Source organism: Prosopis cineraria, unplaced genomic scaffold (assembly GCF_029017545.1).
Source record: "Prosopis cineraria cultivar Desert tree isolate PC_DT_omini unplaced genomic scaffold, ASM2901754v1 PC12, whole genome shotgun sequence".
NCBI lineage: Eukaryota > Viridiplantae > Streptophyta > Magnoliopsida > Fabales > Fabaceae > Prosopis > Prosopis cineraria.
Genome location: NW_026555343.1, coordinates 26,633,966 through 26,697,166, shown reverse-complemented (window position 1 = coordinate 26,697,166; position 63,201 = coordinate 26,633,966). Strand labels below are relative to the sequence as shown.

Below are 63,201 nucleotides of genomic sequence, written 5' to 3'. Positions count from 1 at the left end.
TAGTAACCAAAGCCAATTTATGATAGTGTATACAAGCAGTTAAGTGTGTGCTTATTAAGTAGGATCCAAAAATAATATAATTCCAACAATATAAGAAATTTACAATACACACAAATAACCATCCTTATATCCCTCCATTAACCTCGAGCCGTAGCCCTCACTCGGTGCTAAATTACCAGGCCAAGGTAGATTAGCCCGAGCCCTTACAAGCCACCTATTGAACTTCAATGGGGGCATACCAACGTGGCACATAAATACAATAACAATAGCAAGTCTTCCAACACCTCCCACAATAATCAAACAAATTCATAATAATATTGCACAATTATACAATATTATAAAATTCATATTTTGTTCTCATAATCACCCAATTAACATGAAGTAACACTAATCACAAATTAAAAGCATGGTTACCTCGTGGTTTTTTCAATAATTATTCCTTACAATTTCTCTCCACCACAATCTTCACCAATAATACAATCTACAATAACATATTATTTATAAATATTAGTTTCAATTTTTGAAACTAATAAAATAATTCTAATAATAAAATTAAAAATATAACATAATTTCTAATTTCAATCTTATACAAATCTAGAGTTAATACTATTAAGTAAAATTTTTAACTCCTATTTTAGTCATCATAAACATTAATAATCTAAAAATCAACTTCAAACTAATTTCTATTATCAAAATTTCCTTTTTATTTTTATAAATTCGCACCTAAAAATACCCAAAAATTAAAAATTGAGTCTCTAGCTTAGAATCATAATCCTATAGCCATAATAATTCATTTCTCAATCCTAAATAATCATCTAACCTCAATAATCAACATATATTTTTAGATCTAGTTTAAAATTTGATCCATAAGCCACAAATTCAAAGATCATCACAATTTATACTCTAGAACATTTATTATACTACTAACAACCTCAAAAACCATATTTATTCAATATAAATTCATCCCTCTTCCAAATCCTAAATTTTCTACCACCATAAAATTAGAAACCAAAGACGAAGGATGACTAAGAAATTTTTTTAGAACACTTATTAGTCTTGAAAAGCTTAAAATCACATCCTAAATATCCTATTAAAAACTCTTACCTTAAAAACTCAGATCTCCCGCACCGGCGACTCACACTCACTCTGCCTCAGCTCACACACAAGGAAAGAATGAAGAAACGAAGAAAACAGGTGAGTTTTTATAAAATTCAGTGGGTCCCACATTTTTTTTTATTATTTCTTCTTTCTTCTCTCTTCATTCTTTTTTTTATTATTATTATTATATATACGTAATGATTGCAGCACACGGGACGTCGAAAGTGCTTCTCTTCTTCTTCTTCTTCTTCTTCTTCTTCTTCTTTCTTTCTCATACCTTTTCTTCTTTTCTCTTTTTTTTAATAATAATAATAATAATTTAATTAATTAATTTTTTAATTAATATTTTTTTAAAATTTTAATTTAGAATTATATCCTAAGTTAGATTTAATAATCATCTCCTACTAATTTACTTATCTCTAAATATTTTTTAAAATTTCTATTAATCTAAATTAACTATTAAAATTTAAATTGGGATGTTACAATTCTCCCCTCCTTTTAAAAATTTTATCCTCAAAATTTGAAGTTAGTAACTATTAACTATTTACTAATCAAAAAGACGAGGATAATCACATCGCATACTATCCTCAATCTCCCGGGTAGCATCACCTAGAGTTGCGCCCTTCCAGATTACTTTAACCAATCTAATGGTCTTGTTTCTTAATTGCTTGTCCTTGTAATCCACAATCTCTTCTGGTTCAGCTCTAAATGTCAAATTCTCCTGAGTTCAATCTCCTTGGGTTCAATTATATGGGACGGATCTGGTTGATACTTCTTCAGTTGCGACACATGGAATACATTGTGTATACCAGCAATTTGGGGTGGTAATGCTACTTGGTACGCTACTGGTCTAACTCATTTTAAGATCTCAAAAGGTCCCATAAACCTTGGTGTCAACTTCTTAGCCTTAATAGCTCTTCCAATACCAGTTACCGAGAGATTTTCAAAAATACATGGTCACCTACTTCAAACTCAAGCGGTCTTCTCCTTTTATCTGCATAACTCTTTTGTCTACTTTGAGCTGTGAGTAATTTTTTGCTTGATTAAAGCAATTTTTTGGGTAGTTTCATCAACAATGTCCGGCCCCAAAACAATTCTCTCACTTAATTCTGTCCAATACAGTGGCGATCTACATTTTCTTTCATATAATGCCTCATAAGGTGCCATCTGAATGCTAGAATGAAAACTATTATTGTAGGCAAATTCAGCTAATGGCAAGTGACTATCCCAATTACCTCTAAGCTCAATGGCACAAGCCCTCAACATATCTTCGAGAGTCTGTATGGTTCGTTCTGTCTGCCCATCGGTCTGGGGGGTGGTAAACGGTGCTAAAACTCAAACGAGTACTTATGGCTTCCTATAATAACTTCCAAAATTTTGATGTGAACCTCAGATCACAATCAGATACGATATTTATTGGCACTCCATGCAATCTTACCACTTCTCTTATGTAGATTTCAGTTAATTTTTCAAGAGAATACGTGATATTGGTAGCAAGAAAATGAGCTGATTTGGTGAGTCGATCTACGATTACTCATATAGTGTCATGACCAGAAGATGTTCTAGGCAATCTTGTAATGAAGTCTATAGAAATGTTGTCCCATTTCCACTCTGGAATATCAAGAGACTGTAGCATTCCAGCTAGTTTCTGATGCTCAATTTTGACTTTCTGACAAGTCAAACAACGAGTTACATGTTCAATTACATCTCTCTTCATCCTTAGCCACCACCAACCACGTCTTAAGTCATGATACATCTTAGTTGCTCCTGGGTGAATGGTATATCTACTCTGATGAGCCTCCTCAAGTAGGATATTTTTCAATCGAGCATTATTAGGCACACACACTCTACCTTTATATTTTAGGACATCATCATCTATCACATCAAAAAGTTCAGCCTTTCCAGCCCCAATCTCTACCCTAATCTTATTCAAATGATCATCTTTTTGTTGCGCAATTCTAATTTCTTCTCAAAAATTATTCTCAAATTCAGTAATGTGTAGAGCAACCAAACGATTCTCGACCACTTCTACATTTACTGCATGGAAACTACTCCATAATTCATGTTCTTTGACCATCATATGAGCGGTATGTACAAGCTTCCTGCTCAGAGTGTCGGTGACTACGTTAGCTTTTCTTAGATGATACTTCAACTCAAAATCATAATCCTTCCAAAACTCAATCCATCTGCGCTGTCTCATATTGAGTTCCTTTTGATCAAACAAATATTTTAAACTTTTATGATCACTTAAGACCTCAAAAGAAGTACCATAAAGATAGTGCCTCTAAATCTTCAAAGCAAATACCATAGCAGCAAGCTCCAAGTCATGAGTAGGGTAATTTTCCTCATGAGGCCTCAACTGTCAAGAGGCATAAGCCACTACTCGATCCTCCTGCATTAATACACAACCTAAACCTTTCTTAGAAGCATCAATATATAAGGTACAAGGAGCAGTTGGAATAGGTAAGGTAAGCACCGATGTGGTGGTCAACCTCTTTTTTAGCTCCTGGAAGGCAACTTCACACTCGTTCGTCCAAATAAATGGAGCATCTTTCCTGGTCAACTTAGTCAAGGGCATTGCAATTTGTGAAAAACCCTTAATGAAACGACGATAGTAGCCTGCAAGACCCAAGAAACTCCTAATCTCTGTCACACTTCGAGGTTGTTCCCATTTCATCACTGCATCTATCTTATTGGGGTCCACTGCTACCCCTTCTTTTGAAACAACATGGCCTAAGAACTTAACTTCTTTAAGCCAAAAGTCACATTTGATCAGCTTGGCATAGAGCTTGTGCTCTCTTAATATCTCCAAAATAATTTTGAGATGTCTAGCATGGTCTACCTCATCTCGAAAATAAATAAGTATGTCATCAATAAAGACTACTATAAATTTATTAAGATAAGGCCTGAAGATTTGATTCATATAATCCATGAAGACAGCTGGGGCATTTGTTAACTCGAACGGCATCACCAGGAACTCATAGTGCCCATATCTAATCCTGAAAGCGGTTTTAGGGATATCCTTTGCTCTAACCTTCAATTGATGATACCCTGATCTTAGATCAATCTTAGAAAACATCGCTGAATTGACTAATTGGTCTAACAATCATCAATTCGAGGTAAGGGGTACTTGTTCTTGATGTTTACCTTATTCAATTGTCTATAATCAATACACAATCTAAGGCTTCCATCTTTCTTTTTCACAAACAGTACCAGTGACTCCCATAGTGATACACTCGATCTGATAAACCCCTTCTCTAACAACTCTTCAATTTGCCTCTTCAACTCAGCTAACTCCGATGGAGACATCCTATAGGTGCCTTAAAAATAGGCCCTGTACTAGGTACGAGCTCAATCGAGAACTCAACCTCTCGTTCTGGAGGCAAACCGATCACTTCAGTAGGAAAGACGTTAGGGAATTCTCTCACTACTGGAATCTGATCCACACCTTCTTCAATCTCTGCCTTGATTGAAAAGAAAATCATAAAAGCTTGACAGCCCTTTCTTATACACTGTTCTACTTGAGCGGCAGACAACAACATAGGACTTTGGGACTTTACAGGGGTTACAGTAAGAGCTGAGAGTGACACACTTTTTTCTAACAATCAAGTACAGCTCCATTTGCAGACAACCAATCCATCCCCATAATAATATCAATCCCAGACAAAGACAAAACAAATGAGGTCTATGGTGGTCTTTCGACCCTCATATTCAACCTCTACATTTAGACATGCTTTAGCAGTCCTTACAGTCAAATCAGTAGGAGTAGAAATCTTCACATCAAAAGGTAAGGTACACACAGGCAATTTACATCTTTTCATACATTCATTAGACACAAAAGAGTGTGTAGCACCCGAATCAAACAAAGCACAAATATCATTATCAAGGATTCGGATTATACCTCGGATAGCATTAGGGTTGTTAGCAGCCTCTAGCCCAGAAAGGGCATACACTCATGCTGGCACTGTAGATCTCTGATCATTACCCCTATTCTGATTTTGATAGCAGAATCAAGCAATATGACCAGGCTTTTGGCAGTTGTAACAAACCCAACAATCATCAGAATGAAACTTTCCACACTTACTGCATGCTTGATTACTAGCAGTACCAGAAGTAGGAGTAGAGGTAGCTAGGCTCCTATAGGACCCCTGACTCCCACTCTGATTCCCTCTGTAGCTCTGGCCCTTATGGTAGTAGCCCTTCTTTTTCTGATTTCTAAAGCCTCCAAAAACTTGGTTGCTCCTCTTCTCTACTCCACCAATGGGTCTAGTATGGATAGGAAGCTTCTCATGAGATTCTTTCCTCCTCTCTCTATCAGCTTCTAATCTAACCTCTCTCTTCCTCCGAGAGACTATTCGAAGCTTATTGCACATCTCATTGAATGTCTTGATCTCAAAAGGGGATAACTGTTCCCTTAGATCAGGCCTCACCTTCTCTAGTAATCGTTCAGCCATCCACTCCATATCTTCATGTTTCTGGAGGTAAGTAGAGTATTTAGATAATTCTGAGAATTGTTCAATAAATTCATCCTCATCTAGATCACCCTGGCGGATTGCATGAAACTCAGCCTCCTTTTCTGCTCTCAGTGCAGTAGGAAAATAATTCTCGAATAATATGGCTTTAAAATCTTTCTAAGTAAGAGAAGAATCATCCTTTGGTCCTGATGTTTCCCACCACTTCTTAGCACGCTTCTGTAACAGGAATATTGCTAGCTGCACCTTCTGATTAGAAGTGCACACAACTATACGAAAAATACTCTCCAATTGATCTATCCATTCTTCAACCATCGCTGGCTTAAGATTTCCATTGAAAGTAGGAGGATTAAACTTACGAAAAGTACTCCAGATCTTTGTGATCGTGGATATCTGTTGCTCAGAGTGGAGACTCACATTCTTCGAACTAGTCTCATAGTGAGAATAGAAAGGTGAGCCTTCATCAACAGATTGGCTCACATTGTATACCTTGGTATGGCTTCCTTCTTGTTGGCCATTTCCCTCTCGGTTGACATTCTCCTTATATTATCTTAAAGCGGCCAACTCTTCTTCTTGCCTCTTCATGCGGTCACTAAGATTATGTAGTAGATCCATCATTTGCCTCATGGTTGGCTCACCCTGCCTTAATTGTGGCTGTATGGGCTCGCCCTGTCCCAGTTGTTGCTGTGTGGGCTCCGGTTGTGACAGTAAAGGTATGTCATTTCCTATTGGCTCTATAGAATCACTGGCAATTTCGCCACCTCTTCTAGTTTTGGACACCATCCCTCCTCTCCTAAAGGATGGAAGTCACATAATTAAGTCAACACTAATCTCAAGACAAGAAAATAATGGAGAAGTATTATGATTTAATAATGTATATTGCCAATAAACTAGGTTAATGTATAATAATTTCATAATTTATAAGAATCTGAAACATGTAGCTCTGATACTAAGATTTGTAACACACCAATTTTTTTAATAATAATAATAATAATTTAATTAATTACTTTTTTTAATTAATATTTTTTTAAAATTTTAATTTAGAATTATAACCTAAGTTAGATTTAATAATCATTTCTTACTAATTTACTTATCTCTAAATATTTTTTAAAATTTCTATTAATCCAAATTAATTATTAAAATTTAAATTAAGATATTACAGTATGTCTACAAGTCTCCACCTCTGCCACCAACACCATATGCATATACCTACAGCTCTTCTCGCCCACCATATGCTTATAATTGATCTACGGTTCCGCCATCTCCACCATTACCTAAATATGTTTGTTTGTTTCTTCTGACCACCTTCAAGCTTCCGAAACATTACCACCTCGTCGTTATGTCCTCATGTCGCCAAGTCCTCAATTACCTTTGTCCTCTGCATCATCTCTCCCAAAAGTAATTTGTTAATGTTACATGTTAAGCAAAAACTTAATTTAATTGTGTACTTTGTTATCTATGAAGTTGGTGTCTGCAGCGTATTATTTCCGTTTTGTAATTTAGTCCTTTCACGACAGCCTTATAACGTAACACCTGGACGTGCGGCTAGATATATAATAAATTTTATGCATTTATGCATTGTGTTTGTTGGATGAAACTTGGATCAAAGCTGTGTGCAATGTTTTAATGGTGTGTTTGAATGAAAGAGGATTTGGATTTGAATTTAAATTTATATTTAAATCAAGTCTTTTATTTGGATATATAAAAATTTATGAATTTTGATTTGATTAAATTAAATCCAAATTCAATTTTTATTACAATTCCTTTATTATTTCAAATTTTTCTATACTTTAGTCATTTTAAATTCTAACAACTTCAAATATTTCATTTTTTTTATATTTTTATTATTAATGTTTCTATGACTCTTACCTTTTCTCATATTTTATTCTCATCTTTCTTCGTTTAAAAAAATAGAGGTAAATTCTCTGCTTTTAATTTTTCTGCTTTTATTTTGAATTTTAATGTATCTCTCTTATTCATTTAATTTTTTTTTAAAACTATCCAAACAAAAGATTTTAAATATATAAATTTTAAATGTAAAATTTGAAATGAAAAATTTTAAATATACAATTCAAATCTAAATTCATCAATCTAAACCCTGCTGATATGTTTTATTATTTACATGCATTTCACATTATAAAAGACCTAGTTTATGTTATGCATTTTAACACCTGGACGGTCAGATATATAATATATGCTATGTATTTGTGCATTGTACACTTGGATCAACGGGTATAGATTGTGTGTTTAATTTGATGATATCATCAATATATATTCAAGGTTGTTAAACTCATAAGTTTAAATAAACTTATAACAAGAATATAAACTTAAATTTCAAGCTTAGATCGTAAATTCTTACATAAGAGTTTACCTCTATTAATAAATAGTCATTAATAATATATGATTAAATAATTAAATTATAAAATATGATCATAGTTTGATTTAAATATATTTAAATATAGCCATCAATTTTTTATTAAATATATTTTGAGCGCAGTGGATATTCATTTTAATCTCTTCCAAGGGTATCCACCAATAGAAAAAAGCAAAGCTTAAAACCCATTATATCATAAAAAAACGCTTTAAAAATCAATACGATTGCTGTAAAATGCAAGCTCAAGTGTCAAGTACTACAATAAATAAGTTGCGAATGAGCTCTCAATTTAAGGAAGACTCTATAATTTACACTTTCGAAGCTGTACAAAAGCTGTGAAGGATCGATGTGCTAATTTGTAAATGTCAATCTGATGTGGTAAATATGTGGCTCTGTAAACAGATCAGCACTCGTAGCGTCTCCAATTAATTCACCAAAATGCAAAAGCATGAGCAATAAATTAAAGCACAAAGCTAAGGCAACGAACATTGCGAGAATTTGCAATTGTAAATTGTTCATATCAATGCTAATGTTGGCGTTGTTTTTGTAGCATGGTGCGTGACTTCTAAATTAAATAGTGAGTTTCCAGAGTTCTTTTCCACAATTTTTCTAAACGCAAGTGCTTAAAAATAAAATAAAAATGAAGAAATGGAGAGTGAGTAAAATACAAGAAATGCAGAATAGGAGCCGACATTGTCTTATTATTATTCTGAAATAAATTGCAGAAATTGTAATACAAAAAAAAAAAAACCGAAGAAAAACCGGAGCAGCAGTTCTGTTGTTCAACCAGGTAATGTTACTCTACTAGATGCAAGGCTAGCTATTGTTTAATGGAATGCGTGCTAATGTCAAGGAACATGACAAAATTTTTTAAAATTTTTTAGAAGTGTTTGTACCAATGTTTTGAAACCTGAACTAAATGTCAAACCGAAAAGAGTAACGAGTCACAGTTTTCTCAGTTCAACCGGTTAGATTAACAATCAAATCAATGACATAAAAATTAAATAAAAATAATATTTATATACACAAATATATAAATAAAAAATTAATTTAATTCTTTAATGGTGCTTGGGATCTCAACTTCAAAAGTTAGACGCTTGGACTGTTGGAATTAGAGGTAGAAATATGTCAGCACAAGCTTGTAATCTCGAAGCAAAATGATGGAGCTAGAGGCATGCCATCATCTCATGACTCATGAGTTTCAGATCTCAATGCCAAAGGCTGGATTATTAGAGCCAGAGATAGAAGCTAGAGGAGAGGTCAAAAATTGAGTCTAGGCCATGAAAGAAAGATTAAAGATGAGAAAAGATAAAAGAGAATTAGATATTAGAAAAGAGAAAACACAAATTTGAGTGACTTAGCCTAAATTTTTTTTTTATTTTTTCGGCTTTGAACTGGGTTGACCCACTCTAATTTTCGAGTCAAATCTGGTTCTCTAAAAATCAACCAGGTCTATCCGGTTCAACTGCTAGGTTAGTCCAACTAGTTGAAATAGGCCATTTTAATCAATAAGTGAGAGTCTAACCATCCAGTTCAATTCAATTTTTAAAACATTAGTTTGTGTATTTGCCTTTGCATTGATTTATCATGTGTTAAAAAAGAGGTTTGAATGGGGCAGGCATTCCTTTTCATAAGGGGAGCGATAGTTTTTCCTCCCTCTGACTCCATATTCCACTTTTTTTAGGAATCATTTCTTATAATTATCCTCAAAGTTTCCTCCACTTTTGTCAAGGTATATTGTTATTGGAGTCAATTATGTTCGTGACACTGCCGGACACTAAATATAGGCATATTTTCTAGCAAGAATCTGAATTTTTATTTATCATATTATGAGAGACTAACTCTTTTTACTGGATCAAATTTTATTGGTTTCTGTTATCATTTTTTATTGCAAGTAACCTCCTTCCTTTTAGAAATAGTGGGGGTTTGCCTTGGGCCAAAATGAATCAGAATTTAGCCCAAAGAGCAAATTTGAGGGCAATGAGAAAACCCAATATTTATGTGAGCTACGCATAGACCCATCATTCATGAAGAACCCTTTATAGGCAAAGACATTGATGTTTACAATATTTTGTGTCAGTTTTAGAAGACAGCTAGCCTTTGATAGCTTGCTTGGAGGCATTTAGGGGGGGGGGGGGGGGGGATCATTCTTTCGTTCCCATTCTTTGTTTGAAGTACAACTAGAACTGGGGGCCATAATTGATAAATGTTTAAACGAAGCTCCTTGTACTACTATAAATTCAATGTAAGGTGGAATAGAAGCTGATAATGTACTTTCAAATTTATTCAAGCCCATCCAAACGAAGACAGCTAGAAATTGGGCCAAAAAAATTAGGGAGCTAGTAAGACATACTGAATTTGGGTATGGAACGGATAACCCGATTACTTACAGAAAGGATAGATTACTACTAAATGCAACTTGAGAGAGAGAAAGAGGGGGGGGTAGTTGAATAGAGAAGAGGTATTTAATTCTGGGGTGGTTTTTTTTTTCCCCCCTCCAACCGGCTAGCTCTATTTACATATAATGTGGTTAGTTGATATCAATTAGGAAATTGTATATAGTGGCTGCCAAGTATGTATCTTTGGTCAAAGAAACAGAGTTAATGGTCAAAAATGGCAGGACACTGGGTTATTCAGTTTTGAAAGTTCAAGGGGCCGATTGGACTTAAGGAGAGTACAGGACATTGAATGGTTCCGAGGGTATAGTTTGGGAGTAAAAATAAACTTTTAATCCTTTATTATTTATTGAGTCTTCCGCCCTTTTACACTGTCTTTCTGTCATGTCTTGTGTCTGTGCAGGGCTGTGTGAAGATATTTTAAAGCTTAAGGTAAAATTATTAATAAAACTTAACATGTGTAATTGTCCCTCTAAAAAAATCAAAAGCTTCAGTTAAAAAAAATAATAAAAAAGCACTCATCATTTTTTACAAAATTATATATTAAAATTTTATAATATAGTGATTCTAATAAAATACTAAAGTAATTTAATAGTTAAACAAAATTAGTGTCGACAAAGTGCTTCTATCCCATCTTATATATTGGGATAGAATATTAATAATGATAGGGGATAGCAATACATTTAAATATATATATATATATATATAATTATGACTAATAATATTAATGATTAAAATGAAAAACTAATAATAATTATACAAATTATAAAAAATATTTTTAATAAGGCTTAAAGATATCAAGTTAATAATTTAAAACTATACAAGATCTTGATGCTAATATTTTTCAACATTTTAGGCTTTAAAATAAGAAAAAAAAATGAAAAGTGAGACTATGAGAGAAATTTAATGCAAGCTAGTGTAGTATAAATTAATATCTTATGAATCTCACTATTTTTTTTTTTTTGTAGATAATGAACTCAACTCAATAATTAATGTTGTATTTAGGCTTTAAAATAAAAAAAAAAATGAAAAGTGAGACTATGAGAGAAATTTAATGCAAGCTAGTGTAGTATAAATTAATATCTTATGAATCTCACTATTTTTTTTTTGTAAATAATGAACTCAACTCAATAATTAATGTTGTAATGAGAATAATTAAAACTTTTCAATAAGAAAAATAATCAATACTTTTTATTTTCTTTAATCTACAATTAAATATATGAGAATACAAATATCAATTACACAAACATATAACAGGGGTATTAATAATTTTTTTGTCTTACTTGCCTTATGGCTTCCGCGGCCCTGTCTTTGCGCTTGACCTGATCACAACATCCATTGAACATATGAGGTTCTACTTTCAAGTGCAAGATTTCCCATATCAAAATTAGTCGCTAATAATAAATCCCATATAATTCACATAAAAGTAAAGTGAACACATTTCAGGCCCAAAAAACAAGTTCTCGAATTACACAGAACAGCTCAGACATCCAATATATCACAATTTATATTAGTAACGCAAAAAGCAAGCATCCATTTTATAGGAAAAAGGTTTCCTTTGAACACTTAATTATATTCTACAGTTACACACGAAGCTATTTTAGCAAACTTTACATCACAAGATATGATATTACAGACAATATTTTACAGTCACACTTCAAACACGATGAGGCAAGACTTTCATTCTCAGTGTTTTCACTTCTCCGACAGTTCTTGCATTACATGTCCTATAGATGGCCTTTCATGGGGTGATTCATGAGTGCAAACTAGAGCAATCCTCCCCAGTTTAGCTGCTTCTGATTCTGAGAATCTCCCTTCCAGGTTGTCATCAACCATATCATTAAAACCACATGATGATGATGATGATGATGTTTCTGCCTGGTGATGATTATATAACTGAGTAATATCACTCTTTCCAGTAAGAAGCTGGAAAACTATCACTCCGAAAGCATAAATGTCGCTCTTTTCTGTTAAACAACCGGTGGTGGCGTATTCCGGAGCAAGGTAGCCCTTGGCAGCAGAAGCTTTCAGTGTGGAGAAGATAACATCATCTGCAAGAAGTTTGTGCAATCCTGAATCTGCAAGTAATGAATTATAATGTGCATCAAGCAGCACATTATCAGCTGATATGTTCTGGTGAACTAGGGGTTGTTTTCTTCCCTTATTCTTTCCATGAAGATAACCAATACCTGGCCAAAAATAAAAAAATACATGTCATATTCCAAAGGGGTTAAGATGTAAAAATACTCCAGAGCTTCTGTTATCTTTTAAGTCAATAATGATACACAAACACCTATTAACTTTATAAAAGAGACCAATGTTCCATAATTCGTTAAAATAACCTGACCTTAACTGTTAAGTTCCGAGGATAAAAAAACCTATGGCACATAGATGTAATGCCAGGATAGCTATCCGTGACCATGAGAGAACACTTGCTAAGCCTAAGTGGACTGAACCTGATGAAAGCTTCTTGAAGAACTAGGTATAAGGAAGCCATTAGATTAATTATGGTTTTAACTAAAGGTATTATTAATAATGAAATATCAATTCTTGTCAATTAAAAGATTTAATTTTCACCTTCTTCCCGGATATCAGACTGATCTTCCACATAGTACTACTAGTCTTCCATTAAAAAAAATCAGAGTACTGCCAATTATATAAAAAGACAACAATATGTTTCTTCTTGGCTGTAAAAAGGTCAAGAAAGCGGATCAATATTATTGACATGTGAGCATGAAAGACAACAGGTAAACTATTACAAGATTAGAAACTCACTCATACAAAGATCCAAGAACTATGAACTGATTGTAATTTAACTGTTATCTTCCTTCATAATAATCTGAAAATATATTTTTATTAAACTTAAGAATTTGTTCCATGAAAGAGAACCAAGCCAATTCAAATCAAGCTCTTACTAAAGCACTAATATTTTTCTCCTTCCTCGAAATTCAAGTGGAATAATAAGTAAACCCAATAGCACATAATAGCACATGCAATGGAGACTTAGTAATATGGGATACCAAGTCTGTAGTATAAGATGCTTAATTTGGTAATATGGGATACCAAATCTGTAATATAAAATGTTTAACAGGGTATTTAAGTAGGTTGGTTTTCTCACTTCAATAGCTAGCTTTTGGGTAAAATTTTCCATCCCACTTAGATACCCATAATTTAAGAAGCATGACAATAAAGATGAACTGACCTCTAGCAATACCGTGGATGATGGATGCTCTGGTAGACCATTCAAGAACCCTAGAATCCCCTTTCTTGAGATCCAAATACTGAGACAAATTCCCATTTGGGGCAAAATCATAAACAAGGAAGCACTCTCCTCTGCCTTTAGAACAGCAAAATCCTCTGAAACGGACAAGATTTTCATGTTTGATTGAGGTCATTATCTTCAACCCTTTCAAGAACTCAGTTTCATCAGACTTGCAGCTTGTCTTGTTGATACACTTCACAACCACATGTGATCTGTCTCTCAAAATCCCCTTGTAAATTCCACACAAATAATTATTATTACTACTCTTCCCCAACAAGTTCACCTCAGAGAAGCACTGAGTTGCACGTTCTACTTCCTCTAGATTAAACGTAAAGCTCTCTAGAATTTCCTGGGAATAAGTACTTTTTCCTTTGGCTAATGGATCCCATCCATTAGAATACTCTAAACTGATCAAAGAAGCTGCATTATTATTTTTCCTGCAAACTTGCAGGCTACTACTAGGAGAAGAAGCATCAATAATACTGCAGCCAATCTTTTGTTTTTGATGACGATGATACCACACGAACATGGAAAGTCCAGAAACTGTGGAAGCAACAATAATTCCAATCACACCAAAAACCAGAGCCATTTTTGAGTATTGCAGTGATTTTTGACAGTGGGTTTCATCATCACTGCACTTTCTTTCATCTTTTGGATCAACTGAAGCAGGAAGACCTTTCGGGGTGGAAAAGTTATCAGGTTCGAATGGTTCAGGCTTGCTTGGGTCAAACAAAGATTTACAAGCCAGCAAATTTGTAAACTCAGTCCCACATAAGCCAGGATTGTTGATGTACTGGAAACCGCCCTTCAGTCTTCCAAGAGCTGCATTGATACATAAAGTATGAAGTATTAAATTAAAATATCTAAAAAGAAGCATAAAAGCTAAGTTGAAAAGAATCGAAAGTTTAGTGCTCAAATTAAAAATAAGACCTGAAAAAAACAATTGAAGTAAACATCATATATATTCTATAATGTGTGACATAACCCATTCTTTAGCAAGCTCAACTTGAATTAGACTTTATGATCATAAAAAGCATCATTTCTTGTCAATCATATCATCAAAATGAGTACATATATATATCAGCAAATTCATTGAATTTTGGCGAGCAATTATCAGGTTAAAGAGACATGGAGAGTGGATGGATCATTCCTTGACATTTATTTGTTGAAATAAATATGACTTACTACAAAAACAGAGAATTCTATGTGAGTCTTGCGCAATCTAGTTACATTAAATAAATATGCCGAAGCATCCTGAGCTCCCCATGAGGCTATCATTGCTAATAATGGTCTCACACAACAAGGGTGCAGATTAGTTTGAGCAAGAGACAGTAATACCCCTATGTTTCCCAAAATACCTGGTGATAGAATTAAAAAAAAATATATAACTTACTACAAAAACAGAGAGTTCCACTTTTTTTGGAAGACCAAAGACTGAGTTATAACCATCAGTAAAATTGCCCCAATAAAAATGGAAAGCAAAACATTTTGGAGCTGTTATTACCTGGAGGGACATTGCCTGAGAGAGAATTGTTTTGAATATCAAGGCTTTCTAGTTTGGGGGCATCAGCTAATCTCACTGGAATAGGACCAAATAGATTATTAAAGCTCAGATCCAACCTTGTTAGCGACTGTAGCTGACCCAAACTTGCAGGAATTGCACCACTCAATTCATTATTTTGTAGAGCAACAACACTGAGTCTCTCCAAGTTTCCCAATTCTGTGGGAATACTCCCAGTAAACTTGTTACAACAAAGCTGCAAAACTGCCAAGAATCATAAAGTAAATTTAATGAAAATTAAAAATTAATTAAATTATTGAGATAAATTACAAGAAAACAGGGTGATAAAAATTATACTTTTCTATATTTGGACTGAAAGATGCAGAAATTTTAATTGAGATATTTTCTTCAATTGACAAAAATAATTATATGCATCAACATTCAGAATTAGAATAAAATAAGCGGAGATATGACTTTCTGAAATTAATTATGAACACTGAGCCAGAGATACAAAATGTTGTTCTTCTTGTTTTTTTCTTTTTCTTTTTTTTCCCGTGCATAAGCCTCTGGTGTACCCAAATGGAAAACAGCGGCGGAGTCAGCATCTAAGGGAAGGGGGCGCAATTTAATTTTAAAAAATAATTATTTCAAATATAATAATTAAATATTTTAAAAAAAATTAATTTCATGCATTATAATTTAGCTCTCCTTGATTTGATTTTTATAATGATTGCACAACAAACTTGTTCTTGATGTTTAGTAAAACATCTTCAACAGAGGAGCAAGGCATCAGCTGAAGGGCAACATATTTTTTGAAAAATACTAAATAACAATTTTAACATTTCAAAATTGTAATTTATTTTTATGTGTCCAAAAGCAGATTTTTAATTTATTTCAATTTATTGCTATCAGGTGTTTTATTTATAAGATTTAGCATAAAATTTATCCCCCTTTTTAAATCTACCTTCAATTTTTTTCATTTTTCTTAAAATTAACAAAACCTGCAATTCATCTGTATTAAATCTTGTTTTCACATAAAAATATTTAATTATTTCAAAAAGATAAAAATAAATAATAAAATTAAACAAATAATACAAGACGAAAATTAATACATAAAAATAAATGATTTCAAGCAAAAAAAAAATAATGGTTTCACCATTAAAAAATAACGAATATATATTATATTAAAACATAAAAATAAATTATTTCTTCCAACAAAAACATAAAAGTTAAATAAAAATAAATGACAAATAAATACAGAAAACGTTTTCCGAAATCTCAAATCTCTTAATTCTCAATTCGCCCTCTTTCCGCTCATCCATGCCAAATCCCAATCTCAATAATAACTCTGCCTCCCCTAACTATCTCAAACCAGGATCCCCTCCTCTCTCCTACTTCCATTTCTCAAATCTTTCTACTAACTCTCCCGTTCTCCGAAAACTTCGAACACTACAGACCTAGCAGAACTCAAAAGAAGCTTGCCTAGTTCTCGGTGTGGCCTATCCGTTGTGTTCTGGTTCTACATCACAGGCTGCAAAATGAAGCCATCACTTTGTTTAACGCAAGTTCAAAAAAAAAAAAAAAAAAGGCTTATCCCAAAGACTAGCTTATTTGACAGGAGAACCTTACATATTCATAAAATAAGAGAAAAGTTTATCTAAAAGAAATTAGCTAACGGGTGGAACAATTTTCTATGCTTATAAACTGCGCTCCAGTTATGAAGCTCTCTGCTGCGGGACTAATCACAGTTGCTTTGGCAGTAATATGGCAATCCAGCTCTACACTCCCCAGTGTTGAGTGACTCGCAATTTCCATTTCAAATATACAAAAAGGTACTAAATCTTTCTCCACTCAATCACTGACAATAAAATACCAATCTAACATCATGGAATCTAATGGTCATATAAACTGGGTAATTTATACTCAGACACACAAGAACAACGAGAATATATAGATGAAGATAGCGTGAAAGATAAAAATCTACAGAAGAAAACAAAAAAATAAATAAATTCCGAACCAACCTTGAAGATTAGACATGTGTCCAATTTCATGAGGGATATCACCATAGAGATTATTGACATTGAGATACAAATCGGTGAGGTCACTCAAATTTGCAATCTCTTTGGGTATCGTCCCACTCAGAGCATTAAAGTGAAGATAGAGACCTGTCAAACTCTTGAGGTCGCCGATGGCCGCCGGTAAGCTGCCGTAGAGACCTTTTCCTTGAAGCGAAATATTAGCGACGTGGCCTTGTTCGTTGCACGCCACGCCCTCGAAACCGCCGCTACATGGGTCGGAATTCGGAGTCCATGAGGTCAGAAATATGTTCTGCGGGTCGAGTGAGTGTTTGATGGTCATGAGAGTGTCAAGCTCTGAAGATGAAGAAGCAGGAACAATGGCGAAGAAGAAGAGTGAAAGTGGAACAAGCAGAGACATGTTTTCGTTCAGTGGAAGATTTTAAGAAGCGAGAATGTGAATGTCAAGTGATAAAATAAGAAAGTGTAAAGGAGTGGGCAGATTGCAGTAAATGTTTCCGGGCTCGAGCATATCGCAGTGGTATAGTACTTTGAGAAAAAAAGAATAGTCTAGTTCACTGTCGATGATTGATGGAGTTTTCCATGACACCATAATAGCATAATTTAATGAATCTACATATCATCTGTACGGTCTACATTAAAATTTTTTATTTCTATTTTTATTTTTTACTTATTAAAATGAAAATTTATTAAAAAGTCTATATTTTTTAATAAATCTTTTTATGATTATTTATTATTAATTTGAATAGTTCAAATTTGACATGAATAGTTTAAATTTAATAGTACTTTTTTTATTTTTTAATAAATTGATTATCCATATTTAATCTAAAAAATTTAAATTTAAAATTTAAAAAAAATTAATATTTTAATATTTTAACTTTTAACTTACTTGTAACTTAATCTTTTAACTATAATCCGTTGTAACTAAATCTCTCAATTTTTTATTCACTTATAACTCACTTCTTGTTTTTAAATTTTTTTAAAAACATTATCCTTATCAAATAAGAGGGATAAAAGAAATGCTCATATCTTATTCTAAAATGCCCTCCTATTGTTTTTTGATGTGAGATCTAAATTAACATGAAAAAAATAAACAATAAAAGTTGAAGGATTAAGTTATAAATGAGTTAAAAATTAAGAAATTTAGTCATAAGTCAATTAAAAATTGAGGAATTAAGTCATAGCAAGTAATAATTGAAGAACTGAGTTACAAATAAGTTAAAAGTTGAATGATTAAAAGATTAATTTTTTAATTTTTAACTTATATCTTTTGAAAAATATTTTTAAAAAGTGTTAATTATGATATTAGTTTTATTTTTATTATTGTATTTATCAAATTAAAACTTATAAAATATAGAAAACTAATATCAAAAATCAACTGTTCATAATATATATGGATAGTTAATGTATAAAAATTATAAAAATTAATATCAAATTAGACTATTCAAATTAAATGTATAATATTCAGATTATATAAATAAATTTATTAAAAAATTATATTTTTATAATTTTTTATTTTATAAAATATAAAATAAAAACTTTAAAATTACGAGCTGATGAGTACTATAATTGAATCATAATTTAATGTGAAGAGTGAGAAGAGAGGAATGGATGAAGAGACTTAAAGCAAGGGCTCTCGTCCATATAAAAGAATAATATGATTGGATTCAGTGGGGACTCTTTGATCCCAAAACACACTTTTGAAAGTAAATCTTACGGCTCAGAATAATTCACTAATTAATGCCTTCATGCTGTTTACACTTTCATGTGAAGCACCCGTGTCTCCATCTTTCGTTAATTATTGTGTCTGATCTAAACAAGTACTCGATTTTCCGACGTTGATCTTCCTATCTCTCTCCTTTTTTCCCCTCTCAGCCAAAGGGCTCTTTTGTCAAACTATAATAATAGTAATTTGATTGGAACAAATCAATATAATGTTTGATTATTGGAACTCAAGACCAATAATTCCAGGGGAAAAAAAAAACTCGACTTTTATAATTTTATTTGAGAGTACAAGAAACTATTCCACCTCATTTTTATAATCATTTACTTTGACATGTATAATAGATATATTGAAATATATTTTCATAAAATTATGATTTTAATTTTTAAAATTGATTATTGTTGAAATCTAAAATCCTCTAAAACATCACAATTCGTTCCGATTAAGACTTAAATAAACCTACATTAATTCTATCTAAATCATTTTAATTGCTAGAAACTAATTGGGATTCAGAATCATCCACAACCCAAGTAACCAACCATCTGATTGATTAAATCCAAGAAAAATGAGATAGAGGGGAGGAAGAACAAGCTAGAATCGCATGCCAATGAAATTGGGAGCTTCAAAGACAAAAAAACAAAAAGAGCCAAAACACTAAGACCTGGCAAAGTTCCCTCCATTCTCACACTCCATTCATTATAAGACATTTTTAATTGAATCTTACCCCAATAAAGTAATTATTTATTTTAAAACTAACCATATTTTTTTATATTTATTTCTATTAAACATCTTATAATAAATATAAAGTTACTATCAATAGGGATACTTAAAAAAAGCAATGATTATATTTAAAAAAAATTAAAAATGCCTTATATTTTTTAATAGAGGTAGTATATGTTATTTTTGTTAATATAAAACAATTTTTAACCATTATATAATTTGACACTATATATTTCTTAAGAAAATATATGGCAATTTTTAATCACTATATAGTTGAAATATATATAATAGTTTTTTTAAAAAATGATCATATAAATTGTTTCAGTTTTGAGTTATATTCCTAAAAATAATCATTATACAGTTTTTTAATATATATATATATATATATATCACCACTATTTTCCAAATATATAAGGCCTCTATGTACACAAGAAATGGTTAAGCAATAATAATACTTTCAAAAATAATTATTTTAATTTGTATGTCATTTTTATAAGAAAGAGAAAAGGTAGAAATAAATTTGGTTATTTTGTAAGAGTGAGAAATCGAAATTGCATCTCATTTGATATTCTTATATATCGGAATTACTAATCTGTTAATGATATATTGCTTGTATCTAATACTATATATCAGATATGATACATGTGCTGTACTTCATAATACATACATTTATCATATATTCTACCTTTGCATTACTCTATTTTTTGTCAAAACATTGTTAGATGACTTTAAAACTAAAAAATTAATATTTTGGTTTATTATTATAAATATTTTTATATTATTTCAGAAATTATTGTTTAAACCCAAGACCCACCCTCGTTCTCCAAAATATTGAAATATATAACATATATCTTCTTGTGCTCCTATAATAAAATTTAGACGTATCATAGTTGTATCAGATGCCTGATACATGTATTTGTATCGATGCTTCTTAAACAGCGAAGTAAGAATCAACATATAAGAGTGGCTCCATTAACATATGATTAGAGGTCATTAGTTGGACTTCATGATCAGCACTATTTTGGATTTCAGCATTGTCAAATTTCGACTAAGAGTAATTCTTTCAATATATAGGTTTTTCAAATTCACAATGCTATAAGATTTAGGAAAAATGATAATGAAATCCATTTGAATTATATAAATGATAAATTTTATCTTTTAAAATGTCATAATTTTATTAAAGTCCTTAAAAATTTTATGTCATTAATGAATTTGTATAAATGAACAAATTACCTTTATTAAAAATAAAATGATCACAAGTTCTATTTAAATAATTATAACTTTACTTTTTATATTCACAACAATATAATAAGAAATCACAAATTCACATATCAAATTTTTTATATTGTTACAAAGGCAACTTGATCATTTATATAAATTTATTAATGACTAAAATTTTTAAGAACTTCAATAAAATTATGATATTTTAAAAGATGAGATTGTTATTTATATAATTTAGATGGATTTTATTGTCATTATCACTAAAATTTAAAACATTTTTTCTTTTTATTCTAAAAAAAAAAAGATGAGTTCATTTCATTCAACCCAATTACTCTTGATGAACAAGGGCTTGTATGTCAAAGAGAATCAAACATCAGTAGCATATATGATTAATTGTAAAGGTGTTATATTTTTTCTCAGTCAGAATGACAATGTATAATTAAGTCTCATTCAAAAAATTAGGATTAAAAAAACTGCTCCAATAACTCCAAATTAGATTATTACTATTTTATAGACGACAAGGATATTATTGGATAATTTTTTATTATATATCAGCCAACTTTACTATGTAAATAGGTTGATCGTTGTCGATGACCCTCTAAGCTTATTAATTTATATTTATTTTGTCTGGTTGGTGAAGCTCTGTGTTTAGATCCATAATTACAAATATAAGTCATCTTTTGTCTCTTTCTTCTTCGTCAATCAATGTGTTAAATCAGTAATTTAAAAATTAAATTGAACCAAACAGTCACACTGTCAACTGAAGTTATTAATAGTTTGATTTAGATTAAAAAACTGTTTTTATAATTGATCTAAATTAGATTAAAGTTGAGCTACTATTAAGTTAAAAATTAAAATTGAATCGAGAACCAAAATAATTTTTAGAAAACCAGACAGCTTTAAGCATAATTTTAAAAAAGCTTAAAAAATTAAAAAATAGAAAATAAAAAAATTAGATCCTCTTAAAAAAATTTTATTTTTGAACAATTCACATGTATAAAATATAATTTAAAATCATTTTTTATAAAAATTTTGATAGTTGCAGGAGCAAATACAAATACTTTTAAGTTTACTCATATCTAATTTAATTAAGATCTATCTATATTTGATAAGTTATAAAATTATAATTTATAATATTATTAATTTTACAATCATATTATGTCATTTTATTAACATAGTATATATTTTTTCTTATATTTTAATATTATTTTTATTTAATTATTATACAACCGGTTCAATTGTTGGTCTAACTAATTAGTTAGATCATAAAAACCAAGAGCCACTACTTTTGCAATTAGTTTAATGTTTAATCCAGCTTTTAAAACATTGTGTTAAATAGAAGAATGTAAAACTAGCTTTAATCTCATAATTTTTCTCATAAATTCCATTATTTAAATTACACATATTTAAAAAAATAAATTAGTCACTAGTAAATATAAAAAGTTAGCTACCAGTTAAACAGACATCAGCATACAAAAAATACTTTTTATACCAGAATTTTACATTAGTTAAAAACAAACCGATGTTGTTAATTAGCTGAACTTTTAGTAGTAGACATTTTCCAACGTTTGTAATTTTAACCAGTACAAAAAGGTATCATTAAATTCTAACTCTACACCAGTTGAAGTCATAATCGATGCCAAAAAAAAAAAATCATGTTCTATACCAGTTGATGAATAATTGGTGTATACAATCTGGAATTTTTACACCAATCGTTCCTGCACGTACGATTCCATAAACAGTTAAAAATCATTGTTAAGGGGTATAAAAAGTCTATTGGTGAGAAGTTTTCACAAATTCACCATTTATATTGACTTATTACTTGATTTTTGTAAGCATCTTGCACAGCAAAATTATTGTGCATTTACTGTTTATTTCTTGCTTTGCAAATGTCTAGCTGTATGTCTTTTAATTTTGTCTTTTCAGCTACGTAAAAATATTAAAAAGAATGGAATTGTTTACATCACTATTACACATGAGCAGCGCACGGATCTTCTATGTCTTAACAGCTAGTTTATTCCCCTTCTTCAATCCCCCTACTTCCATATGTCTTTATTTTTAATTTTAATGTTTTTAATTATCCATAGGTATCCTTCTATTATAATCAATTATGTTTAAGATACTATTATATACTAAATGTATGCACTTATGAGAATTTGAATATTAATTTATTATATTTTTAAAGGATTAATAATTTTCATTAGATGCAATCCCATTTGTAACTTCAATTAATTTATGCTTGTCATGTACTTCTTTTTACCTTTCCAATATAATTTTTTTGTGAATTAAAAAAATGTGGGTGTGCGTTGGGACGGAAGCTGCCGTGACACAATTGCATGTCACGAAGAACAAGACAAAAGCGATGTTGGGGCTGAGGCTGACACCCACTCACTCATCTTCACGGACTCTCCTAACACTCTCACTCACGTATGCATTTCCCTGTCACTGATACTGTGTCTATCTTCTTTTCTCTAGAAATCTGTCACCCACAATCACTTTACTTGCACGAAATTCACATTTAATATGAGTACATAAAATTTCCCTATCACATATTAGTGATTTCATAATCACCCGGTGCTAGTCAGGTTAAAATGATATTTTTATATTTTATATGGGTGAAAAATAATACTAATCTATTAAAATTTTCTATAATGTCCTTTTATATAATTTTTGGATCATTTTTTATAATTTTTTAAATCATTTTCTATAATCTTTTGAGATAACTAATGATCAAATCAATGGATGTTTAAGATAGGGATAATGTTGCTCCTTCAAAAAAATATTTAAGGGGATATTGCTCACACTTCATTATAGGGTGCTTAACATATCTAAAAAAAATTTATGGATAAATTAAATCTTTAACCTATTAAATAAACCATGTATCCATTTGGATTCTAGTTTATATCTAGTAAAAAATACATTTAAAGGATCCAATTATCTATTAGATTTGGCAAAAGCACATCTCAAATGTAATTTGAATGTACTTTTGAGAATTGTCCAAACAAGCTTCAAATCATTATGCAAGGTTCAATTCTGATAAAAAAAAACAATAACAACTAAATATTTGAAGCATTATCAATAAAGTCAAAATATCAATAATATTAGCATAATCAATAATTTTTTTAAATTAAATAAATAAAAGAACTAAATGTGGTGGCCCTCAATCCGTTTAGGCCCTCAAACTATTAGAACTATGCCTCATAAGGCCTGTTTAAGCCCTCAAACAATTAGGATCAAGCCTCATTTTCTAACTATTTTAGAACTTAAATCTTAAGCTCAGCCATAGCAATTATCAAATTTTAATAGACTAACCCTAATACCAATATATCATGTTCTGTAGTATAATGTCATCCCTGACTTTGGCATATGAGAAGCAATCAGTATAAGTTAAAATTTTTATTAGTAAAAGTTGTTGATAATTATGGTGAGATTTATTTACGAATATTCACAGCATATTTTACAAGTTTAAATTTTGATAATTACAAATTTTTCATAAATTTATCACTTAACTAGTGTATATGTGATTAATACACGAAAGCATTTTTTACACTAGTTATTTTACAAGACTTCTATCGGTGTTTATTTGTAAATTTAGGAGAGACTTAATTGGTATTACTTTTCTTTTATGACATATATTGTACTCTTCTAGATCATTTTCCATAATTTTTAAGATCATTGTTTTTTTGAAATTTTTAGGTCAAGTAATGGTCAAAATTAACATTTTTAATAGCAAAGTAATTAATGCACAATTTTTAAGTGTTTAATGGGGAAGTTACACCATAAATAAGTATAGAAAACTAGACATTCTTGAATGAATAGTTGGTGTAACATCTTTCAAATTCTTAATTCTAGATTGCTTAGGATAAATTGTAATTTGAGGTTAATTCAGAGTGAAAAATAATTTAAAGATGACCTTTAGGTTTATTGGACTTGTTTGTAGAATTGGATTTGGACTAAAGAGTGAATTGGGTACTTAGGTTCCTTTGTATCATCTACCATGGCGAATACTTGAAAATCATATTATTTAGATTACAAAAGACAAATAGAAATTAAAAAGAAAAGAAAAGAAAAGAGAGAACAAGAGAGCTGTAGTGTGGGTTTGATAGGGCATGCACAAACCCAACTTGGAGGTGATTTGGGTATTTAAATCACCAAGGTAACTCCCCTATAAGGATTCTATATACCTTCTCAGTTAGGTTTTTCACGGTGGCTAATACTATATTGGATCCAGTATTTTTGAATAATCCCTTATTGATCAATTGTAAAATGTGTACATTACGCACACTGGGTACTCAATACAGACTCATAGACTCAATATATATAAACACTGATTACACATTGGGCCTATGCTGATAGCCCAACTACATTTATCAACCCAAACTAATACAACTCTAATACTCCTCCTTTAAGTTAGGGTCATACAAATTAAAACACCTAACTTGAGTAATAACCTTACAAAATCATCACTTACAAGTGCCTTAATCAGTATATCAGCTTGCTGATCTTGCGATCTTATATGTTAAAGATTGATTAACCTCCCATACAACTTTTTGTGTACAAAATGATAATCGATTTCTATGTGCTTTGTACGCTCATGAAAAACAGGGTTATTTGATATATAAAGCAGCCTTGCTGTCACTAAAAATATTAGCAGGAGCTAATTTTATAACATTTGTGACATTTAAGTCAAACAATAACTTTGAAATCCAAATTACCTCTACTGTCATAGTTGCTAGAGCACGATATTTTGCTTCTGTTGAGGACCAAGAAATCGTGTTCTACTTCTTGGATTTCCACAAGATAAGTGAATCTCCAAGTTTCACAATATATCCAATGACTAAACTCCTTAAATCTAAATAGGTCCCCCAATCTAAATCACAGTAGCATGTTAAATTCAAATCTTTATGTGAAGACAACAAGATTCTCAATCTTGGATTTCCCTTGAGATATCACACTATCCTCATTGTAGCATCCATGTGGGATCTCTTTGGTTTCTGCATATACTAGCTAAGAACCTGCACAAGAAAAGCAATATCAATTCTTGTCATAGTCAAATATAACAACCTTCCTATTAATCTTCTGTAAGGCTCTGGATCATTAAGAAAATAATCAGGTTTATCTTTCTTTATTTTCCTTTTTTGTTTTTGGGTTTTCTTCTGAATATCACAATAAAGATGTACATTCTGCTCCATAGGAGTAGATATAGGCTTTGCCCCACTCATACCTATATCTGCCAGTAAATCCAGCACATCCTTCTGTTGATTTAGAACAATACCTCTATCAAATTTAGCTACTTCTAATATAAAAAATATCTTAAAACTCCCAAATATTTGATTTTAAAATTATTATGCAAATGCCTCTTTATTTCATTTATACCAAGCTATTTCCTGTTATGATTAAGTCATCAACATAAACAAATACAACAATAAGTTGATCTCCCTTATGTCTAATAAACAATGAGTAATCATACTTGCTTTGCCTAAAACCTCCATTTATTAAAGCTTTAGTTAGCTTGACATTCCACTGCTTAGATGCTTGTTTAAGTCCATATAAGGACTTAACAAGTTTGCACACCTTATTAGATTTACCATATTCAAGACCTTGAGGTACACTCATGTAAACTTCCTTCTTAAGATCTCCTTGTAGAAATGCATTGTGGACATCCATTTGAAAAATGGGCCATTTATGCATTGCTGTGAATTTTAAAATAGTTTTGAGTGTTACCATTTTCACAACAGGGGAGAAGGTTTCTAAATAATCTACTCCTGATTTTTGACTGTAGCCTTTAAACACAAGACATGCCTTGAGTTTGTCCAAGCTTCTGTCAACTTTGTATTTAGCTTTGTAGACCTATTTGCAGCCTATAGATTTCTTTCCTGGGGGCAAATCCACAATTCTCCAAGCCTGATTACTCTGTAATACTTCTAATTCTTCTTTCATGACTTGTACCCATCAAGTATCCTTTATGGCATCATCATAAGTTCCTGGTTCATTAATAGAATTAGCACAAACCAAATAATGCTCATATGATGGAGAGATATGGGAATATGACAAGAAACTTTGAATAAGATAAAGAATAGAGACTCCTTTTCTTTTATCTTCAAACTGAGCATATTGTATTTGCTCATTTGAGGTGTAAGGAGGTTTGAGAGAAGAGCACTCATACTCCCCCATCCATGCTGGAGGCTTAATATGCCTCACAAGTCTATTTGAACACTGGTTTTGAGATTCTAATGGCTATTGCTGTTCTTGAGATTGGCACGATTGTGGTTGATCATCTATAGGTGGGGTTAACTATGTGTCATTGTTATACTGTGGTTGTTCATCATTCTAAATATCTTGAGAAAAATCTAGTTCATAAATAAAGGGATCTCCAACTTGTAATTTTGCTCCCTCTTGATCTGTACTGGGATGATCCTTGAAAGGAAATCTATTTTCTAAGAAAACAATATGCCTACTAATAAAGATAGATTTATTTGCTAAATTGTATAACAGATAGGCCTTACTAGTCTTTGGGTAACAAGGAAGACACAAGCTTTAGCCCTAGATTTAGATTTATCAACATCATGCAATTTAGATGCAAAAGCCAGACAACCAAATATCCAGAGATAATATATCTGGACATCTATTATAAATCAATTCATATGGAGTTTTAAATTTCAAAACCTTATTAGGTGTTCTATTAATCAAATAAGATGCACATTTAATAGCTTCACCCTAGAATTTTAGAGGAAGACTAGAATGAAAAATTAGACTTTGAGCCATCTCTAAAAGGTGTTGATGTTTACACTCAACTATACTATTTTGTTTAGAGTATAAGGACAAGAAGTCTGATGGATAATTCCCTTTTCTTCAAAATATCTTTTACTTTTATTATTCACAAATTCAATTCCATTATTACTTCTTATCATTTTAACAATAGCATTAAATTGATTGTAAACATAGGCAAGGAAAGTTTTTAAGTAACCCAAAACTTCAGATTTGGAATGAAGCAAAATCATTCAAGTAGCACAAGAAAAATCATCTACTATGGTCAAAAAATACCTAAAATCTTGATGAGTAGCTTGCTTATAAGGACCCCAAACATTGGCTTGTAATAATTGAAAATAAACATCAGATTTTATATGACTAGAAGCAAAAGAGAAACGAGGCTGTTTAGCCTACATGCAAATTTTACAATTACGAGTTTTCATTCTAGAAAATTTAGAGACAATCAATTCAATGCCATGCAAATATTGCAATATACAAAAAGAAGCGTGGCCAAGTCTATAATGCCATAGTTTGGTATTAGCATTTTCATCTATATTTCTTTAGGTAACAAAGGAAGATTCAAAATCTATAGTTTCACCAATCTGCAGCAGATATAACCCATTATGGAGCTTACCAATCTCTATAATCCTCCCAGTCTTCCATTCTTGCACAATGCAAAATTTTGAATAGAAAGAAACCATATAATATGTATCTACAGTAAGTTGAGAAATGAATATTGAGTTGAAACATAACCCAGGGCACACAAAGCTCTTTTTAATTCTATTAGGTAGTTTAATAGCACCTATGTGAGTGACAGTAAGCAATTGACCATTAGGAACTCTAATTTTCTTAATAGGTCTAACATAAGGATATGCCTTGTCTAAGTATGTTAAATTACTAAGAACATGTCATGATGCTCCTGAATCAAATAACCATTCATTTTTTAGGAATTTAGAGTTATGCAAACCTGTGGTGTTTCCTGCCATTCCTACAGCCCCTTCATTTGGCTTCTTTTTTAGAAGATGAAGCATCTGGTCATATTGTTCCTGAGTAAGGGTTAGAATAACAATGTTACCCTCATTAGCTCCAACTCCCTGGGATGAACCAGTAGAGGTAACAACATCAATGGTAACTCAATTTACTTGTCCCTTAATCAATTTGTCACGATTGCTTCTGTAATTAGGGAAAACTAATGATATGATAACAATTATCACGAGAATACCCCTTTCGATGACAGTTTGTGCACTCTTCACCAGTCATATTCCTTCCTCTTCCTTTATTAGAATGTCCACCTCTACCACTTCTTCCTCCTCTGGCAGCCATCACAATGGTGTCCCCAGATGTGTTTGAGGGGCTAGTGGCAAGTGTTCATTGCTCCTCATCTTAGGACATCATGGAATAAGCCTGGTTAACTGTGGGTAAAGGAAGTATCAATAGAATTTGACTCCTAACTTAATTATAGCAGTCATTTAAACCTATTAAAAATTGGAAAAGACATTGTTCTTGGAATATTTGAATATATTCAAGCGAAGTTGAGCATTGGCAAGTTGGAATGACTACTATAGTTGCATGTTCATCCCATAGATCTTTAAGCTTGCTATAACATTAAGACACAAACATTGATCCTTAAGTCAAGTACTAATATCTCTCTGAAGACTGAAAATCTTTGTTGCATCCCTCTTGTCAAATCTTTCCTTGAGATCATCCTAAACCTTTTCAGAGGATTTAGAAAATGTGAGCCTATTCAATATATCCTTATTAGTAAAGTTTATGACCCATAAAAGGAAAACAATGTTGCATCGGTCCCATTGTGGCCAAAAGTGGTCTGGTTAAGTTGCACGCCTAAAAGTGCCATCAACAAACCCTAGTTTGTTCTTCCCTAAGAGCACAATTTTCATGGCTCGACTCTAAGCAGAATAGTTTATCGAACCAATCAAGGAATTTAGTACAAGGGTAGTCACAAGCGTGTCAAATGGATGGATATATAATGGATGATGAAAATTAATAGATTGTTTGGTAGATGAATTTACTTCGTCAGCTATGGAAGAAACCTTTTAATATGATGAAGATTCTTGGAGCTTCAGGTGAATGAACGATATATAATGAAGATTCTTGGAGCTATGAGCGAATGAGTCTGTGATATACTAACAGCGTCACTTCTTGGATCATCTGATGACTGAAACTCAGATATGCATGTAATAGTGGTGACTTTGATTTAGTTAATTGTTCTGTGGTAGAGAAATAGTGACAATGAAGAGTTCTAGGGTTAGGAAATCGATCTGAGAAGGAAGATCCAAAATTTTGTTAAAATTAGAACTTCACCGATTTTGGGTCAAAGATTTTGGATCTTGATTGTAGATTTGGACTAGGGTTTCTTGATTATACGGCCCAATTGTTCTTGGGCCACAAAACTTATTTTGGGAGGAAGATAACAAAAGAAAAATTTTAGTTCTCAGATGATAATCAACACACGTGCAGCTTTGTTAGAGGTTCTTGAATTTTAGATTCCTTCTATCAAACGGCACAAACATATGGATAACTTTCAAGACTACAAGTCTTGATTTTTAAGCGCGTTGACCTAGTAACATGTGCTCTAATACCATATTGGATAATATTTTTGAATAATACTTTATTGATCAATTGTAAAATATGTACATTACACACATTGGGTACTCAATACAGACTCACAAACTCGTTATATATATAAACACTGATTGCACACTGGGCCTATGTTGACAACCTAACTGCATTTATCAACCCAAACTAATACAACTCTAATAAAGGGAATTTGAAATGTAAAATATTTTGACAGATCAATCAAACTTAAAATGGGTTGCTTAATGTTTATAAGAGTTTCTAATAGATTGGTTAGGGTTTATATGAATTTTTAGAGTTGGGTAATGATTATTACACAAACCCTAAGAAGAAATTCATGATAAATGACAATGTAGCTATATTGCTTAGGGAGGTTTAGTTAAGCTTAATGAGAATGGAAATGTGTCTCGCTCATGAAAGGATTGGAGAGGATGATGAGTTAGTAAACTTAGGTTGTTAAATGAGTATGAATTTATGTTATTGGATAGATATCGATGAAAGAAATCATGTTTGGATTGTGGATTAAGATTTGTGTTGGAGTGCTTGAGCAAGAAGAGGATCATGTATTGGAAATTGTAGTCAAAACAAAAGGTTGGGATAATCGAAACTTATAATTCCTTTGCTTTCTTGTTCATTTGGTGTTATGAGTTTTTTGTAAAATAAATATGTTGAATTTATGACGAAGGAAAATATGTTTGATTTATAAATATTTATGTTTCTATACAAATATATGTAGATGGTTATTTGAGAAAAGAATAAAAAGTATTCCCTCTATTTTTATTTATAAGAGAAATTATTACTTTTAGTTTTTTTTATATATAAATAAAATCACATTTTTAATAGACATTTATTATAAATTTATTAAATTATTCTTCATAATTTTTTTCATTTAAAATTATAAAAAATAATTAATGAAAAGTATATTAATTTAATTTTTATTTTTAAATACAATTAATATAATTTATTAATTTTTAAAATTTTGTGATATAATTTTTTTATAAAATAAAAAAAACAGACGAAGCAAGTATGATTATGACTGCATTATGATTTATGTGAATAGAAGTTTGTTGATTACTTGTTGTCATGATCACGTGCGGTTGGGTGGGGTCCACTCAAAATCTGTTGCAATAAGGTGTAAAACCATTGCTTGACATTGAACTTGCTACCATTATTTATAGTCTAAGCCCGAGGCAATGATTTTCTTATATTTTAGGTCAAGGATCATAGTATTGTTAGTTATAGTAAGACAATATGCAACATTTTTAGGATGCTGAAATAGACCATAAGTTTAGCTTGTTGGAAAGAATGAGCAACAGTTTTTGCTTTTTGCTGTCAACATTTAAGAATTGTTATAAAAATATTAAATAGCTAAAATTTAACATTAATTTGTTCCTCATTTAGGATTTAAACTTGATTTTCTTGAGAAGAAGCGATGATTTTAATCATACTTTCAATGTAACTTTTAGTTATTATAATATAAAATATTATATATATAATTATTAAATTAATTTGTAAATTTATCTAATTTTTTTAAAAAATAAAAGTATGTAGAAAAATTATCAAAAAAAGGTGCTTCGTAATTTAGTAATAATTTTTTATTCAAATTAAAAATATTAATGTCATTTTTATAGTAAAATTTGAAGTGCATCATTTGCTTATTGACATTATATGAATTGAAAAATTATAAATAGGTCTCATATAAAAAAAATTATGTATAACTAAATCTCACAAATTTATAAAAATACATTCAAGTCTTATGAGATATAGTTGTAATTAATTTATATATGTCCTTAGACTTTCACTTATTTGATTAGTAGTGACCGACTATCAATAATCATTGATCGATCACCAGTTGGCACTGAATGGTCGAAAATAATTTTTAAAGAATTTTTCATTAAAATAAATACTTTAATATTTACAAGTCAAATATCATATATTACAAGTAAATATTCAAAATTTGCAAATAAAAAATTCTTACATTTACAAGTCAATCTCTTATAATATTAATATTTTAATATTTATAAATTAAAATTTGCAAATTTACAAGTTAAATCTGTAAATTAAGATATTGCAAATTTGACTTGTAGTCAGGCATCTTAATTTACAAGGCTAAATTTAAATTTTAATTTATAAATATTAACCTATTTATATTGTAAGACGTGAATTTGTAAAAATAAAAAGTTTGAACCTTAAATATTGAAGATTTACTTGTAAATCTGTTATGTTTGAGTTGTAAATAATAAAATATAAATAATTCAACACAAATATTTTAATCGATCAATGCTGCCAGCTGGTGGGTACCACCGGCCAACATTTTCCATGATATTGTTAGTATTTTTTAATTTTTTTTATATATATAATATCATTTTTTGTCATCACTTTGATTGCTGGTTTGACACGTTGTCGGATCTTTAAAACATGGCCAGGTGGACCACTTGTCAACTTCCAGTTCCACATTTATTCCTCGTTGGGATTTTATAAATGTTTATTGCTTTTTATTATATTGTCTAGTTTTATCCTTCTTTTTTTTTTGCCATTTTTATCTTCAAAAAAACATCGTTCAGTGTACCGGGCGAGTGATGAAATGAATGTTGAATGAATGTACAACTTCCGCGTTCCTTGACTCAAATTCCATGGATGGGATGGCATGGCATGGCATGGCAGTGATACGGACTTGCCTCTCCTCAGTACGATGTCCCCGGCCCGGCCTTCACGGGTCTCCTTATCACACTGCCTTTTTTAATGAACTTAGTCATTTCTCAATTATTTTTTTAATAAACTCATAAAAAATGTGTTTTAACTTTTAAGTCCCCTGTATGAGAACATTTACAAATTTAAACTTGTAAAAAGAAAGAAAACATTTAATGCTTCTTAAAAAGTTTCATGACAGAATAACTTCTCAAAATTATTTGAAATACATGTTTTTTTATATTTTACTTTTTAAAAAAACTTTACAACATTAAAAAAATAAATTTAAGGAATATTTTTTAAAAAAAATCATTTAATTTATATATTTTTGACTCAATTATAACTTGTTCATTCCTCAAATTTTGATTTACTGTCACCCAATTTTTATAGTTTTGATTTGTTATAATTTAATTATTAAATTTTAACTCAATGCAATTCAATCTTTATAATTATAGTAATTTAAAATATTAATCCTTATATTTTAAAATATAAAATTATAAAGATTAAAATTATTAAAATCTAAAGACTAATATTTTAAATTATTTAAAATTATAATCTTTATAAAGAATATATAAAATTTTACTTTTATATTTTTTTTTATTCTACAAAAGTCGGTTGTGTAATTTTCATGAATATTTTAGAGGCCAAAATTATTTGGCTTATTTTTTTTTTTCACATAGGCAAATCACCTGCTGGCTAGTTAAACTTGTTCCTTTTTTTCCCCTTCAGACTTAACTGTCAATGTTACGTACAGTATGTTAGCCTAAACTAAAGGCAGACATTTGCAACGATTTTGGTGCTCGAACAATATTACACCAATAAATGGTTCAGAATAATTGCATTCCTCATGCAATGCTCCCTATGTCTCTGTATATGAAATGTTTTTAATCAAATTTTGCATATTAATAAAAATATAATAATTTTTTAGTTTTATTCATAATAATATCACAATTAATATCATGATTATGGGGGTAAAGTGCATAATATCTTCTTCATTGTTTAAGACAAGAGCAAAATTATTTAATTATTTAAAAATATCATGACATTTTTATATTTAAGAATAAAATAAATTGTTAAAAAATATCTTATATGTAAAGATAGGGAAAATGGTTTACTGCAGATCAATGATTAGATTGATGGAGCTTTTCCACAGCACACACTATAATGTAATGTGAGGAGTGAAAAGAGAGGAAAGGATGAAGAGACTTACCCTTGTGTGGATACATGGGAAGAAAAATAGAGATGGAGAAAAATTAAGAGCGAGAACTCTTAAAAATAATTGAAAAATTATTATTTTAAGAATTTTTTTTCCTAATTTTCTCTCATCTCTATTTATTTTCCAATTTTTTCTCTGTCTAAATCAAGCTCTCGTTCTCACAAAAGAATAATATGATTGGATTCAGTGGGGTCTTGATCCCAAAACACAATTCTGAAAGCAAATCTTACGGTTCAAAAATAGATGGCTAATTAATGTCTTCGTGCTATTTACACTTTCATGTGAAGCACCCATGCCTACATGTTCCATTAATTATTCTGAGAGTAACATGCGGTCGATTTTCCAACGTTCGATCTTAATTCGCTCTCTCTTTTTTCTCTTGGCCAAAGGGTGTTTTTTGTTAAAGTATAATAATAATAGTAATAATTTGGTTGGAATAAATAAATGTTTGATTGGAACTTGATACTAATTCCAGAAAAAAAAAAAAGCTCGACTTTTATAATTTGACTTTAGAGTAGGCTTGGGATAAGAAAGCTTCGCAATTTGGGCTTTTCCCTGATGATATCTCAGATTTATCACTAAGAATAATTAATTTATATAATTAACAACCAAGTATTGAAATTGAAGATTGAAGAAGTTTGTTTACGAAACCACAATACTTTGTCGGATAGTTTTTTTAAGAGAAAAAAATGCCTTTTTTTGTTTAATTTGTATCAGGTTGATCAAGCTAAGTATTCCTCTCCTGAAAAACACAAAATATATAAAGCCAAATCACGCATATCGCTATTAAAGCATATTTAACAAGGAACAAATTCTTCACTGAAATAAATTTAGCAAGGGATAATAGTCTTGCTAAATTTATTGTAGAAAAAAAGACTTATTAAATTTAGTGAGAGAACCATATTCTCCACTAATTTAATAAGGGATATAGTCCCTTGTTGATTTTAACAATGACCAATATTTTTTGATAAAAGTTTCCAAACACTTATAGTTGTTGTGAGGGATTTAATGAATCCCTCGCCAAATTAGTGACAAACTTATCTCTTATTAAACATATCAATGTGAATATAAAAGGATTAGTGAGGGACATGTTCATTATCAATGTAGCGAGGTAAGATTTTACCTCCTCGTGGTTGACTATAAAATAAATGCTAAAGTATGTAAAGTTTTTTAGGATTTTAAAACAGTTACATAAAATATTTTTTACATTTAAAAGTTTAAAAATTCATTCCCCTAATTTTTTATTTTTTTTACCATAATTTCCCTTGCTATTCTTATTTATTTTGCTGGCAGAAGTTGCCATGTCATGTTTAGGAAAACAAAAGTACATAACAGCTTCTATGGCATCTAATGTATGCTAATAATGTTTTACAAGAATTTTATACATATTTTTTATTGTTATTATTAACTTATATTGGATGCTGCACAAGTTGTCACGTGTTTTTTCTGATATGACATGACTCCTTAATTGATAATAAAATAATTAAGAAATAAAATCAAGGGAATATGTGGTAAAAAAATTGTTAGAAGATTAATTTTTAATTTTTAAATGTGAGAGAAATTATATATAACTATCTCAAAGTTTAAAAAAAATATATATTTTAATTTAAAATAAAAGAAGATTTCATTTATGATGAAAATCAATGCATTTGAATACTTAATTCACAATAGTATGCGTCAAGATTTGACTACATAAGAATTAAGAAGGGTTAAAACGCCTACTTGCCCGGGGAGCATTTCTCTAAAGGAGTCATTATGAGCATCTTAGATATAATGATACATAATATAATTTTTCAATGTCGGTGTAATGTTGCCTTTTTTTTTTTTTATAAACAAAGCAATATAATATAATGATACAAAATATAATTTTTCAAAGTTGGTGTAATGCTGTCTTTTTTAAACAAAGCAATATAATATAATGATACATAATATAATTTTTCAAAGTCGGTGTAATGTTGTCTTTTTTTCTTTACAATCAATGTCAAATCAGGGTCTATTCTTTTTTACACGCACACACATATTATTTTCATTAAAAAATATAATATATTTTTAATTAAATTTCATCATAATAAAATAATTATTTATTTTTAAATTAATTATATATTTTTATATTTATCTTTTTTAATAGAATATTTGACTCTAAAAAATATAAAATAATCTAGTTAATAGGAGTATTTTTAAAAATAGTAACGATTATATTTTAAAATACTTTACATTTTTAAATATTTAAATTTTTAAAAATATTTTTATATTTTTAATGAAAAGGGTATATATCTTTCTATTAGAGGTAAACCTTAATGAATGAGGCCTAGCCCATATAAAAATTGGGATTTTATTGCAATAACAAATAAGTTCAGGATTGCAAAATGTGATACCAGCATATATTCAATGTTTTTTTTTTTTAGGAACAATTACTCCCACCATAGGACAATACGAAAAATGTGTCTATATTACAAGTTATATTGCCGGAAAATTCGTCATAAATAATAATAGATGTCACCTATTTTTTTTTTTAAAAAATGTTACTCCATATATGACACATGGGAATTTTACTTGTTGAATTAGAAAAATTATAATATATCCATCATTTGGAAGCTTACCCATCATTGAATTAATATAATTATAATTAATTCTTAATATCTGATGCAAATGTATAGATAACCGTTGTTGAGGATTGTGTAACAGTATTACTTATTGATGTGATAACTAAAATAACTTAAATAATGTATACGTTATATATTATTATTATTATTATTATTATTATTATTATTATTATTAATTGTGATAGCTGGAAAGTGAGGTTGAATAAATTCAAGAGACAGAACAACATTATCTGTCAAGCTTTTATTTGGCTGAACAATCAAGAACTTCAGAATTTTAAATTCAAGATTATTAAGTCTCACAAAGCTTCAATTGTTACTTCATTGGATTGTTTAACAATAATTTTTCACTATGGAGGCTCTTAAAACTATGATATTAGCTTCTTAATTTTCCAGTTTTTTGTCGTTTGTTCATTTTGTATTTCTAAGTTTAGGTATTTTAATTCTAATATTGTTCTTACTTCTTAGGCCTATTTTATTGAAGAATTCTTTTTCCTTTTTTAAATATATATTGATCTTTTTATAAAAAATACATGTAAATAAACATATCTATTGTGCATTAATTGTATAAAATTAAAGGTAGGTTATATTTTTTATAATTTATAAATAACGTGACTTGTATATATGTGTGTGTATATATTTTGAAATTGATGTATAATCTAAAGAATATAATGCATTATTTATTAATATTTCATATAGATAATATATTAAAATTAACGATAATAAATTCACAAAAAATATTTGTTTAAATTTAATGATAGGGGCAAAATTATGCTAACTTTAATTGTTTAGGGTTTAAAATATACTTTTTAAAAATTTAAATTCAAATTGCTCCTAGACTTATGGTTCAAGGTTTAAATTGTTAACATTAGTATTTTAATTCATATAAATCAAATAAAATTTAAGTGACGTGTGTATTTGAAAAATTCATGACTGATTGTGGTACTTTAATTACCTCAAATATATTTGAAAGATACACAACCCTATTAGAATCCCATGATTTCTCAGTGAGTGCAGAGAAATTAAAAAAGATGAAAAAGAGTCGTATGTATTAGTTATCGAATGATCGCATTACATGAATCATATCGAATAACTGCCTTAATAATGAATTAATTAAATAATAAAATTTCACATTATCATTGTCTCAATCAATTAAGAGATAGAGAATGATTGAATGCTGCGGGGTTATAAGTTGGGCTTTTACCCATTAAACTCACTTGTGTGGTCCACCTATTATAGTTTACATAAAATTATAAAGATCAATTTATTTAATTTTAATTAATTAATGTAAATTTATAAATAACGAGGTTCTTTAGTAGTCAGAGAGAATCACAAAGACAATAAAACTCTCATAACGACTATCTCGCATAGCTGTTTATTTATCCATTGCTCGAATCCTACTTATAAATTACCACAACGTTTTACCCACTGCCAATAAGCTACCGATATTCCACATGCTCTATATATATATATATATATATATATATATGGACACACACACCACATGCATGGATCAATAATTAATTCTTTACAGAAATCTAGAAAGTGGAGGCTTTCTCTATTGCATGAGTGTGAGGGGAAAATGTGTTTTCACTTGCACGTGAAGCTTAAGGTTAGAAGTCTCATTGAAATCTGTATTAAAGGGAGAAAAAAAAAAGGAAAATAAATCTCATTGAAAATATAATGTTGCTGTTAAAATGATGTGTACGCAAAATAATTATGCAGTCAGACGCATTTTATAAAGAAGCTCCCGTGACTCAGTTGTCTATCAAGGAATAAGACAAAAGCATTGTTGAGGCTGTCACCCACTCACTCATATTCACGGACTCCCTGGACAAGCAAATCCAAGATAATTCAGTTCAGCTGAATTGACAAATTATTAAATCGATATTTAATTAGTTTAATAAAATATTTTATTTATAATTAATTTGATTATATTTTGATTACAATTTTAATTATTAATTTTTAAATTAATATTTTAAATGGTTTAAAATGATTGGTTTGGTTGTTTATATCTTATCTGACAACTAATGCATTTTCCTGTCTTGTCACATACTGTATCTAACTCCTTTTCTAGGAATCTCTGTGATACACAATTACTTACCTAGAGGTAATCGACATTCACGTTTTCTGATGAAGATTTTTCAAGGCACGTAGAACTGAATCGATTATTGAACCGACACTGAATTACGAATTAGTGATTCAATTAAGATTGAATTAAGAGTTGAATTGATGGCAAACTGATCATAATTAAAATAATATAATTTAAATAAAAACATTAATTATAAAAATATTCAACCAAATCAATCACTCAAAATCTAATAGTAATAAAATACAACAATTTAAATATCTATTATTACAATTACAACTCTTCAATCTCAAAAGTCTAGAGAAGAGATGGAGATAGAGTTGGAGAAGAGACGGAGATTGAGTTGGAAAAGAGACGGAGAGTTAGAGACTAAGCTGGAAAAGATATAGAGATAGCAGAGACAGAGATAGAGCTGGAGAAGAGACGGAGATAGAGCTGGAGCCTGGAGAAGAGACGAAGACTAAGCTAGAGAAGAGACGTTGATTAGGTTAGGGTGAGAGAGGAAAGACACAGATGAAAGGCCGAATTAAATGTTGTTTGAAAATCTGAATTAGACTTAGCGTGCTCTACTTCTAACTTCTCATTTTTTGACTTTAGTTTACTTTTTTTTTGTTATCTTATTTCTAAACTCACACTCTGAAAAATCAAAAATGAAAAAAAAACTCTAAAAAAAATAATCCGGTTGACCTAGTCAACCCACCGGGTTATACCGGGTTGAACCCGGGTTGACCGGGTTACACCGGTTCATTCCCTTACAGATTTAGGAGTAAACCCAGATCGGACAAGGGACCGGATCACCGGTTTTCGGGTTGATCGGCCGGTCCGGTCCGGGTATCAATACCATGAGATTTTTACTTCTTTTTTATTTTTTAATTAAATTTTTGGAAGAATTATATGTTAAAAAAAAAGTCGAAGATAACACTTTTAGAGATTATAAAATAAGATTTTTTAATTAATTATATTCTTAAAAACTTAATAAATGATAGAGCACAATGACATCGTAGAATCTATATAACTAATCTCACCTAATAGGATAAGGCTTATTATATGTTATACATACTAATCCTATTTAATATAGTTAATTACTTAAATTTATTGACAACTGCATTATGTTGAGGGGGACTTACAGTGATTCTCCCTAAAAATTTCCCTTTTCGTCCAATTTATTGGCAACCCATTGTTGTGAGATTATATTTTTATTAATATGGGCAATATGATAATTTTCCAAAATTTTGTGTCATTTTCTTCTTCTTTTTTATTCCAATCAACTTCTACCCTCATATGGGTTCACGTGAAATTTAAACGCGAGATCATTGTTTTACATATAGCTTTGTTAATTAAGTGGTACTATTAATAGGGTTACTGGGTTAATAATTTATGAATAATATGACATATTATATACACATATTTTGTATTATACATTGATATGAGAAACTAATATTTTTTAGAATGTAATTTATAATATTTACAATTGCATGCTTTAAAAGTTGAAATTTCTTACAAACATCGTGGAAATGAGTAACATGGTTAGAATTTCATTCACTAATAACTACAATAAAAACGTGTGGGACGATCACTTTATACTTCCTTTGTTTTTATATATAAAAAAAAATTATATCACACAATTTAAGAAATTTAGTTAACCATAATAATTATATTTAAAAATAAAAAAAATTAAACTAAAATGCCCTATGTTAATCAACATAGACATGTATTAATTATTTCTTATTAATATAAATTATGAGAAGTGTTTTAAGAAATGTATAATAAATACTTATTGAAATAGGTGATTTTGGTCATATAAAAAAAGTAAAAAAATGATAGTTTCTCTTACAAATAGAAACGGAGAGAATAATTTGGAAAACAAAAAAGAGTGATCATCTACTTAAAATAGTCACATGTTGTTACAAAAAAAAATTAATATTTAAATTTTTAAATTTAAAAAAATTAAAGAAAAATAAAATCAGTTTGTAGATCTGCTTGTGACCAGTTTGACTTGTTTAATTAATTTTGATCGGTTCAATTACAATTATTCTATTGTTACCACTGATGCTTCTTCTTCTTTGAAAAAAATGTTACTATTTTTGACAATATTCACTTTTGGTGGTTGGATTGAATGAAATGAAGTTGTTTAGATTTAATTTGAGGCCCTGGCCCAAGAGGCAAATACACGAAGGCCCAATTTTAGTAGGAACTGTACTAGCCCAATAAGGATCGGGCACTACAGATGTCAGATGTGTAAGTGGAACGATGCGTTTCATGAAGAAGCAAACTTGGCTTCGCACCACTTTCCCTACCTTCTCCAGAAACACGTCACACTCATCCTACCACTCTTCCACGATAAGGCGCGCCAATAACTCTTAGAACGGCATGGATAACTTACTACTCCTTCTGGCTTTGAATTTCAAATTCAAAGGAGTGCATCATTGCATTTTTCTATACAAGGCATGAGTGAGTCACTAAGAGGGCTTTCAAACACTTCAATGTTTAACTCTGAATTAACTTGTCCAGTGCAATTTTAAATTGACCTACTTACTTTAAGCTTGCCCAATGCAACCCTTCATCATTCCAACTTACATTTCCTAGGCTATTAATTGGCTTTACCCTTCGATCATTGAAGCGCCCATTGTATTTACTTCTTAGTAATGCAATTTGCATGTGCTCTAATATACCCCAAATCTCTTCGTTAACTTTGGTGTTTTAAAAAAAATTATAGTAAAGGATCTTAAAAAACTCATAGTTGTTTGGTACACTACTCATTTTGAAGATCTAAATCCATTACAACATTTTTATTTTCTATGAATAATTTAAAAGTGTTGCCATAGGTTTGAAAACAGTTGTCTAAAGATATGGACAATAATTTTCAAGTGTTTCCAACTTAAGTGTCGTCTATTACTTCAGATAATAAGTTTTTTGTCGTTCTTCATCACATTATTTTGAAAACCATTGTTTAAAATTATGAAAATAGTCAATAGTTTTTAGAAGACATATTGCAATATCTTTAAAATATTGCTTATCACATAAAATAGGTAAGAACTGTTGCATAGTAAAATAACTAAAGTTCAATATTTCTTTCTCCACCTATAATTCAAATCTTGAACCTATTGAATGTAAGGGGTGACATCAAGCACTCTTCTAATTTCACTTTTTGATGTTATAGTACAAAATATTATATATGTGTGTGCATTTGTAAAATTAATTTTTAATTTATCCAAATAATAAATTAAAAAATTAAGAGGAGAAATAAATAAAAATATATAAAAAATCATAAAAATAAATTAAAGACAAATTTTTATGTGTAGAAAAATAACAAGAAACAATTCTTAAAGGTTGTCAGAAAAATGACTTATAGGCAACATTTTTTTTTGCCTATTAGAATAGGAGATGTTTTTAAAAAGTTGCCGTAAAGAACTTTTATAAGCAACGATTTTATATTATCTATTTAATTTTTTTTAAGATTTGAAAACCGTTGCCTATTCTATTATAAAGGACAATTTTTAAATGATGTTGAAAATTTATTGTTTAAAGTGTCCCCACATTAAACAATATTTTAAGAACTGTTGTAAAAAATGTTGTCTAAAGTAAAAATATTGTTGTGATCATTTGACATGCCGCACAAATCATCAAAAAAACACGATGCTTGACACCCAAATTCCAAAACCATGCCAACATAAGTATATACTGTTTAAGCAAGATGGAGGCTTCTTGTTGTGGATAGAATAAATCATGTTGAAAAATTATTCCTATTCGTAATTTTTAAATTGTATGACTTTTTATACTTTTTATATTTAAAATTATTTTTTTTCATATAATCAAATTAAATCTCTTGGTCTTGTTATTTGTTTATGGGTTGGCAATGATAGATCGATCTTTCTTTTTTCTTTTTCTTTCGTGGGGGATAAAATGATCAATCAATCTTTCTCATGCCACAGTAACTACTGTATAGGCACGAGGCAACACTTAAGCAATCAGTTCCTTTGGACAAACAAGTAAATCCCATTGCTTTCTTTTTCATGGGCCATGCCACCATCAAGCTCTTTTAATTCTGATGTTGACTCTGTTTTTTTTTTTTGGGTACTAATTTCTGTATTTATCTTTTAATTCTATAATTGAATATTTAGTTACGTTTCTGTATGTTCCTGCTTGTCTTGTTGTGAAGTTATATTCTTATTAGTTGATTATTATAAAATAAGAAGATTTCAGGCCAAACAATGTGCGTGGATATATGTAACACACACATACGGGAAAATTAATGGGAAAAACTTTTCAACATCAATCTAGATAGTCTAAATTAAAACTGGATGATCTAAATTTAATATAATTTTATTTTTATATTTTTATAAATTATTATGTTAATAGGAGATAGAATTAAAAATAAAGATACCTTTATAATTGTTACATTGCTAAAAAATAATTTTTATATAAAGATTAAAGATTAAAAATTCGGACAACTAAAATCAGTTTTTAATGGTCCGTATCTCACTACTAATTTCACTCTTGTGTATTACACACAGATGTATGTATCTTTTATATGAAATTAAATTTGAATAATTCAAAAGTCACATTTGCTTATTAGAATGGAATGTATTGAAAAAATAAAGATAAAAATAAGATAATAAAATGAAATAGGTGAGCATATTTATAAAGAGAAGATGTAATTTAGTTTATGGGATTGGGGATTATAATTCATAAGATTTCTGGATAGTGTAATAATTTTCACATTTATAATATATATTAATGAGTTTCATCATCCTTAATATAGGGGAAAAATGATTTAGTTCATTTTATCTTTATTTTTTCAACTAATTCCATTCTATTTCATTATATTTTAGTAAGCAAACGTGATCAAACATATTTATATAATATTTTAATATTTTAATAATAATAATTTTATAAAAATTAATTCTAAATTGTCTAATTCTTTTGATAAAACCAAATTGTCTAAATTTAATCTGATTTTTTTTAAGAGAAGAAAAAAGTAAAGGAAGACGTTTTTTTTTGGGGGGGCCTGTTTTGGTTGGAAACGGACTGCTTAATTGTAGGAGGGCCATCATGCGTTGGGTTGGGGTAGGTTTGTTGGGTTTGTATTAGATCTGTTTTGTGAGCTTCAGGCTTCCCACAATTCTGATATGACTCAACTTGTGTCAGGTTTGATTTGGCTTTATTTTATTTTATTTTTCAGTTTTAATGAATTTGAAAAATTAGAATGTTTACATTATTTTCACCATCTGATTGCTTTAAGTACACAATTACTTGTCTTGTTTTGTTAAGATTTTGTGACATATATGTTGTTGGTTTTTGACATATAGTCCACCCTAGGCAGATCCATACTGTTAGCCTAAGCCCACCGTGCATATTGGGAGGTAAATTAAAAAGAGTAAATACGAGGGTCTTTGACTATAATATACCCCAATATGTATTTGACAACCACATGGAAGTTATTTGACAAGTGTGCATACCCTATTATTAGAAGGGATATTGAGTGTTAGTCTAAACAACTTTGCATGTTCTCTTCTCTCTTCTTGTTGGTGTATTTGTTGTGAACCAAGAATCGGGTTTGAGTAATCCGTTTGTCTATATAGAAAATCCATCCAGTGTAATAGAATAGGTATGATTCTTCCTAAATTCATTTTAGTATTAAATTCTAGGTTGTGCACATGTGATTGAAGATAAAAGAGAGTTGCTTAGATTATTCCACGCAAATCTACATGCTACTATATTATATCTTTTGTTGCATCTGTTGTCTTTTGCCTCTATTCCATTTTTCATTATTACTTTTGTGAAACATGTGTTTTCTTGTCTTGTTTTTGTTATGTCTTTGGTAGTCTTTGCATATTGGCTGAAAACTTGTGCATGCAAAAACTCTGAGAACTATAAACATGCAAAAAATAATAAAAAAATAAAAAGCTCTCTAGTTCTTCGAGAGAAGGTTCAACTTCTTTCTTGATTCCTTAACTTGCGTTCTTCTTCTTCAGCTATCCTATGATCTCTAAAAAGCCATTTGATCCTAACTTCACTTTCTTAGCTTCCATATCTCATAAGGAAATGATGAATCCCCCTGCATTTAAGGAGGAGATGGATTTATTGCTGAGAAATAATTCAAAGCCAGATGAGGTGATGCAGAAAAAAGCCCTGAAATACTACAACATTCAAATGTCATCAGACCTACTGCAAATGAGAATAGTCCTGATCATCCAATGGATACATAGCATAACAATGAAAATGCTACTAATTCAATCAACAATAGGCTAGCATCATTCCAGAGTAATAAAGCTCCCTTATCATACAAAGACTGCTTAATTGGCTATAATGGGTGTTATGGAAACAACAATGAGGGAAATGCTAGCCATAGGAATGAGGATCTTGCTAAGGAATTGGATCGTGACTGGTCACCTTCAGATAGAACTAAAAGGCTTATGGAGTAATATCCAATCCTTTATATTTTTAAAGAAAAATGGAAAAATATATGCCTACTATGGATGGATGCTATAGTCATCAACACATTAGGTCTGCACCTTAATCCTAAATCACTCAAGCCCAGGTTAGCTAGAATGTGGCAGCTAAAAGATTTTGAGCTAATAGATCTAGTCAATTATTACTACATTGTTAGAATAAAGGATTAATTAGCTTATGATAGAATACTCAATGGAGGCCCCTGGACAATATTCGATCATTGCATATTAGTGCAACAGTGTTCACCTAATTTCAACCCGAATGACAATATTTTAGGAAAAATTGCTTTATGGGTAAGGCTCACAAACATCCCAATACAATGTTACAATAAAGAAATCCCATGGAGATTGAGAAATTGCATTGGGAAAGTGCTGAAGGTGGACTCAAACTCATTATGAGAATCAATTTCCAAGGATGAACAGGGGATAACTAAAAGAAAAAAATTCGTGCGCATAATTGTTAAAATAGATCTCTAAAAAAAATTAGTGCCCAGACTTCTAATCCGAGATGAGCTATACAATGTCAAACATGAAAGCTTAAACTCGATTTGCTTCAGCTGCGGGTGCTATGGGCATAATAGAAATAGCTGCCCTCAGAATCCTAGGAACACTAATCAGGAGAAAGACGCAGGACAGGGGAAGCATGAACACGAACAAAAAATAACTCCCAACAGCAAAATAACAGAGCAACCGAAAATAATCAAGAAAGAACCATATCGGATTTGCTGGAAAAAAACCTTAACTTACCAGAAGAGGAGTACAGAGAATGGATGAAGTACAAGCATCCAAAAAATTCTTGATTTTTGAGATACCTAGCGGATCCTCGGCCTCAACATCACAACTAAGATCCAGGCTTCTCTTTCAGGTTGAGATTTGACGTCCTTACAACTCTAGATCATGATCCTGACAGTATAAGGCAGAGAAAATCCACGCCCAACATTCCACCTACAGCTGCTTCTATAAAAACTGTCAAAAAAGAGTGGTGGAGAAAGGACATAGCAGGGGCAAAACGTGCTCGGCCGAAGGAAATTGAGCAAATGGATGAGAAAGCTAGGGCTAAGTCAAGAAATAATGAAGACATGCGTGCATCCAGCGGTATTAGGCTAACCTTTAAATGGGATAGGCTGAGTGAGGTAAATTTAGATAAAAACAAAGGAAAGGGAATTTAGCCCAATAACGTAAATAACAGGGCCTCCAAATGGGTACACGATGTTATTAAAGGGAATAAAAGAGATTTAAGCTCAGGTAGCAAGATGCGGACCGAAAATAGCATCGATATTAGGCCTGGTAACAATGCTGGGAAAGTTGCATTAGGAAAAATTTATTCTCTTAATCCTAAAATCTAGAACAATTCAAATTCTGGAGGGGGAAATTTCAACTCCATAAATTCTCCATATTTCTTCTTCTTCTTAGATTGATAATACGGAACCTCCTGATCCAAATTACTCTCCTACATCTGTACCAGAAACTCAATTTAATAAGGATTCTCTAATGGAAATTCATAATCAAGTACTGAGACTAGATAATCTTCTTAATGTTCTTGATCAAGCTGGTGTAGAAGATGATATACTGGATGATGATCTTCTAGATAGGGAGTACGATTAGCCAATCCATAATGATAACTATGAAGATGATGATTTTAGTGATGATCAGATTAAGGACTCGCAGGAACTTCGAGAGGCTTAAGCTTCTTCCAGGTTTTTCTATTCCTTTTACTTATGGATTTAATTTGTTGGAATTGTAGAGGTACTTGTGCTAAAAGTTTTCCTAAGCGCATTAAAGAAATTACTAAATATTTTAATACTCAAATTCTTATTTTTCTTGAGACTAGAGTTAGTGGAACTAGAGCTAATTCCATTGTTAGAAATGTGAGTTTTTCTAACTGGATCCGTGTGGAAGCTACTGGTTATGCTGGCGGTATCTAGCTTCTTTGGGATAATGATTTTGTTAACATTGATTATATTTACTCTAATATCCAATTGCTACACTGCAAGGTTAATACTTTAGCAAATAATCAATCTTATTTACTTTCTGGTGTTTATGGAGATCCTAATCTTCTTCATTGGGATCTTCTTTAGCAATCTATCAGTTCCCTTACTATTAATATTTCTGATCCATGGCTTATCATTGGAGATTTTAATTCCTACATTTCTTGTGATGTTAAAATTGGTGGGGGAAGTGCTAATTGGAGATCCATGAAACAGTTCAGACAATGTTTAAATTCTTTCAATCTTTTTAAACTAAACTTCTCTGGTGATAGATTTACTTAGGAAAAAGGCAATGTCAAGGAACGACTTGATTGGGCTTTTTGCAATACTAAATGGAGGCTAAAGTTTCCCCAAGCCAATTCCTTTCATATGCTTTGTTATGGTTCTGATCATCTACCGATTAAAATCTAACTATTCAAGGAGCCTAAAAAGAATATTAATTCCACACCTTTTTGTTGCCACAATGCTTGGATGCTGGAAAATTCTTTCCACCCTGGGGTTAAAGAAGCTTGGTTAAATGTAACAGCCCTCTGGGTCACCCCGCCTCCCCGAGGTCTTTTCCCAGCGCTGGACACTCTCCCCCCAGGCCCCACAACAGGGCGACCCCACCCCTTACGGTGAGCATCAGGAGACAAAGGCTTCCCCGCAGTAGTTTGCGGATTATTCCCCTTGCGAGGAGCCTCCCCAGGTTCGATCCTCCAACCTCTCCTACATAACAAAGTTGAGGCTGAACCTGGTACCATTGAACCACGTGGTTCAATGGTACCAGGTTCAGCCTCAACTTTGTTATGTAGGAGAGGTTGGAGGATCGAACCTGGGGAGGCTCCTCGCAAGGGGAATAATCCGCAAACTACTGCGGGGAAGCCTTTGTCTCCTGATGCTCACCGTAAGGGGTGGGGTCGCCCTGTTGTGGGGCCTGGGGGGAGAGTGTCCAGCGCTGGGAAAAGACCTCGGGGAGGCGGGGTGACCCAGAGGGCTGTTACATTAAACAATGATTGGAAGAATGGTACAATAAACTTCACCAATATAGCAATCGAATGGAACAAAGAGAGAATTGGTAGTATCTCTGCTAAAGAGAAGAAACTACTACGAAGATTGGAAGGTATTGACAGAAACAAGAATCATAAAGATAATTATTTCTTAAGGAAACTGGAAAAATCTCTCTAGAAAGAATATAACGAAGTTCTCTTGCAAGAGGAGCTGATATGGTTCTAAAAGTCTAGATGCAAGTGGCTCAAATGGGGAGACCAAAATACTAAATTCTTCCACACCACATCCATTATCAGAAGGAAAAGGAACCATATTTTATCTCTTAAAGTGGATGATGATAATTGGGTCAAGGATCAAAATTCTCTTAAAATCATGGCTGCCTCCTTTTATATAAAGATCTCTTCAAGGAAGAAAATGAGGATAGACCCAAGCTCATCACTAACAAATGCTTTCCCCCACTTTTTGATTCCTAACTTCATATCCTGCACAGAGAAGTGACTGATGATGAAATTAAAAATGTCGCCTTTTCTATTGCCCCCTTTAAAGCTCTTGGACTTGATGGTATCAATGCTGGCTTTATTTACTCCTATTGGGATGATCTTAAAGTTAGCATAATTAACCTTGTTAAAGGAGTTTTTATAGAACCAGATTCTATCAAGGAGATTAATGACACCTATATTACTTTGATTCCTAAGATAGACTACCCTACTAGTATGAAAGATTTTTGCCCCATTTCTTTATGTAATGTTAGCTATAAGATTATTACCAAAATTCTCTCTAGCTGTCTATGTGAATGTATGAATCATCTACTTGGTGACACTCAAAGTAGCTTCATTTAAGGATGACAAAGCAGTAATAATATTATCATCGCCCAAGAAAATTATCCACTCTGTGTGAAATAAAATTGGGAAGAAAGGCTTTATGGTGATAAAAGTTAATCTCGAAAAAGCTTTTGATAGACTATCCTGGAACTTCATTGATGATACTCTCAAATCCATTGGGATGAATAATCACTACAGGAAACTTATTCATGTTGCTATCTCCACTTCTCGCTTGAGGGTCCTTTGGAATGGTGAACCATCTCATGAATTCATTCCTTCTCATGGCATCCGTCAGGGGGATCCTCTTTCTCCCGATCTCTTTGTTCTTTATATTGAACGCCTAAGTCATTGCATACTTAGTAGTATTGATAAAATGATTGGAAACCAATTAGGCTAACACCTAAATGGGCCTCCTATTGCTCACCTCTTTTTTGCTGATGATCTTTTGCTTTTTATAGAAACATCTCTCTCACAAGCTCTTATTGTTCATCAGTGTCTTTTAGACTTCTGTAATGCTTCTGGTTAGAATATCAATACTGAGAAATCTAAACTCTTTTGCTCTAAAAATGTCAACATTAACAGAGCTTTACAAATCAGTAATGAATTGGGAATCCTTCCAATTAGCAACCTTGGAAAATATCTGGGTATCTCTATTATCCATGAAAGGATTACTAAGCTTACCTTTACATCCCTTATTGATAAAACTTATTTGTGTCTAGGTAACTAGAAGAATCGCTACCTCAACATAGTTGAAAATCTGTTCTCATAAAATCTGTACTCATAGTTATTCCTAACTATACCATGCAGACTATGCTCTTACTTGACAATGTCCTGGCCGAATTGGATAAAATTTCTAGATACTTTCTTTGGGGTTTTACTGATGGGAATAAAAAGCCCCACCTTTCATCTTGGGATTGTGTTACTTCTGGATAAAAGGAAGGGGGTCTTGATCTTAAAAAACTCAAGAATCAAAATATCTTTTATAATGAATCTATGTTGGGGTCTCATTACTAAACTTGAAAGTCTTTGGGTGAAAATCATTTGTGATAAATACAATTATAGAAAACCTACTATTCTAATGGTGATCGAACCGAACTCTTGCTCCTATACTTGGAATAGTATATGCAAAATTTGGGATGTCTTCCTATCTCACATTGGTTGGAAAGTTGGTAAAGGAGATAACATCTCCTCTTGGTATGATAAATGGACTTTTCTTCCTGAATCTTTAGTTTATCATGCCTTTGATAATGCTGAGTCTATCCTTCATGTCAGAGTATCAGATTTGTGCAAGACTAATGGTGGATGGAATTTTGATATTATTAACAGATATCTCCATCATGATATAGTCAAACACATCGCCCATATCCAACCTCTGAATTGGTTTGGTAAGCAGGACACCCTTATTTAGAGACCTTCTTTAGATGGCAATTTCTCTATCAAATCGGCCTATAAAGCTATAGAGGATCACAAATATCAAAACTACTCACATATTTAGTCTACAATTTGGAAATGGCCCACATATGAGAAAATCAAATATTTTCTCTGGAAAGCTAGTTGGGATCATCTTAAAGTCATATACAATTCTTCTGATAGGAATAACCATCAGGAATGTACCTGCCCTTTTGGTTGTAACTCTCTTGACTCTTCCATTTATATTTTAAGAGATTGTAGGGTAGCTAAAGAGGTTTGGGAAAAATTAGTAAGCCCTAATAAATTTAATACCTTCTTCTCTCTTTCCATGCAAGATTGGATTCTTTAGAACATAAAAAATGAAGTCGGAAGCACATCCATAAGGAGATTGCCTTGGAAGAAACTCTTTGCACAAGCCTGCTAGAACATATGGAAAGCAAGATGCAAAAAGGTCTACTCTGAGGAAAATAATTTGGATAATGATATAGCTTTCATAGGTACACAACAAATCACCAATGACATAAAGCAGCAATCTAAATTGAATCTTCTGAGCAATCATGACTCTCGTGATACAACTAAGTGGATCTCACCAAAGTCGGGATGGGTTAGATTAGATGTCGATGGCTCTGTCAACCTCAACAAAATTGCAGCTTGTGGTGGACTTATTAGAGATGATAAAGGCAACTGGATTAAGGGTTTTTCTAAAAGTATTGGCTATCAACCTAGAACTATTGCAGAGCTAATAGGAATCTTGAAAGGTCTCAAACTTTGCTAGAATACCCAGATCCCTAAAGTCAATGTTTACTCTGATTTTATGGAGGCCTTATCTCTCATTGACCAGAGCAATACTCATAATCACCCCTATTTAGTCATTATCAGAAACATAAGAGATATTACCATGTGCAATTGGGAGATAACTTTTGAGCACGTTTTCAAAGAAGCTAATAAATGCACTGATCTTATGGCACACAAGGTGTCACTGGAGAATTTCGACATTTGTCTTTTTGATATTCCGCCTTCTGATTGTATAAGCCTTATGGCTTCTGACATTACATGATTTTGGTCTTTGTATGGTTTTACCGTGGTCTTATATTAAAAAAAAATAGATCTTTAAAAAAGATATTTTGTGGGCAAATAAAGGCTATAAACGTGTAGGCATAAAAAAACAAAGAAAATGATTCCAAGAAAGAGCAAAACAAACATTAGACAACAGATATATGGCTCCTCAAAGGTTTGGGTTTAATGGACCCAACCCCATTACTTTGAGTGCATGGGAGTGACATAGTTGGGGGCCAAGGATGATTGAAATGGTGCATTTATGTGCTTATAATATTTTTTTTAGGTTTTGGGCTTGATGAGTTTTTGGACTTAAATATGAGGATTAAATGACAATTTGAACTTTAAAATATAGGCTCATGAGAGATTTAAACTCTAAATTTATTTTTGATACATTATGACCCTTAAACAGTTACACCCCTTACTTTTAGGAGAGAATAAATGTCTATTACTTTTAAATGGTTGGCCCTTGATGTGTAGTTCCACTTGTCTCAAATTCATCTCTCTTGTTCTCTCTCCAACCCTCCTTTCTCACTCCTTCATTGTTGAGGATTATAAAGCCAGTATTTTAAGTGAGTTAGGTTTGTTTAGAATGAGCTTATTTCGATTAGGAATAAAATACCTAAGCCTAGCTTTAACCCTTTAGTTTTCGGGCTGGCTCAAATACTTAAATTGTTAAATATTATTTTATTTTATTTTAATTTTTATCTAATTTCAATTTTCATTTTAAAAAATAATATTTTCAATTTTTATCTTATTTTATTAATAATAAAAAAGGAATTCAAGCTAAACTCATTTGAGGTTTGGTCTTGGCCTAAATTTCTTTAGGCTTATTCGAGCCTCAAATAAGCCTGGAATAATTTTTTTTTTTTAACTCCAAAGCTTGATCTTAAGATTTTTCAAGCTTATTCAAGTTGGTTTATTAGCTTTAGCTCAAATAATTGTAAATTTTTCAAGCTTTTTCAAGTTCTATCGATAAACATGAAATGGAAGCATTGAATCATACTCCTTAATTACGAGAAAAAATATGCGAACACAATGGTTGTGGCATAGTCAACGCTTAATAACTCTATCTCCAATCTCTTCCTCAGCCTCCAATATTATATCATAACTTTCTACCTTCCTCATATCTTTCCCTTGCTTTGTTCTTCCTTGTAGCTTAGAAGAAATCTTAAAAAACATTTCAATATTTTAACCCATTTTTGCGAGTTCCAGTCAAAACACATGTGATCTGAGTGAAATGCCTAATTAAGGTTAAATTTGTGTGTTAAACTCGTTTTTGCAAGTTCTGGTTTGCATGATCATGTGAATTAGAGTTCCAGAATAACCTTAACTTATGTCATGCTCAAACATGTGAAAATCATAATTATGCACATGAGTTTTAGATCTATAGAATGAAAGTTGGTTCTGTCTAACTACAACACAAGAATTTCATAGGTAAAACATGCGAGAAGTAGAGTGACAATAAAGACCATGGTTTTGAATTTTTCATACATGTGAGTTCTAGTTGTTTTGCTCACAAGAATGAGTATATCTGTTATAACGTGAGTCTAAGCCATCTGAAACTAGTCTTGTGCATGTGAGAATTAATCTAATCATCTGTAAAACTCAAGTCTGCCTTTCGAAAGCCTTGAACACCTGAAGCAACTTGAATTATTCTAAGTTTTGTGTTTAAAAACTTGTTTGACCTACTTTGGCAAGAATTAGATTTTGCCCATACAGAAAACAAAGTATTTACAGAGGTTATTCTCCTCTACCTTTTATTTTTGCGAGTTTTAGATTAGATCCACATGTGACTTAGAGTTCCAATGAAGCTTGTGCTTCTTCCTGTCTAGAACACGAGAGAACTAGTACGTTTGCATGCATGCAGTAGACCATGTTTCAATCAAGCTTTTCTACAAGTCTCATGCATGCCAAAATGAACTCATCCATGTGAAAATAAAAGTTCTGACACGCATTTAATGAGGTTGATCAATAAAATGTTTGTTCATAATGTCTACTTTCATACATGCAATGCAACAGTACTAAATAGCTAGTTGAGGTTTCTAACAGTTAGAATCATCCAACATTATAAATAGAATATCATTTAAGAGAGTAGGTAATAAATTCAATGCTGCATTTATTGATTTTTACCTAGTGCATTCATTGTTTTTGAAAAAGCTTTCTATTTTGATTTATAAGCTTTCAACTATATGCTATCTTTTTTTGGAGAGTTTTAAGCTGTTGTTAGCTCAATCTTTTATTGAGAAATATTAAGAAAAGGTCTTCCTTAAGTGTTTTACATTCCTACAAAGGTTTGTAAGTGATCGAATGAGTTCAAGGCTAGTAAGTCTTGGTTATTGTACTGAGGTTACAAGTAATCTTGTCTAAACTTATAGATTTAGTAGAAACTTTCAAGTGTGAACTTAAGGATTTGATATAAACTAAGTGGCTGGTTGTGATGAATCGATATAAATTATATGTCAAGGTTTTCCCTTCTCAAACTTCATTTATTAAACTCTCCTCATCTACTTTATTTTGATAAAAAAAAAGTTATTGTTTTATTGGAAAAATGTTTTGAAAAATTAAAGAACACCTAATTCACCCCTCTTAAGTATTAGCTTATCTAACGTGTTTTTCAATTTCTATGAAAGCATTTTTTCCACTACTTAGGGGTTAGCCTTATTTAATACTTTTTAAATTTTACAATTGAACTTCTAGAATCTACAATTAATTACTGGAAATTAATAATTTTTTACAATTATAACCTATTAGTATTTACAATTAATCTTTTGACTTTTCTTTTTATATTGAAGCTCTCAAGATTTATAACTAAGCTACATAGGGCAATTTTTTTAAAATATTTTTTAATTAAAAATCACTTTTTTTTAAAAAATAATTTTCATAAAAATTTATGATGTTTATTTAAAATTTTGAATGCTAAAAAAAGGCAAATTATGATTATCATGAGAAACTACTTTAATTAGCTATTGAAAATAATATGATAAAATAAATAAGAGAGAAGGCCATAAAATTGTGGAGATATCATAAATTTTTAAAATAATTAAATAATAAATTAATTTTTTTAAAAACAGATTTATCATAAAATCTAAAATAATTAACTAATAATAAATTTTTATAATTGTAATCAAACAATAAATAATTTCAACTTTTTTTTATTAAATCTCTATAAAATAAATATCTATAAAATATTTAAATTATGTAAAAATGACTTTTTGTTTTGGGAGAATGATAGATAGATCCCAAAGAGATCAATTAATTCAAAGGAAGCCTCAAAGTATCAAATTTCAGGAATTTATAAGTTCAGCTCTTAATTTTACAAAATCATTGTGATGAATTTACAATTTGTGTTTTAAATTTTAATAGAAAAAATAAATTCATTTATTCTTCAATTATGTTAAAATTTTAAAAATAAATTTTAAATTTATTACAACAAAATTATAAAATTAAGAGTCAAACTTATAAATTTCTAAAGTTTAGCACTTTAAAATTTATTTTGAATTAATTAATTCCCTTAAAACCAACTTATCATTCTCCTTTTTTTTTTTTTTAAAAAAAAAGCCAAACGGATGAGCTCATATCCAATTGCACAACAAACAAGGGCATTTCTATGGCCATTCTATGCCCCACACACTCGTGGTCCCTCTACATCATTTTCTTCTCGATTGGTTCCTTCAACATCATTTCTCCGTTTCATTCTCCCCAGTTAGGTCTTTTGGGGGGGGGGGGGGTGGGGGGGAGTCTTCCCATTTTAGATTTTCTTGTTTGTTTTCTTTTAAGAAAGCATAAGGGATATACTACGCAAACAATTATCTCTCTTGAAATATTAAGAGCAAACAATAAACATCTATCAACTAAATTATTACTTGAGATTCAAAAACTCAACCATTTAAGTGATGTGAACATTTACTACTCATATAAACTTTTATTTTTGGATTGTTTATAAATATTTTTTAATTGGAGACAATTCTAATTGAGATACGATCAAACATTAAATATGAACATCTCATTTAATGATGATACTCATATAAACCTTATCAGTTAATTTTCTTGTTTATATATAGTCAAGTAATATGCTAATAAGTAGTGATGCAAGGGAAACTCATTGGGTTTTCATAACACGAGATTGGAGTTTATAAAAAAAAAATAATAATATGAGATTGGACAATTCCAGTGTATTAAAAGTGGAACTTCCCTTTTTTTTTTTTTAAGTGAAACTAAACTCTATCAGGGTTAGGTTCAGTATTATAGTGATACTGAGAAGGTTCAGGCCCAAAAGTTGAACCAAAGTGGGCTGAAACTCCTCTCCCTTGGTTGGCATTGAAAACCCTAGCTGCGCAGCCTCTGTCTCGTCTTTTGCAGGCGAAGCTCAGGCGGAGAGGCAGAAGCTAAAGTAGTGACCTCAAGGAGCGTTCTTCATCTCAGGCCATCAACATGGGGCGCATGCACAGTCGCGGGTCTGTTTCTCTCTCTACCTTTCGACTTTTACTAAATTTTGATTGTGAATAAGCACTGATCTTCCTTTGTTTCGTTGAATGTGTTTTCAGTAAGGGTATTTCCGCTTCGGCTCTTCCCTATAAGAGAACCCCACCTAGCTGGTTGAAGATCTCTGCTCAGGATGTGAGTATCTGAATCGTATTGCTAATATTAGTATTATGAAGTCTTGGAATATAATGGTCGTATAGTTGTATTTAGAACTGCATTTGGTTTTGCATAATTGTGTTTGCAACTAGTCTCTGTTTTGAAGTTTTCAATTTTCTGTACTGTTTTAGGTTGCGCTTTTATTTTTCACTTGTTTGATAAGCATGGCATTCCATCTGGGGAAGGGGTCTCATTGGTTGGTTTTAGGGAGTCTTTCTTATTGTTTTCAATGTAAAACTTTGATGTGTTTCATCACTGTTAGTTCTATGTCGGGTGTTGAAAACTTGAAATTCCTGAATTTCTTGCCATCTGCATTATGCTCGAAGCATTTTCTTCTGGTGTTCACATTAATATTCTAGTTTCCATATTTTTTTAATTACTATTAAAAAGAATTTCAAATACTTTTTATTTATCACCCTTGTAAGCCTATACCGTCTCGATAAATTGTTTCTCTACCTCAAATTTGAAAGCAGAGAACATTAAGGAAGGGATGTCTGCCCCTTCTGGCATATGTAAATTGCATATAGGTAGCTTGGTTGATTTCATCTCAGGGATTTGTTGGTCTAAGTTGATGTGAATGAAAATAAACTAATGATCTTGATGCTTATATCTAATCCTTTTAAATCTTGTTCCAGGTTGAGGAGAACATTTGCAAGTTTGCCAAGAAGGGTCTAACGCCATCTCAAATTGGTGTTATTCTTCGGGACTCTCACGGTATTGCTCAGGTGAAAAGTGTGACTGGGAACAAGATTTTGCGGATACTGAAGGCCCATGGTATGTTTTTCTTTTTGTTAGGTGTCTATGTTGCTTGTTATAGGACAAAACTATAACAATATTTTGACCCACTTTGTTTTTGTTAGGTCTTGCTCCTGAAATACCAGAAGACCTGTACCACCTGATTAAGAAAGCTGTTTCAATTAGAAAGCATTTAGAGAGGAACAGAAAGGATAAAGATTCTAAATTTAGGTTGATCTTGGTTGAGAGCAGGATCCATCGCCTTGCTCGTTACTACAAGAAGACAAAGAAGCTTCCTCCTGTCTGGAAATAGTAAGTATTGGGTTTATTTAACATATTAAATCAATACATCTTATTTCTTTTTAATGGTTTATTGAAGGGACATGCATTGGTTTGAATTCCGAAGTGCAAAGAGCAAAATCTTATAATTTCCCATCATTGGTGGGCTTGATTTTAGTCATGGATAGTTTTAGGCCGTTAGGCTGCATTTTTGACATGGTTCGTTTCTTGATGATCCCTGGATCTTTACTGATCTTTATCATCTGTATCTGAAATATTTGTCATACTTATTGTTGTACAATAATATAATACAACAACACATCAATGTATGCTGCCCATGCTGGTTCAGGCGTTGTGTAAATGAAGCTGCTGGTTAAGGAGCTGAACTGATAAACTACAATTTGATTAGTGATCACTGCAAGATTTTCTGCTTCAACTTCATTTTAATTTTCATGATCACTTAATTTAATTGATTCTAAATTATTTTGAATTTAAAAAAAATATGGTGCGGTCTCACCATCTTTCTGTTTTGAAGCATGCCTTTGGTTACATAAAAATTTGGCTCACGCGACTTTCCTTGTTCTTCTAGTATAGATTGTTGGCTCCTTTGTTGAGAATTTCTGATCGAACAATTCATGTTGTTGAATCAGGATATATCATGTGCTTATGGAAACATCTTCCTGCACTCATTTTAATCAAGATTATTTTTTAAATTTTGTACTTTGTAAATTGATATACCACTCTTTAGGAAATCCCCCCGGCTCATCAGCACAAACGTTTTCAGCATGTGATTCAATGTTGCACATGTAGTCATTTTTACTGAAAACAGTGTTCATGTAAAATGTAACTGTTCTGTGTAATTAGGGTTTAGATTTGGTGAGTAGTTTAAGTTTACTTATTCAATGAGTGTCTCACGTGGTAATAATTGTTTGATTTATTCTAACGGATGTTAGAGATTCTGTCATATAATAATACTCAAGGAGTACCGAATCTTAACTTTTTGGAGGGATAATGCATGTGAGGAGTGTCTTGATTGTGAGGATTGTTTTGAATTTTTTGAGAAATGTATCTTAATAATTTTCAATTATTGATGAAATATAATGGTTATAATTTAAACACTTATTGAGTAAATGGATTTAGGCCACTCACCAAATTTAAATCCAAATTTGTGTAATTAACTATTCCTATGGCATATTCACCCTGTTTTGGGGTTCTTACTCAGTTCTGTTTCTGTTTTTTTGGCAGTGAATCTACAACTGCTAGCACTCTTGTTGCTTAGAGGGGGAGGTTTATGATGATGACTAAATGGTCTATTACATGCCATGTTTTGTGGTGAAGATGTCTGGTCTTAGTTCAGGTTTTGTCTTCAGTGTACTTTTTTCACCAGTAAAATTAAGTTCTTGTTACTCTCATGTTATCATCAAATTTTGATGCTCAACGAAGATTTGTGATGAAAGCTTTGGATGATGGGTTAATTTTGACGATCAATTAGTGACTGCTTCTGTCCGCGCACTTTTCATTTTCATTTTTATTTTTGGGTCTCAGTCCATGCATTTTTTATTATAAAGGCCACAAGAATGAGATAGTACAAAGTAAAGTTGGGAATATGATTGAGGATATGTGGGTTGACTTAAATAGTTGCTCATAAGGATTGGGTTGGGTTGGAAAAAAAATTAATCCAAATAACAATGGTTTGTTTTTGGCCTGCACTATATAGCCTGTGAACAATATGGGTTAATTCTGATGGGTTAGAGTTGGCTTATTTAAGTCATCTTATTTTTTTAAAAAAATAAAAAAGGAAAAGGGGGAAAATTTTGTGGGTATAAATCATATTAGATATGACTTTAGTTGAATCAATTTATATATTTTATATGAACATTATAAATTAATATTTTGACATATCTGGGATGAATAATATCAAAGTTGAACTTATTACTTAGATGTATTTTTTTAAAAAATTTATCAAAAAAAGGAATTGAAAAAAAAAAAAATGATTGGTGGGCTAGCTTATTTAATCGGTTAACCTTCAAGAGCTGGGTTAGTAATCTAATTCAATCTACATTTTCCCTAACCTATATGAGCTACCTCATGGCTGGCATATGTTCTCAACTCTAGTAAAAAGTATATATTTAATCATTGGTCCAAAAAAAAAAAAAAATATATATATATATATATATCTAGTCTAACCTAATTCAAACAAAGTGTATATTTTTTTCATATTAAGACAGAGATCTTGGCTAAAAAGGAAAAAAAAAGGACAGATCGAGGAACATAATATGCAAGAAAACGACACTAGGCTAAAGCATTACAAAACAAACCACTAGAGAGAAAAACTAAGTGCAGAATAAAAGAAATTCTCCTGATTACTTGGAATTGATGTTGAATCTGATGGAGCAAATGATTAGTGTGTAAGATCACAGTGTTGAAAGTGCTATTAATTTGCATAGCAATATAAGGAAAAACGTTGATTACAGAAGGATTTAATCCACCAAAGAGGTATATAACTGCTTGCCCAATGCCTTTGGTAAGTACTTGAATGTTCACATTTTAGTAATAGACCAAACCACGTATTTATCTTTTTATATCATGTTAAGACTATACTTCTGGGATGTCCCGAGCGAATAAGCCTTAATCTTCAATCCTTTCATTAACTAATGAAAAACCATGACGTAAAATCCTAATTCTATACGCAAAATTCTCAAGCCACTCCTTATTAAGGATCAACAGAGATTAATTAACTTTAAAACATGTTTTGAACATGTGGGATGTTAAAAGCATCAATATAAAACTACCCAAATGCTCGAGTTTTTTTGAACCACCATAAAAAATTACTACACATGATCTTTGGATACTTCTCGAATAAAACTGAAATTCCATTAATGATAAAAACAAAATGATACAAGAGACCTAAAAAACAACACTAAGGTCCTGTTTGCTTGTTGGAATGAAATGTAATATACTAAAAAAATAGAGATAAAAATATAATATTAAGATGTGAATAAAAGATAAGTCAATTATGTTTAAGAAGATAGATGAGTAATTTAATTCATGCAGATGTGAGTCATGATTCTTGAAATTTATGATGGGTGGAGTGATTAACACATTTGAGCTATAAGGTATTGATTTTCTTTATTTTAACATGAGAGATTCAATAATTTAGTTTAATTTTGTTCTTAATTTTTTAATTCATTTTATTTTATTCATTTACAACAAGCAAAAGTGACCTAACACCTATACTCTCTCATCATCTTCTATGGATGATGATTAAAGAGACAAGTTTGTCTCCTTGGAATGAGAAAACCTAGCTAAATAATCATATTTCATTACTTTATTTCCTGTCAACATGATTAAGAATAATTTGGCCCTCCCAATGAAATATCTAGCTTCAAAATTATGAGCTCTAGGGATACGGTTTCTCAAATCAACATCAAATCCAACAATGAAACGCGTGATCTCATGGTTTTTTTTTTTTTTGGGTCAATATCTCATGCAATGTTATGTGAGATAAACTCTGTCATGTTTTCGTTCTGTATTATTTTAAGTATTTTTTAATATTTTTTTTTCAAGTTCTCTCTCTTTTCCAATTTATGAGAATTTCTTGAGAGAATATTATTATTTCTTGTAGGGTCTTGTATTGAATTTCAAACTACAAAGAAAAGTTAGTACTCTCTTTTTTTCCCCTTGTTTTTTAATCGCTTTTAAAGAAACATTTTGTTGTTATTTATCCTATCATTTTTGCATTTTAAGGCAACATTAATTACTATTTTTCCAATTATATACTTATATTTGACTAGTCATAATTCTCAACTAAAAAAATTTCATTTAATAAGGACATATAAAAAAGATAAAAAAATTAATGTGCTAACTACATTTCTTTTTTGATAAAATGCCAATTATATTTCTTAATTAATATTTGAAGATTTTAAAAACATACTTGCAAAAAAAAAAAAAAGAAAGAAAGCGAGTGATTAAGCACTTGTAAAACTTCAGAACTTGAATATATTTACATTTATTTTATTAGCTATGTGTTTTTCTATTGAAAGCAACTTTATTGAAAGTATTGTGGCTTAAAATATAAGCATCTCACTCACTCTACTTACCAAAAAGAAAAAAAAAAAAACTGTCAAAAAAAGGGCAACACCCATTGACCCAATCAACTCATGGACTCTCCAATCAAATTTGCCCAATCTCCATCAGTTGAATTTCTGTGACTATATTTTATCTTTGGATTTGTATATTTTACTTTAGGAACATGTTAATATCAATTGATTATGAAGGCTAACAATTTAAAAATAACGAGTTATTAATATTCGAAAATCATGTGATGTCAGTAGAGTCAAGGTCTTCCACGTAAAATAAGATGTCAATGTGTTTTTCCCCCTCTAAGGATAACATTGACTACTTAGAAGATTCCACTTTTCTATATGTAATAACCGGCTTAAAATACTCATTTTTCCCCACGTCACTTTTATATCATATCCCATCCAACACTCTTGTATTTAGTTCTATGCCAGGCTAAGATAATTCGGTCAAAAAAATTGAAATTTCTTTCTCGACCATAACGATCCTCATTATCTTCGTATTTTTGCATGATTATTGGGAAAATCATTGTGACTCATTTTGTTGTTCCCCAAGACTCTTCATCGAATGTGAAAATTTCACCACTAATATTTTACTTTTCTATTTACTTGATGCAAAGAAAAGATGTTCAAAATCATTGTGGAAACAAAGTTAAAAGGAAATCACATAATTTCTAAATTGAGGACAAGAAAGAAGGAAGTTCCATCTCTAATCACCATAGCAGTAATTTGCAGCTTGGATAGGGGAAGTGTTGAAATTGATAGATTTGAATTTAAACTTTATATTTAAAATCCCACATTTAATTTTTCTTTGGATAGTGTAAAATTTTTTAAAGGTAATAAAAAGGAGAGAGGGGCTAAGATTAGTAGATATGAAAGATTAGAAGTGATGGATTTACTTATATTTTTCAATTGGTAAGAAACGAGGACAAGACAAGAGAGGAGTGGCAAGAATAATAAATGCATTAATAAAAAAAATACAAAAAAAAAAGAATGTTGAAGTAGTTGGAATTTTAAATAATTAGGATCTAGATAGAATTTCAAATTATAAAAAATTATCATAAAACATGGATAATCCAAAAATTTTTATGTATCCAAATAGAGGATTTGGTTCACATCCAAATCCAAATTCTCATGCATCCAAATGCATCTTTAAAACTTCTCCTTGATCTTATATAAGTGAAATTATGTCTTGACTCATCAAGTGATGAATTGAAATATCATTGAAAGGAAGTGTGAAAAGTGGCCTAGAAAGTGAAAGTTTCTGAGCCACTTGCTTCATTGATGGCCTACAATCTGGTTCACCACAAATACATGCTAATGCAATGCTCATCACAAGAATTACATCCCAAATATCTTTTCTGGTGCGAGGTTCAGGGATTCGCGCGTCTAAGATATCTCTTAGCATTATCTTCTGAGTTGACTCCTTCTCCAAACATGAAATTAGTTCTCCAGGATGTTTGCCCATCATAGTTTCTAAGACAACTACTCCAAAACTATAAACATCACACTTCTCGGTCATGGTTAATTTGTAAGCTAATTCTGTAATAAAAAAACAAAATTTTCAAGAAATGATTTAAACCAATTATATTTTTTGAGTTAAAAAGGAAATTTTGCCCTTATACTATAACTTTAAGAGCATTTGAAATCTTTAACTTATTTTTTTATATAATGTTCTCTCTCAATTTTTAAAAGCGGTGCAATATTGTCTTTACTGTTAATAAAAGTTAACTTTATCCATTAGTCGATAAAGAATTACAAGGAGACCTTAAAAATTACATAAAAGGACCAAAACTTATAAACAAGGACACAAAAAATTATAGAAAACGACTAAGAAATTGTTTTGGCCATTTTCTATAATTTTTGAAGCACTTTTTTTGTAATTTTTTGGTTTACTAATTATCAAAGTTAAAATTTGTTAATGATAGAAGCAATATTGCATTGATTTCAAAATTAAAGTTGAAGGAACATTGCATAAAAAATGAGCTTAGGGTCTTAATGCTCATGGA

At 30.9% G+C, this 63,201-nt stretch overlaps 3 protein-coding genes across 3 annotated transcripts in view; 1 reads left to right on the top strand and 2 right to left on the bottom strand.

The window, feature by feature from the left end:
- Window positions 1–11,822: 11,822 nt before the first annotated feature.
- On the bottom strand, window positions 11,823–17,671 carry LOC129287663 (LRR receptor-like serine/threonine-protein kinase GSO1). The gene is made up of 4 exons (XM_054923885.1): window positions 17,125–17,671; window positions 15,107–15,367; window positions 13,543–14,424; window positions 11,823–12,529 (listed from the first exon to the last, which is right to left on the bottom strand). The coding sequence occupies exons 1-4, from the start codon at window positions 17,537–17,539 to the stop codon at window positions 12,036–12,038; spliced, it is 2,052 nt and encodes a 683-aa protein (XP_054779860.1). The 5' UTR covers window positions 17,540–17,671; the 3' UTR covers window positions 11,823–12,035.
- Window positions 17,672–55,753: 38,082 nt separating this feature from the next.
- LOC129288579 (40S ribosomal protein S13) lies at window positions 55,754–58,613 on the top strand. Its single transcript, XM_054925222.1, has 5 exons — window positions 55,754–55,915; window positions 56,006–56,078; window positions 56,735–56,873; window positions 56,960–57,146; window positions 58,359–58,613. Exons 1-5 carry the CDS (start codon window positions 55,893–55,895, stop codon window positions 58,390–58,392), a joined length of 456 nt encoding a protein of 151 aa, XP_054781197.1. The 5' UTR covers window positions 55,754–55,892; the 3' UTR covers window positions 58,393–58,613.
- A 3,750-nt stretch (window positions 58,614–62,363) lies between these two features.
- The window catches only part of LOC129289199 (MDIS1-interacting receptor like kinase 2-like), a 1,815-nt gene continuing 977 nt past the window's right edge, over window positions 62,364–63,201 (bottom strand). The window contains exon 2 of the mRNA XM_054926001.1: window positions 62,364–62,734. Within this exon, the coding sequence (XP_054781976.1) occupies window positions 62,364–62,734 (371 nt within the window). The remainder of the gene's footprint in view (window positions 62,735–63,201) is intronic.

Coding starts and splice junctions, on each gene's coding strand:
- LOC129288579 (XM_054925222.1), top strand. CDS start 55,893: ATGGGGCGCATGCACAGTCGCGG. Junction 56,079..56,734: donor TGAAGATCTCTGCTCAGGAT/GTGAGTATCTGA, acceptor ATCTTGTTCCAG/GTTGAGGAGAACATTTGCAA. Junction 57,147..58,358: donor CTTCCTCCTGTCTGGAAATA/GTAAGTATTGGG, acceptor TTTTTTTGGCAG/TGAATCTACAACTGCTAGCA.
- LOC129287663 (XM_054923885.1), bottom strand. CDS start 17,539: ATGTCTCTGCTTGTTCCACTTTCACTCTTCTTCTTCGCCATTGTTCCT. Junction 14,425..15,106: donor CTCAGGCAATGTCCCTCCAG/GTAATAACAGCT, acceptor GTATCAATGCAG/CTCTTGGAAGACTGAAGGGC. Junction 12,530..13,542: donor CATCCACGGTATTGCTAGAG/GTCAGTTCATCT, acceptor ATTTTTGGCCAG/GTATTGGTTATCTTCATGGA.